Source organism: Ranitomeya imitator, chromosome 2 (assembly GCF_032444005.1).
Source record: "Ranitomeya imitator isolate aRanImi1 chromosome 2, aRanImi1.pri, whole genome shotgun sequence".
Lineage (NCBI taxonomy): Eukaryota > Metazoa > Chordata > Amphibia > Anura > Dendrobatidae > Ranitomeya > Ranitomeya imitator.
In genome coordinates this window covers 412,846,892-412,912,108 of record NC_091283.1, presented here as the reverse complement: position 1 = coordinate 412,912,108, position 65,217 = coordinate 412,846,892, and the positions used below count along the sequence as shown (strand labels likewise).

The following is a 65,217-nucleotide window of genomic DNA, read 5'->3' as shown; positions in this document are numbered from 1 at the left end:
CTGTTTCCATTTTCATCTCTGTAAGATGCCCAAGGAAAGCCACAAGGAGAACAACAGCTTTATAAACCAGTGCCAAATCCACTACATGCTCCACACCCATCTCTTTCGATCATACCAAACCAAGATTGCTTTTATGGTCTTTCTGTTGTCCGGACAAGCCGTGCATGGGCAAATCCTATTTGGGACCGTGAAGGTCCAAAGACTTGCGAATTAGGAAACTTCCTGGAGGAGTTTTGAGCGACGTTCAAGGTACCAGGCCCCACCTCCTTTGCTGCCTTGTCCCTCTTGACTCTGAGACAAGGCACAGACACCATGACTCAGTATGCTGTACATTTCAACACCCTTGCTGCGGAGTTGGCTTGGAATGAAAAAGCGCTACTAGGATTGATCTTCATTTCCATGAGGGAGCTCTGGAACAAGATTAAGTATATTTTCGTGTCAGAAGACCACCCAGGCTGGCTTCGATCTTCCAGTATCCCTTGCTGCCGCAAACCACCCCTCCTACTACTGAGCCCATGGAAGTTGAGCTGGCCAAATTTTCTGTACAAGAGTGACAGCGAAGGTAGAGAGAGGACAAGTGTATGTACTGTAGAGACAAAATACATTATGTTCATCAGTATCCAGTGAGGATGGGAAACTCCAGCACCTAAGGTTGGTTGTAGAGATCACTCTAGGTGAGAAAGATTGCTCTCCAAAACTATTGACCAAGGTCACCTTGTCCTGAGGAGCAAGGTCTCTCTCCACGGCAGCCCATTTAGACTCCAGATCCACTGCTAACTTCATCCATCAGGACCTATCTCTTTAACTTCAGTTTCCCATGCAACAGCTAGATCATCCCCTGGCTATTGCCTCCATTGACTGAAAACTCCTGGCAGAGCCTGTCCAATATTTCTGTGGCGCTAGTCACTTCTCACGGCTAAACCGTGAGTCAGAGTGGTCGGGGAGTCCAAGGTCAGAAGCCAGGAGGGTACGTCATAAACAAAAGAAACATGCAAAAGCTTAGGTAACGTTCCGAGGTCAGAGAACCGGGAGGATAACGGATTTGAGCTGAAGAGGTTAAACAGGCGGATGGTCAGAACGAAGTCCAAGGTCAGGCAACAGATCAAGTATATAGAACTCAAGGCACAGGAAACCACAAACCTCACAAAATGAATGTATGTCTGGCAGAGGTCTGGGAGAAGCTGCTCAGTTAGGTAGGCATGCAATTACCCGGGATAGTGAACACCTGAGACAGTCAACACCTCCCAGTCACAGATTGGCTAGTCAATCTGTCAATAAGCACACTGACAGCTCAGCACGTCTCTGAACCAGACTGGATGGTCATGCTGTCAATCAAAGTACTGAGAGCTTCAGCCCCTGTACCAGATTGGAAGGCCAAGCTGTCAGTAACTGCTTCCCAAACACACTGAGGGGTGCAACTATGACAATATCATCCTGTTAGACACTTTGCGGATTGGAGTTCTGCATTCCGAAAGTTTTTATTTCTATGTGCTACCTAAATCTATAAACTCTGTTCGTCTGGGCCTTCCATGGTTGCCTTTAAATGGGCCGGTTGTTGACTAGTCCACTGGCCAGGTGTTTCATTGAGGACTGTTTTGTGCTATCAACTGCCTGCCAAAGTCTTGCCCAAGTCTACGCCTTCCAAGCCTCCAAAACTTTCATCTCTTCCCAGGTAATATTGTGCCTTTGCAGACGTCTTTCATGACAAGAAGGCAGAGGTCTTGCCACCGCATATACCCTACGATTGTCCCATCGATCTTCAGTCTGGTGCCTCTCCACCCCGGGGCTGGGTGCATTCTCTATCTCTGCCAGAGACTCATGCTATGTCGGAATACTTCCAAGAAAACGTAGCCTATCGATTCTTCCTTTAGTTCTCTTCTGCCAGTGGCAGTTTCTTCTTCGTGACTAAGAGGGATGTTTCCCTATGTGCCTTATTGACTATCAGGGCCTTAATAATATCACCATTGAGAATAAGTACTACCTGCTTTTGATTTCAGAACTATTTGACAGAATCTGTGGGGCAAAGATTTTCACTAAATTGAGTCTATGACGAGCTTATAACTTGATCCAGATCCGTTGGGTGAGGAATTGAACACGACCTTTAATACTCGTGACGCTGTGACTACGAGTATCTCGTTATGCCCTTTAATCTATGCAATCTGCCCACCATGTTTCATAAATTCATCAGCAATATTTACAATGACCTCCTCTATGTTTCTGTGGTTGTGTATTTGGGTGACATCTTTATTTTCTACCTACCCATAGAAGACAAGTCCGTCAGGTTCTGTAGCGTCTACAGGAGAACAATTTGCCAAGTTGTCCACATGCGTCTTTGAAAAATCCTCCTTGCCATTCCTTGGCTACAATGTTTCCAGCCAGTGTCTTGAAATTAATCCTAAGAAGGTTTCTGCAATTCTCTCCTGGCCTCGTCCTCAAGGCTTTTTTTATTACTCACTTATTTAGTGTTAATAATTCCACAGTGCTTTAAAGACATTATCAGCACTGTCGCCATGGGGCTCACAATCTAATTTCCCTATCATTATGTCTTTGGAGTGTGTGATGAAACCGGAGAAAACCCACGCAAACACGGAGAGAACATACAAACTCCTTGCAGATGTTGTCCTTGGTCGGATTTGAACCCAGGACCCCAGCGCTAAAAAAGCTGCAATGCTAACCACTCAGCCCGTGCCATCCAGTGGTTCATGAGTTTGCCAACTTCTACAGGCTTTTTATTGAACACTTATCATCCCTAATGGAACCCATAACCAAGAAGGGTAGCTAATGCCAGGTACTGGTCTAAGATGGCAGTGTAAATCTTCCAGCATTTGAAAGAGGCCTTCATGAGAGCTCCGGTGCTGCAACACCCCAATCCTATCAGTAGTTTCTCCTATAAGTGGATTTCAGCAGGTCTCTTGAGATATGCGGATTTGGTTGACAGAGATTCGTTGGAGATTTAAGGTACCGTCACACTAAGCGACGCTGCAGCGATACCGACAACGATCCGGATCGCTGCAGCGTCGCTATTTGGTCGCTGGAGAGCTGTCACACAGACAGCTCTCCAGCGACCAACTATGCCGGTAACCAGGGTAAACATCGGGTTACTAAGCGCAGGGCCGCGCTTAGTAACCCGATGTTTACCCTGGTTACCAGCGTAAAAGTTAAAAAAAACAAACACCACATACTTACCTTACGCTGTCTGTCCCTCGGCGCTCTGCTTCTCTGCCCTGTGTAAGCACAGCGGCCGGAAAGCACAGCGGTGACGTCACCGCTCTGCTTTCCGGCCGCTGGGCTTACACAGGGCAGAGAAGCAGAGCGCCGAGGGACAGACAGCGGAAGGTAAGTATGTAGTGTTTTTTTTTTTTTTACTTTTACGCTGGTAACCAGGGTAAACATCGGGTTACTAAGCGCGGCCCTGCGCTTAGTAACCCGATGTTTACCCTGGTTACCAGCGAAGACATCGCTGAATCGGCGTCACACACGCCGATTCAGCGATGTCAGCAGGAAGTCCAGCGACAAAATAAAGTGCTGGACTTTCTGCAGCGACCAACGACATCACAGCAGGATTCTGATCGCTGCTGTGTGTCAAACTGAACGATATCGCTAGCCAGGACGCTGCAACGTCACGGATCGCTAGCGATATCGTTCAGTGTGACGGTACCTTTACTCATTTGACTTTATCAAATCCAACTTCTCCATAACTAATCAACAGTTCTTCCAAGATACAGTACAGACCAAAAGTTTGGACACACCTTCTCATTTAAAGATTTTTCTGTATTTTCATGACTATGAAAATTGTACATTCACACTGAAGGCATCAAAACTATGAATTAACACATGTGGAATTATATACTTAAGAAAAAAGTGTGAAACAACTGAAATTATGTCATATATTTTAGGTTCTTCAAAGTAGCCACCTTTTGCTTTGATGACTGCTTTGCAAACTCTTGGCATTCTCTTGATGAGCTTCAAGAGGTAGTCACCGGGAATGGTTTTCACTTCACAGGTGTGCCCTGTCAGGTTTAATAAGTGGGATTTCTTAGCTTATAAATGGTGTTGGGACCATCAGTTGTGTTGTGCAGAAGTCTGGTGGATACACAGCTGATAGTCCTACTGAATAGACTGTTAGAATTTGTATTATGGCAAGAAAAAAACAGCTAAGTAAAGAAAAATGAGTGTCCATCATTACTTTAAGAAATGAAGGGCAGTCAGTCCGAAAAATTGGCAAAACTTTGAAAGTGTCCCCAAGTGCAGGTGCAAAAACCATCAAGCGCTACAAAGAAACTGGCTCACATGAGGACCACCCCAGGAAAGGAAGACCAAGAGTCACCTCTGCTTCTGAGGATAAGTTTATCCGAGTCACCAGCCTCAGAAATCGCAGGTTAACAGCAGCTCAGATTAGAGACCAGGTCAATGCCACACAGAGTTCTAGCAGCAGACACATCTCTACAACAACTGTTAATTAAGAGGAGACTTTGTGCAGCAGGCCTTCATGGTAAAATAGCTGCTAGCAGGGCCGGCTCCAGGTTTTTGAGGGCCCCGGGCGAAAGAATCTCAGTGGGTCTCCCCCCTTTAACACATACCACAATTCATGATGCCCAGATACAGCAGAGAAATATAGGTATAGTAGAATGCAAGATTTCACTTCTTACATGAGTGATAGCTATTGTAAATTCTGCAGTGTATATATACAGGATAGGAGGAGTTATACTGTGCATTGTATATATACAGGATGGGGGAGTGGTACTGTGCAGTGTATATATACAGGACAAGAGGAGTGGTGCTGTGCAGTGTATATATACAGGACAGGAGGAGTGGTACTGTGCAGTGTATATATACAGGGGGAGTGGTACTGTACAGTGTATATACTTCAGCAGCCGCCAGCCCAGGCCCCCAGCACCTGTCCTGTATATATTATATATATATATATATTATATATACTGTATCTATACAGGCTGTATAGATACAGTATATACAGGACAGGTGCTGGGGCCTGGGCTGGGCGGCTGCTTCTGAAGTATATAATATACTCCAGCAGCTCAGCTGCAGGCGCCCAGCCCATGGCCGCCCCAGCTCACCCAGACTGTTAGAATACAGCAATATCATTGCACTCACTCAGGCGCGGGTAGCAGCTCCACCGGAATCTGCCTGATATGTTCAGCACTGCAGCCAGGGGCGGGAGAGCAGAGCAGGAGAACGTGCTCTCTTCGCCCACAAACAATGTCACGCTGGCTGCGTTGTTAACCCCTATGTGCCTGCCTGCCTGCACTGACTGAGAAGATGCTTGTGCCAGCTCCCACTGCCCACACCTGTAAGACCGCCGTGCCAGCAAATTGAAAGGGTAAGCGGCAGGAAAAACAGCGGGCAAGCAGCCAGATGGATCTATGACAGCGTGAGTGGGCCCCCTGTCTCGCCAGGGCCCCAGCACTTGCCCGGGTGCTGACGCCGGCCCTGGCTGCTAGGAAACCACTGCTAAGGACAGGCAACAAGCAGAAGAGACTTGTTTGGGCTGAAGAACACAAGGAATGGACATTAGACCAGTGGAAATCTGTGCTTTTGTCTGATGAGTCCAAATTTGAGATCTTTGGTTCCAACTACCGTGTCTTTGTGCGACACAGAAAAGGTGAACGGATGGACTCTACATGCCTGGTTCCCACCGTGAAGCATGGAGGAAGAGGTGTGATGGTGTGGGGGTGCTTTGCTGGTGACACTGTTGGGGATTTATTCAAAATTGAAGGCATACTCAACCAGCATGGCTACCACAGCATCTTGCATTGCATGCTATTCCATCCGGTTTGCTTTTAGTTGGACCATCATTTATTTTTCAACAGGACAATGACCCCAATCACACCTCCAGGCTGTGTAAGGGCTATTTGAGCAAGAAGGAGAGTGATGGGGTGCTACGCCAGATGACCTGGCCTCCACAGTCATTAGACCTGAACCCAATCGAGATGGTTTGGGGTGAGCTGGACCGCAGAGTGAAGCCAAAGGGACAATAAGTGCTAAGCATTTCTGGGAATGCCTTCAAGATGGTTGGAAGACCATTCCCGGTGACTACCTCTTGAAACTCATCAAGAGAATACCATGAGTGTGCAAAGCAGTCATCAAAGCAAAAGGTGGCTACTTTGAAGAACCTAAAATATAAGACATAATTTCAGTTGTTTCACACTTTTATGTTAAGTATATAATCCCACATGTGTTAATTCATAGTTTTGATGCCTTCAGTGTGAATGTACAATTTTCATAGTCGTGAAAATACAGAAAAATCTTTAAATGAGAAGGTGTGTCCAAACGTTTGGTCTGTACTGTATGGGGCTGGATCCTGCAATTTATCTTTTCAATGTCACCCCCAGAGGGATGGGGAAAAATTCATCTAAATTGTGTAGCGTTTCCCGTACTTCGGGTCTTGGGGGACACTTGCTTTGCACGGGAATAAAGCATACAGGCACGATTTTTCCACAAAAACAGTCTATTCCGGTTTATTAAACGTCATAAACCATAACTGTCACGATTCCCCTGACCGCTGTCACCACTGGGTCAGGATTCACACCGTGACCGTCACCCCTACGTCACGGATCAGGGTGACTTTAGGCCAACAGACGGCTATCACATGTGCAGGGGGGCTTATCTTAGTTATCCCTCCACTGCTAACAATGTGATGAAAAACCACACACAAGGCTATTGACCTCTTAGTTTACAGCAGGGGCTTATTCTAGGTATCCCACTGCTTTTCTATATACCACGAACTGCAGGGATTTATGTATATCCCGCTTACAGTTCCACTTAACACTTGCAGCTCTCTGGCGCCCCCTTACTCTCAGGTCAGATTAGGTACTGCACCCTGGGTAATTAGTCGCCAGAAAGGCTGCCTGCTATGTACTGGCTATTGGGCACGCTGCAGCGACGCGATAACTACTCCCACACAGGCAGGAACAATAATTATCAAACCCGCAGTTGCTTCAGCATAATCCAACCGTCAGCACACTTTCGCTGCCACCAGCTTCGATTAAACGGGTCCGAAGCTAACCCAACACAACAGTAACAGTAGCGTATTTTCCCTTCAAGAGACTTAGGGTACGGTTTAGAGCAGGAGAAGAACTAATATATAATAGTATATCCCATTCAAAATAACTAGGCAGTGCGTTATTAAAAATAGTTTATAAAGATGTTATACATGAGACAATTGCAAATATGTACAAGGGTAATTATAACATAAAGGGAATAAATGAGAAAAGATAACACTCACATATTAAAAGCATTGCAGGCATCCAGGCTAGTGCAGTTTCCATACATCCCAGTCCATGGGATGTACCAGCTCTTCCAGGACAATAGGACAAAGCAGTCCAGAGGGAGAAATCAGCAAAAAGTGACTCCTCAGAGCCTGCCAGACACTTAAAACATTAAGGCTGTGACATCACAGAAAGGCTGGCTTATCCAGACCCTCCTCTCTCTACATTCTGAGGAAACTTTAAACTATTTCCTCTGATTTCTATAACTTCACTACAAAACATGTCAGCGTCCTAAAAAGCTCATCATTCATCTCAGATTAACGTGAGCATTCTAATGAGATCAAATATGTCCTATCTGGGATACATATTTACAGAGAAAACCCTACTTCTTTACCAGATGGAGTTAGAAACCCGAGTGTCATGAGATGTGTAGCTACACCGAGTGGGACTACGAATATATATTTTCGTATTTCTAGCTTAAATCGTTTGCCTAATATCTAACAAAAACTAAACAAAGAATCTTTCATGGATTTTTGGAGCCATTTTCCCTGTTCTAGCTGGACACGAGCTTACACAGGAAATGCCAGTCGTTAATTCCGTTCGGCCATAAAACTTCTAACCCCCACACTCTCTGAGAAGGAAAGCCAGGAATTTGCAGCTACAACTGTTACTCCAAGAAGGGGGGGCTTAGCCCACTCAGGCTAGCAAAAGAACTACTTATGATATTTCATACCATATCGTGACACCTCCCCCTTTTGGTGTGCGCTAGGGAGGCAGGACCTGATGGTTCTCCTCCATGCGCACCTCAGCAGGTTCACCCTGGTGGGCCAACCCATCACCATTGCCATGATCTGGCTCCATGGTGCCTTCGCCTACCCGGTTTCCCAGGTAGGGAACCTCCCTCATGCCCATCTGACACTTTCCCGGCTTGATAGTCAGTCCTGCTTGGTGAATCCGCCTGAGCACCTCCTCGAGATGCTGCAGGTGTTCCTTCCAGGAGGGACTGAAGATGGCAATGTCATCCAAGTACGCCACGGCGTACGTCTCCAGTCCCTGAAGCAGGCGGTTGACCATCCGCTGGAAAGTGGCAGGGGCATTCTTCATGCCGAAGGGCATGACCGTGGACTCGTACAGTCCAAAGGGTGTGATAAAGGCGGACTTCTCCTGCGCCTCGGGGCTCAGGGGAATCTGCCAGTATCCTCTACTCAAATCCATTATTGTCAGGTATTTTGCGCCAGCTAACTTCTCAAGCAGCTCCTCGATGCGCGGCATTGGGTGCGCATCCGAGGCTGTGATGGCGTTGAGCCCCCTGTAGTCCACGCAGAACCGTGTGGTCCGGTCCTTCTTTGGCACGAGAACTACAGGCGATGCCCACGCGCTCTTTGACCGTCGAATCACCCCCAGCTGTAACATCTCATCGATCTCTTGGCGCATAGTCTGCTGCACCTGGTCAGAGATTCGATAGGGTGTTCGCCGTAGTGGGGCGTGATTCCCGGTGTCCACCTCGTGGACGGCTAACTCAGTCCTCCCAGGTCGGTTGGAGAATACGACCCGGAAGGGTTCCAGTGTGGTTTGCAACTGCACCCGCTGGGGTTCAGTTAACGAGGCGCTTACCTCCACATCCTCGATGGACCCATTGGCCTTGGCTTGGGCCAGCAAGTCCAGGAGGGTGTCTTCCTCACCGTCTTCGGGCAAGCTGCAGGCCGGTAGGACGAAAGGTTCACGTTCGTGATGAGCCTTCATCATGTTGACGTGAAAGGCCTTTCGCCTACCCCGAGCGTGGTCAAGCGTGACCACGTAAGTGACCGGGTTGAGCTGTTGGTGGACGACGTACGGGCCCTCCCAGGCTGCCTGAAGCTTATCCGTTGGTACGGGGACCAGCACCCACACCTTCTGACCCACGTGGTAGGTCCGCTCCCGGGCGTTCTGGTCGTACCAGTGCTTCTGATCAGCCTGAGCCTGCGTCATGTTGTCATGCACCAACTGCGTCAAGGTCTGCATCTTGTCACGGAAGTGCATGACATACTCCACTATGGACACTTCAGAAGGGTTCGGCTCCTCTTCCCAGGATTCTCTTACCAACCCAAGGGGTCCCCGAACTCGCCTGCCGTACAGGAGCTCGAAGGGGGAGAACCCCGTCGAGGCCTGCGGAACCTCTCGGTAAGCGAACAGCAGGTGTGGGAGGTACCGCTCCCAGTCGCGCCCTTGTGTCTCAACCAGCATGCGTAGCATCTGTTTGAGGGTACCATTGAAGCGTTCACACAAGCCATTGGTCTGTGGGTGGTACGCACTCGATACCAGGTGCTTCACCTGCATTTTCTTACAGAGAGCCTCCATTAGGCGAGACATAAATTGGGTCCCTTGATCAGTAAGCATTTCCCTGGGAAATCCTACACGTGAAAAGATGGCCAACAGGGCATCCGCCACCTTATCTGCCCTAGTTGACGACAGAGCTACTGCCTCTGGGTACCGGGTAGCATAGTCTACCACAGTAAGGATGTATTGCTTTCCAGAGCTGCTGGGGACGGCCAGCGGGCCCACAATGTCCACCGCGATCCTCTGGAAAGGCTCTTCTATCACTGGCAAAGGGATCAGGGGAGCCTTAAGAGCAGGCCCTGCCTTCCCCACTCTTTGACAGGTGACACAGGAGCGGCAGTAGTTTGACACATCTGTCCCCATCTTAGGCCAATAGAAGTGTTGAGACAGCCGGGCCTTAGTTTTGCTGATCCCCAAGTGTCCAGCTAGCGGGATCTCATGGGCAATCCGCAACAACTCACCCCGGAATTGCTGCGGGACGACCAGCTGTCTTTCCCTCAACCACTCCTTTTGTGATTCTCCGGGTACTGTCTCCCGGTATAACCTTCCTTGTTCCCAGAACACCCTCTCCTTATCAGTCACGGAGGTGGGCGTCTCGGCGAGTTGTCTCAAACTCTCTAGGCTCGCATCTGTGTGCAGAGCGGCCTGAAACTCCTGGCTAGGGGAAGCCAAAAGCGACGTCAGGGTCCCTTCCCCACGGGAACCCTCTTGGACCTGCTCTGGGTCCACCTCTGGTTCAGTCACCGTGATGACTGAGGAGGGTCCGGAAGGCTGACAGTTATCTGCGTTCCGGGCACTCTGACTGCGGGTGACAGCAGCTACGTAGGCTGTCTCCCCGGGGGTTTCTACAGGCCCATCAGCCGGCGCTGCTATGGGCTCTACCTCCCCATCCACCCCCAACACTCCAGGGGCTGGGCTACTTATGGGCCAGTTACCTTCCTCGGTGGCACTGGTCACTTTCATGGCGTCACCTTCCTCACGGTTCCCATGCATCTCCCCATTTCCTGTAGCACCGACACTTGCCCCTGTTAGGGGTTCCTCAGCCGTCTCACTCCGCAGAGCGACGTGGCTGGGCACACCTGTACCTATGGACACATTAACCTTCACAGAAAAATCATTATCAGGTTCAGCTGGCACAGGTACAACATTTTCACCATCAATCCTAGGGAAAAAATCATTAGTAGATGCATCAACACAAGATAAAGCATGGTCAGGTAACACATGCGATTTCCCATCATCATCATCATCAGGGTTAACTTTACCCTCATTAGTAGATTGGGGAGGGGTGTCAGGAACGTAGTATGCATACATCCTCCCCAAATCAGTCCCCAACAAAACATCAGTGGGCAAATTATCAGACAGCCCCACTTCCTTCACCCCGCTCCCAGCACCCCAATCAATAAAAACCCGGGCCATTGGTAAGGGACAGCTGATGCCCCCAATCCCAGTGACAGTTAGGGTTTTCCCCGGAATGATTTCTTCAGGGGCCGCCAGTTCGGGTCGGATGAGGGTTCGTTCAGCCCCGGTGTCCTTGAGGCCTGTAGCAACATGGCCTCCCACAGTGACGGGCTGTACGTTGTCACACACCCTCCCAACCACACCACCCACCAAAAGAACTGCTGCATTAGGCCCTGGGGCCTTGGCTGGGGGGTTCTTCGGCCTGTCTGGACAGAAGGTACTGATATGCCCAGGCCGCTTGCAGGTGTAACACGCTCGAGGTTCGGTGGTAGGTCTGGTGCTGTTGGCCACAGGGACAGGACCTCTGGTGTGTTGGCTGGCAGGGGTACTGGCGTTGGTTGCAGGCTTACCCCCTCTCCAGCTGGTGGTGACTGGCTTCCGCGCTTCCGATCTACGGTTGGCCTCATAGGCATCGGCAATCTGCGCTGCTTTCGTCACGTCTTTGGGTTCTCTGTCCATCACGAACTGTCGCACCTCAGCTGGGCAAAGATGAAAAAACTGGTCTTTGATCATCAGGTCTCGCAGCTGTGCAAAGGTGGTCACTGACAGTCCTTGGGTCCACTGGTCAAAGTGGGTCCCCAGTCCATGCACCACATCACTGTAACTGTCGTGTGGGCCACGTTGGAGGGTCCGGAACTTTCTACGGTACACCTCGGGTGTAAGCTGGTACTTGGCTATCAGAGCCTGCTTGATGGCCTCATAGTCTCCATCTTGTTCTTGAGGGAGGGCAGCAAACGCCTCCAGAGCTTTACCTTTCAGCCCTGGTGTCAGGTATCGGGCCCATTCATCTGTAGGCAGCCGGTACTGTCTGCAGGCTTTCTCAAAGGCCCGCAGAAAAGTGTCCAAGTCTCCGTCCTTCTCCATAACAGGGAAGTGATCGGGCCGGGGCTTAGGTATCTGAGCGCTGCTGGGCTCACGGTTGGTCTGAGACAACCCCTGCATTTGCAGTCGGGCTAACTGCAGCTGGTACTCCCGCTCAGCTTGCCGTTCGGCTCGCTGGGCCTGTGCCTCTCTCTCAGCTCGGGCCTCTCTCTCAGCTCGGGCCTCTCTCTCAGCTCGCTGGGCCTCCTGCCGGTATTGCTGAATCAGCTGCCGACGTCCCTCATGGTCGTCAATGGGGAATTCTTTCAAGGCCGCCTGCAGGTGGGGGTCCAATTCGCCCGGATTGCTAACAGGGCCAGCATTCAGTGGTTGGACCTCTGCTGCAGCACCATGTTCGCTTGTGCTGGCTTCTGCGGCCTCTGAGCTCTGAGATTGGTCTCGAGCGGCTTCCCATTGCACCAGATCTGCGACCAGTTGGGCTTTGTTTTTGCTTGCAGAGTCAATGTGCTGTGACTTGCATAAGGCGACAAGGGTGTCTCTGGTCTGCTGCTCATAGAAGGTTTCTCCCAGCACAACCATGGTTGCCAAATAAAAGATAGGATAGAAAAACGAAGAGAAAGGGAGGGGATAATTACCAGTACGCAATTGTCTCACAACTAAAAAGCACTGAGTTCGTTCTCCAAACTTATTTGCGCAGAGTCCTCGCAAGAACTTTCTGCAAGTTTTTAGTGAGAGGAATGATTACTCAAACCAAATCACTAATGCTCTAAGATATCCCACCGCTGCCACCAATTGTCACGATTCCCCTGACCGCTGTCACCACTGGGTCAGGATTCACACCGTGACCGTCACCCCTATGTCACGGATCAGGGTGACTTTAGGCCAACAGACGGCTATCACATGTCAAAAAAAGGAGAAGAAAGAGCTATACTGGGTATATCTATGTATAAAATCCAAAATTTATTAACATAATTAAATATACATATACAGACACAAAAAAAACCCATGTGCAGGAACACTACACCGGGATGAACAGGATCCCCCAAATAACCCTAGCAAAATATCAGTAAGGGTAAGTAAGCATAAGGTGCATAGTGCTAGTGTCCAGATACAATGTACCTGCCCAAGTAACGTCCATCTATGCCAAGCCCTCAGTGGGGCAAAATCTCAAGGCATGGGGAAATAGGCAAGCACTTACCAAGGTAAGAGATGGAGGATCAAAGGCAAGGTGTGTAAGAAGCCCCCCGACGCGCGTTTCGCGTCCCTCTTTGACCGCTTTCTCAAGGGGCTGGATCCTGCAATTTATCTTTTCAATGTCACCCCCAGAGGGATGGGGAAAAATTCATCTAAATTGTGTAGCGTTTCCCGTACTTCGGGTCTTGGGGGACACTTGCTTTGCACGGGAATAAAGCATACAGGCACGATTTTTCCACAAAAACAGTCTATTCCGGTTTATTAAACGTCATAAACCATAACTGTCACGATTCCCCTGACCGCTGTCACCACTGGGTCAGGATTCACACCGTGACCGTCACCCCTACGTCACGGATCAGGGTGACTTTAGGCCAACAGACGGCTATCACATGTGCAGGGGGGCTTATCTTAGTTATCCCTCCACTGCTAACAATGTGATGAAAAACCACACACAAGGCTATTGACCTCTTAGTTTACAGCAGGGGCTTATTCTAGGTATCCCACTGCTTTTCTATATACCACGAACTGCAGGGATTTATGTATATCCCGCTTACAGTTCCACTTAACACTTGCAGCTCTCTGGCGCCCCCTTACTCTCAGGTCAGATTAGGTACTGCACCCTGGGTAATTAGTCGCCAGAAAGGCTGCCTGCTATGTACTGGCTATTGGGCACGCTGCAGCGACGCGATAACTACTCCCACACAGGCAGGAACAATAATTATCAAACCCGCAGTTGCTTCAGCATAATCCAACCGTCAGCACACTTTCGCTGCCACCAGCTTCGATTAAACGGGTCCGAAGCTAACCCAACACAACAGTAACAGTAGCGTATTTTCCCTTCAAGAGACTTAGGGTACGGTTTAGAGCAGGAGAAGAACTAATATATAATAGTATATCCCATTCAAAATAACTAGGCAGTGCGTTATTAAAAATAGTTTATAAAGATGTTATACATGAGACAATTGCAAATATGTACAAGGGTAATTATAACATAAAGGGAATAAATGAGAAAAGATAACACTCACATATTAAAAGCATTGCAGGCATCCAGGCTAGTGCAGTTTCCATACATCCCAGTCCATGGGATGTACCAGCTCTTCCAGGACAATAGGACAAAGCAGTCCAGAGGGAGAAATCAGCAAAAAGTGACTCCTCAGAGCCTGCCAGACACTTAAAACATTAAGGCTGTGACATCACAGAAAGGCTGGCTTATCCAGACCCTCCTCTCTCTACATTCTGAGGAAACTTTAAACTATTTCCTCTGATTTCTATAACTTCACTACAAAACATGTCAGCGTCCTAAAAAGCTCATCATTCATCTCAGATTAACGTGAGCATTCTAATGAGATCAAATATGTCCTATCTGGGATACATATTTACAGAGAAAACCCTACTTCTTTACCAGATGGAGTTAGAAACCCTAGTGTCATGAGATGTGTAGCTACACCGAGTGGGACTACGAATATATATTTTCGTATTTCTAGCTTAAATCGTTTGCCTAATATCTAACAAAAACTAAACAAAGAATCTTTCATGGATTTTTGGAGCCATTTTCCCTGTTCTAGCTGGACACGAGCTTACACAGGAAATGCCAGTCGTAAATTCCGTTCGGCCATAAAACTTCTAACCCCCACACTCTCTGAGAAGGAAAGCCAGGAATTTGCAGCTACAACTGTTACTCCAAGAAGGGGGGGCTTAGCCCACTCAGGCTAGCAAAAGAACTACTTATGATATTTCATACCATATCGTGACAATAACACAAACAGTTCATCATTTATATCAACGGAACACATTAACCACCGATTGTCTGTTCCAATGGCAGATCCGTGTCTGCCCGTAACCCCTTGTTACCTGGAGTTACCTTACAGGAGCTCCGGCTCCACACACTGACTCCTGCCAGTGCTGGTTTACAGGGAAACTGCCTCATTGGGATCACCGTCCTTGTGACCAGGGCACCTCGGATAGTCCAGACCCACAGTAGGAACTGTAGCTTCCCCAACACAGAAACCGTCTCAGGCTCTGGAGATGCAGCCTTTCCATTCGTTTCCAGGAAGTCCAAACACAGGCACTTCCAACACACAGGCCATCAGTCCATGATCTAACCAGGTGCTTACAGAACTCCAGTCCATCGGCGGACAATCCAACACTCTGACCATTCCAGGACTCACACTCTCACCAGGTGCTTGCAGGACTCCAGTCCATCCCAGGACAATCCAACACCCTCAAGCATTCAGTCCATAGCCTCAGCAGTGCTTCCAGGACTCCAGCCCACTTCAGGACAATCCAACACCCAGGCTATTGCAGGACTCCCGGTCTCAGTGCTTCCAGGACTCCAGCCCATACCAGGACAATCCAACACTGTCCGTACATCAGGTCCACAGTCTCAGGTGCTTGCAGGACTTCGCCAATGCCAGGAGACTCCAACACCGACCATCCAGGACCTTGCACGTGGACCAAACGGATCCATACACAGGAACCACACAGGAACATGTGACCCACACCCTGGTCACATTACATACCTGTAACCACTCCCCTGGGTGGGAGTGTGGGTGTGTGTGGCTAGTCTGACCCTCCCATCTCTCATAACTAGCCCTGCCAATCTCCCATTAGAATTACACAATTACTTGTGGGACTACAGGTCCCAGAACACCAACCAAACTTCAGACTGACAGCGCAGAGTGTCTTCCTCTGCAACACACACATCGGCCATTTACACTCCTGCCGAACTTTGTCTCATCACATTTTTGCGTCCAAGCGCATCTTGAAGTGCACACACAGCGCCCCCCTGGCTGTAACGTGGGTCACCGCACCACAATTGTTACTGCATGTATTAGCAGCTGCTAGGTGCATGATTGCTGTACATTGGAAACAGTCCAATCCACCTTTCTATCAGGATTTGTTAATCAGGATCTCTGACATTCGCAGAATGGAAAATTTGACGGCTCTGCTGAATGGATGGTGGACCGCTTTGATTCTATTTGGTCTCCCTGGGATTATTTCTGGGCTCAATTTAACTATTAAGATCTCCATGCTCATAGATGCTCCCTACTTTTTCCTCATTGTGTCTTTTGTCTTTTGTTTGTCAATTGTTAGTATGTAGTGATGAGCGAATGTGCTGGGATAAGGTGTTATCCCGCATGCTCGGGTGCTAACCGAGTGACTTCGGCGTGCTCGAATACTATGCTTGAGTCCCCGCAGCTGCGTGACTCATGGCTGATTGACAGCCACAACTCATGCAGGGATGGCCTGTTTGTTAGACAATACCTGCATGAGTGGCGGCTGTCGACAGAAATTCGAACATATTATTCGAGCACGCTGAAGTCACTTGGTTAGCAGCCGAGCATGCTCAGATAACGACTTATCCAAGCACATTTGCTCATCACTATTAGTATGGAAATTCTCTATAGGTTAAATGGTTAGATATTGTCTTATTCTGGCTCCATGCACAATTTTCTTATAATGGCTAATTAGTCCTACAATTCTACCATTGTTGCATTATCAGGCAGTTTGCTTAGGAGTCACTAGAGGGCCTATGGTTAACTTTCAATGTACTTTACACACACTAATATACTTCTCCATAACCTGCTATTGCATTGTGTTAATCTTTAAAAAATTCAATAAAAATAAACCTTCATCAAATAGAACAGTATAGAACCAATCATGTCACATCCTGCACTTCTTCCATTACTTTGGACATCTATAGGATCCTTGATTTCAGCTAGTCACAGTAAAGTGGCACCAAAGAGGCCTAAAGAAGGCACCATATGGCCACTGTAACAGGCACTATTATAAGGGCACGGTGGCAAAAACTGTATATGTGTCAGATACTGATAAGTTGGGTTTATAGTATAGAAACTGCCAGATATTACAATTATTTATGATACTATCATTTGTAGATTTTTTGGCTTGATTATTTGGGGACTGTATAGAACAGGTTTATTTGGTACCATATGAAAGTAATATTTGAGTATAGTATGGCAGTATTATTTAATCGACTGTTTGTCTATAGATTGTACGCTATTGTTATTAGCACTGTAGTTTGAAGACTACATGGTACTATTATTTGGGCACTTATATGTCAGTATTATTTTTTATAATATGTTGCTCTTGCAATAATTTTCTGCTATTGTTAGGGCACATATAGCTTTTTCTTGATAATACGATGGCCTCTGCAACAGCTGATGATCCAAAATTCAGCGCTGTCTGACCAAATAATTTTTTAGTTTCAATACTACTGTATTATGTCCCTAGCACCGCTAGGTGGCAATATCAGCTGGAGATCTCTGTGCACACAGTGGGAAGCCTTGGTTACTATTAAAAGCAATGTAATAATAATAATAGTAATAATAATGTTAATAATGATGTACCTCCCAACGTATCGGATGGTCAAAAGAGACACTATAGGGTTTATTGTGTCCATATTGAAAATTTCAGGGGAGCCTTGGAGTTTGCATTACCACACACAGCACACAAAGGAGAGACATTTTTGATGAAACACAAGTCCCATCCCTGTCATATTCAGTCAGGTTCCAGCACTCAGACTCATCCCTCATACTTTCCATATAGTGAGTGGCATGCCTACCAGCATACCTGTCAACTTTTGAAGAACAGAAGAAAAATTATGCACCACGTCCCAATCCATGCCCATTTACCATGTCTTTGTTCTCTATCTGAAGGGTGCTGGCAGTGAGGGACATCCAGGAGACTCCTGAGACTGCAGGGCATAGAACCAAATCCGGGACTGTCCACTGTATCCAGGACAGTTGGGCTAGAGATGAGTGGATCGATTCATGGAAATCCAGTCCAGGTCAGTGGCAGCTGAACAGGAGGCTGCGAATCTCTTAGCTTCCGGCATCCCCAACGAGGTTTTTGATCACCCAGGGCTGGCACAACATCATCGATATGTTCTGCTCATCTCTAGTTGGCACCTGTGGATACTTTTTTGTTCCTTCATTCACAGTTGGAGCCGCCAGAACTTTCTCATCTTTATGTAGCGTCCAATCATAGATCATTAATTGGGTAGTTACCATCTTGGCTCCCTTTACACGTCAGTGTCTCTTGTATCTGTAGTGACAGTTTTCACTCATACCGGAGACACTTACACATGTAGACACATTCAAGCGAATGGCTCTGTTCACATGTCAATGTCATTTTTTATCAGCAACACGAGCCGCAAAACATCCCGCACACGTGCACATCGATGACATCCATGTGTCATCAGTGTGACATGTACCGGCTCCTGGAAATCAGCGGTACTGTTCACGCTGATCCCCGGCACCGGCTGAGAACAGACATATATATATATATATATACTAGCTATTGAACCCGTTCTACGCCCGGGTGGTGAGCATTTATATTGGTATATGGTCTCCATCCTGTCATGTGCTGCACCCATCCTGTGTCCCCATCCTGTCATGTGCTGCACCCATCCTGCGTCCCCATCCTGTCATGTGCTGCTCCATCCTGCATCCCCATCCTGTCATGTGCTGCACCCATCCTGCGTCCCCATCATGTCATGTGCTGCACCCATCCTGCGTCCCCATCCTGTCATGTGCTGCTCCATCCTGCGTCCCCATCCTGTCATGTGCTGCACCCATCCTGCGTCCCCATCCTGTCATGTGCTGCACCCATCCTGCGTCCCCATCCTGGTATGTGCTGCACCCATCCTGCGTCCCCATCCTGCGTCCCCATCCTGTTATGTGCTGCACCCATCCTGCGTCCCCATCCTGTCATGTGCTGCACCCATCCTGCGTCCCCATCCTGTCATGTGCTGCACCCATCCTGCGCCTTCATCCTGTCATGTGCTGCACCCATCCTGCGTCCCCATCATGTCATGTGCTGCACCCATCCTGCGTCCCCATCCTGTCATGTGCTGCTCCATCCTGCGTCCCCATCCTGTCATGTGCTGCACCCATCCTGCGTCCCCATCCTGTCATGTGCTGCACCCATCCTGCGTCCCCATCCTGGTATGTGCTGCACCCATCCTGCATCCCCATCCTGCGTCCCCATCCTGTTATGTGCTGCACCCATCCTGCGTCCCCATCCTGTCATGTGCTGCACCCATCCTGCGTCCCCATCCTGTCATGTGCTGCACCCATCCTGCGCCTTCATCCTGTCATGTGCTGCACCCATCCTGCATCCCCATCCTGTCATGTGCTGCACCCATCCTGCGTCCCCATCCTGTCATGTGCTGCTCCATCCTGCATCCCCATCCTGTCATGTGCTGCACCCATCCTGCGTCCCCATCCTGTCATGTGCTGCACCCATCCTGCGTCCCCATCCTGTCATGTGCTGCACCCATCCTGCGTCCCCATCCTGTCATGTGCTGCACCCATCCTGCGCCCCCATCCAGTCATGTGCTGCACCCATCCTGCGTCCCCACCCTGGTATGTGCTGCACCCATCCTGCGTCCCCATCCTGTTATGTGCTGCACCCATCCTGTGTCCCCATCCTGTCATGTGCTGCACCCATCCTGCGTCCCCATCCTGTCATGTGCTGCACCCATCCTGCGCCCCCATCCTGTCATGTGCTGCACCCATCCTGCGTCCCCATCCTGTCATGTGCTGCACCCATCCTGCGTCCCCATCCTGTCATGTGCTGCACCCATTCTGCGTCCCCATCCTGCATCCCCATCCTGTCATGTGCTGCACCCATCCTGCGTCCCCATCCTGGTATGTGCTGCTCCCATCCTGCGTCCCCATCCTGCATCCCCATCCTGTCATGTGCTGCACCCATCCTGCGTCCCCATCCTGTCATGTGCTGCATCCATCCTGCGCCCCCATCCTGTCATGTGCTGCACCCATCCTGCGCCCCCATCCTGTCATGTGCTGCACCCATCCTGCGTCCCCATCCTGTCATGTGCTGCACCCATCCTGCGTCCCCATCCTGTCATGTGCTGCACCCATCCTGCACCCCCATCCTGTCATGTGCTGCACCCATCCTGCGTCCCCATCCTGGTATGTGCTGCACCCATCCTGCGTCCCCATCCTGTCATGTGCTACACCCATCCTGCGTCCCCATCCTGTCATGTGCTGCACCCATCCTGCGTCCCCATCCTGGTATGTGCTGCACCCATCCTGCGTCCCCATCCTGCGTCCCCATCCTGGTATGTGCTGCACCCATCCTGCATCCCCATCCTGTCATGTGCTGCACCCATCCTGCGTCCCCACCCTGGTATGTGCTGCACCCATCCTGCGTCCCCATCCTGGTATGTGCTGCAACCATCCTGCGTCCCCATCCTGCGTCCCCATCCTGGTATGTGCTGCAACCATCCTGCGTCCCCATCCTGTGTCCCCATCCTGGTATGTGCTGCAACCATCCTGCGTCCCCATCCTGCGTCCCCATCCTGGTATGTGCTGCAACCATCCTGCGTCCCCATCCTGTCATGTGCTGCACCCATCCGGGGGCCTGAGCAGGCGGGGACACCGGCGCGCTGTGGGGGTCAGGTGCCGGTATCGCCGCCAGCTCAGTCCCCCCAGCACTTACTATACTCACCTGTCTGTCCCGTTCCAGCGCGTCATCGCGCCCTCTGAACTGAAGGTCACAGGCCGAAGACCGGGAAGATGGCGGCGCTCAGCGGTGGAACGCAGGACAGGTGAATATGGCCGATACTCACCCTCCTGGCGGTCCCTGCTTCTCTGTTGGAGATCGCGGTGTGCGTTCAGTGTGAACGCATACCGCGATCTCCCGGGAGCGTCACTCTGGGAGGCCCAGACTGCGCCGGCGCTTGCGCCTGCGCAGTCTATAAAGGCTTCGGACAGAGTGACGCTCCCAGCGTTATATTATAGATATATATATATACAGTCATGGCCAAAAGTATTGACACCCCTGCAATTCTGTCAGGTAATACTCATTTTCTTCCTGAAAATGATTGCAAACACAAATTCTTTGGTATTATCTTCATTTAATTTGTCTTAAATGAAAAAATACAAAAGAGAGTGAAGCAAAAAGCAAAACATTGATCATTTCACACAAAACTCCAAAAATGGGCCAGACAAAAGTATTGGCACCCTCAGCCTAATACTTGGTTGCACAACCTTTAGCCAAAATAACTGCGACCAACCGCTTCCAGTAACCATCAACGAGTTTCTTACAATGCTCTGCTGGAATTTTAGACCATTCTTCTTTGGCAAACTGCTCCAGGTCCCTGATATTTGAAGGGTGCCTTCTCCAAACTGCCATTTTTAGATCTCTCCACAGGTGTTCTATGGGATTCAGGTCTGGACTCATTGCTGGCCACCTTAGAAGTCTCCAGTGCTTTCTCTCAAACCATTTTCTAGTGCTTTTTGAAGTGTGTTTTGGGTCATTGTCCTGCTGGAAGACCCATGACCTCTGAGGGAGACCCAGCTTGTTCACACTGGGCCCTACATTATGCTGCAAAATTTGTTGGTAGTCTTCAGACTTCATTATCCCCATCTATTCCCCAACCCCTGAAGATGGCTGGACCATGATTGTAAATACATCATTGTAAATACACACCTGTACTTTGTATCTCCCCCACCTCATTGTAGATTGTAAGCTCTCACGAGCAGGGTCGTCTTATTTTGCTTTAATTATTGTATTGTTAATGTTGTTACTTATGACTTTTGTGTTTGAAACTGTTAAACTGTAAAGCGCTGCGGAATATGTTGGCGCTATATAAATAAAGATTATTATTATTATAAATAAAGATTATTATTATTATTATTATAATGCCATGCACACGGTCAAGCAGTCCAGTGCCAGAGGCGGCAAAGCAACCCCAAAACATCAGGGAACCTCCGCCTTGTTTGGCTGTAGGGACCGTGTTCTTTTCTTTGAATGCCTCTTTTTTCTCCTGTAAACTCTATGTTGATGCCTTTGCCCAAAAAGCTCTACTTTTGTCTCATCTAACCAGAGAACATTCTTCCAAAACATTTTAGGCTTTTTCAGGTAAGTTTTGGCAAACTCCAGCCTGGCTTTTTTATGTCTCGGGGTAAGAAGTGGGGTCTTCCTGGGTCTCCTACCATACTGCCCCTTTTCATTCAGATGCCAACGGATAGTATGGGTTGACACTGTTGTACCCTCGGACTGCAGAGCAGCTTGAACTTGTTTGGATGTTAGTCGAGGTTCTTTATCCAACATCCACACAATCTTGTGTTGAAATCTCTTGTCAATTTTTCTTTTCCGTCCACATCTAGGGAGGTTAGCCACAGTGCCATGGGCTTTAAACTTCTTGATGACACTGCGCACGGTAGAAACAGGAACATTCAGGTCTTTGGAGATGTACTTGTAGCCTTGAGATTGCTCATGCCTCCTCACAATTTGGTTTCTCAAGTCCTCAGACAGTTCTTTGGTCTTCTTTCTTTTCTCCATGCTCAATGTGGTACACACAAGGACATAGGACAGAGGTTGAGTCAACTTTAATCCATGTCAACTGGCTGCAAATGTGATTTAGTTATTGCCAACACCTGTTAGGTGCCACAGGTAAGTTACAGGTGCTGTCAATTACACAAATTAGAGAAGCATGACATGATTTTTCGAACAGTCCCAATACTTTTGTCCACCCCTTTTTTATGTTTGGTGTTGGATTATATCCAATTTGGCTTTAGGACAATTCTTTTTGTGTTTTTTCATTTAAGGCAAATTAAATGAAGATAATAATACCAAATAATTTGTGTTTGCAATCATTTTCAGGAAGAAAATGAGTATTATCTGACAGAATTGCAGGGGTGTCAATACTTTTGGCCATGACTATATATATATATATATATATATATATATATATATATATATACATATATATATATATATATATATATGTATATTTTTTTTCCCTTATATGTTACTAAATCACATCTGTTTCATTAAAGAAAAATATAGTGTACATATATTTTTCATGCATATTTTTCTATAATTGTAGCATTCAATTATATAATTTCATCACCAGTTAATAATATCACCTTTGCTTATTTTCCAGCTCGCTACAAGTTAAAGATAAGGGCACCTGTGGCGACAGGTGGGCAAGAAATAGCCCCATGTCGGAGATAGATGGATGTTTGTTCCGCTCTGCTGCTATATATACCAGCTAATATCTAGAGCGCTTCTTCATCTCGTGTATGATAACATTCCCAACTATAGATATTGCCTCCTCGGAGACATCCCGTGACCTCCCTTCCTTCTACACAGTCACAGATCTCCCACTGTAATGTTATTACTCCTCAGTTGGGCACAGTTATATAGCATTAGGTCTGTATAATTGACAGGTGGAAATTTTTGAATTTGGGGGAGGGGAGAGGTGGCTTGGAATTATCAAATAGCGATGATGCTCCAGGTAAGAAAGTGTTACTATTTAGATTACATCTACAAACATTGGAAATTTAACGTAGAGATAGATAGAAAGATAGATACATAGATAGATAATTTAGCACTTATCGACAGGCAGTTGCTACCTTTTTTGCTTCTGCCACTCTGTGACAATCTCTCCTAGCTCACAGATGTCGCGGACCGCTCATGCCTTTGATTTTCCTCTTCTGGTGACGTCACATCAACAGTAGTTCCTACTTTTCTGCTTTGCTCTGTCAATGTCATCTTGCTTGAAAGCCGGCTCTGCCTACTGGTGGTCAATTAACATGACATCTATTGGCTGCTACACCTCATCGACAGAGCAGAGGAGAAGGAACTACTCTGTCGACGTGATGTCACAGAATCAAGGAGAATTGTTGGCAGGAGCAGTCTGTGACCTCTGTGAGCTGGGAGAGAATTCCCCCGCAGTGTCCCCACATGCATATGCAAATTGCCTCTTCTGAGAAAAAGAGGACTTAAACTCTATAGCGCCACCTGTTGGAAGTAGCGATCCTTCAAGTCACAATCATCCCTTAAACGAGTCGTGCAATATGGCTTAGGATAAAAGCCAAATTAGTATCTCAATTCGCAGACACAGTGTTCCGGGCTGTTGGCCCTCGTCAGTGCAAAGCATGAGAACTAATTTGGCTAGGTGAGAGGCTCTGGACTGGGGTCTAAGGGGTATCGTTTCTCCTTATGGAGAGTGACATACCATCTCTGGCTTGTCAAGGTAAGGAGGCTTATTCGCCGTGCAATGCTCCTCTGGGAAATATAATATTATATTTCCCAGAGGAGCATTGCACGGCGAATAAGCCTCCTTACCTTGACAAGCCAGAGATGGTATGTCACTCTCCATAAGGAGAAATGATACCCCTTAGACCCCACATGCATAGTATGACATCAAAAGTGCTCCTGACACAGTGTGACACCCCTACAGTGACCCCATAGAGTATGATGTCCCCACAATTTCCTTCACACATTATGGCAAGTGATAAAGTTCTGTGTGTCACAAAGGAGTTGGGACTTTGGGTGCTAACCAGGTCCCTAGAACTTGGGGCGTCCTGGTCTATTTCTGTTCCCCGGATTACTCCTGAAGGTGGAGACGCCAGGTTCTTGTGCTTTCCTATGCATCTATATCTACCCTGATCTGCACCCTCCCCTACTCAGGCAAAGGGAAGCTGAACACTATAGAAACACACTAACCAAATAAGGGAAGATGGAGAGGGATAAATTAAAATTCCAACCATACAAAATGCACACACCAAACAGCAGAGTGGGACACAGGGTAGTTAAAGGAAGGAGAAACCACATAGAAGAGGATGAGGATCGGCACACAGCCAAAATTCCAAGCAGCAATCTCCTAAACAATATCCAAACACTAACTCGAACCACGAACTACACCTCCAACTCCAGACCCAGGCAGTAAGAACTAACACTGACAATCCCTAAGTGCCAGAGACAATCATATATAACAGAGGGGAGTGGCCAACACTGAGCAGTTCAGACAACCCAAGTAGGAATGCTCCAGGAAATTCAACTGAACAGATTAACCCTTGCACTGCTAGCAGGGAAAAAACCTGAACTGTTTAATACAATGGTGAAGTGCTTCTAACCAGTGAAGGAGTGTATGAAACCAGATACTGCAGTCTTCTGGAACCTATCCATCGCTGTATACCCATGACACTGTGTTCATACCCCACAGTCTACAATACAGTATGATCTCCCCCACACACACTTCAATAGTTACTACAGCCCCACACATACGCTATGAAGTTTACACAGACCCCCAGATTGTGTGTTGGCCTCCACACACAATATTATGTCATCATAGCCCACCCGCACAGAATGATTGACCCACAGTTGTTCTATACCACACACATTATGATGGCCCCTACAGCCCCAACCCATGATATGATGTCCCCCACAGCCCCCACACATTTTAATGACCTCCACAATCTCCTTTACACACAGCATGATGTCCCCCACAGGCACCCCCACAAAGTATTATGCTCCCTCAGCCAAACACAGTTTAATGGCCACTACATACCACTAGACAATATGATGGCCACACAGCCCTCAACACAATATCATGGCCACACAGCCATTTTGAAGTGCAGCCTAATAAAATAAGTTAAAAAATACCTAGTCCGGGTCCTTCGATGCACTGCTCTGCTCTGTGTAGCGTGTGAGGCTCCATTGGGGCAAAAGTGATCTAGTGGTCTGTTGCACCTGATACAGTGTATCCACAGTATCTGCATTATGTACTTCATGAGAATGCAGATATCACTGAAATCATGATGTCAGGCAAGTGAGGGAGAGTTGGAGCAGTGCGGGTGGCTATTTGTGGCACGCCATTGAGATAGATAAATAAGTAGATATGTTTATATAAGTTTATATGACATATAACGATAGAAAATAGATAACTAATGTGAGATAGATACATAGATAGATAGCACAAATCTCCCTCCTCCCCAATGTGAAAAACCCTTTTCCATCAACTAATAATCATTCCATAGAAACTCCATAGGGAATCCAATTAAAGGGTCATTAACAAACATGATTCCCTTTAAGGAAATCTAACACTTCCATGTTTTGTAATCTGGATGAGTGATCTAGATAAATCAATCAATCTAGTATAGCATTAAAAATAAATTTCAACTGCAGTGGATGAAGCTCAGATTACCCTGAGCCTGGAAGCAAAATGAAAACCATTATTCTATCATCACCTAAATAGAGTAATGGGCAGGGGCTGGCTGGCACTTTTCAGCCTGGGGGGCAATCACAAGGCAGTGGCCCACCAGTTGCGGTGGACCACCCCTGCCCTGCTTATCTCTGGTCCCTGCATTAAAGCAGCAGAAATAACATGCTTTAAAAAATGGGAAGGTATATAGATATGGGAACAGAACGGAGATTGCTGAATAGATATGGGAACACAAACAAGCTTACTACCTACATAGATACTGCAACAGAAGCATGCTGACTGCATCAACACGAGAATGGAACCAAGATTACTACATACGGTACATACCTGAACTGAAATGAGCTTACAAAAAAGATATGTGAGCAGAATCAAGCTTACTACAAAGCTATGGGAAAAGAACGGAGCTTACTACAGAGATAAGGGAGCAGAGCCAAGCTTTCGCCTACTAAGTCTACTACATAGATAGAGCAATAAAACCAAGACTCCTACATAGATATGGGAACAGAACCAAGCTTACCGCATACATATGGTACCAGAATCTAGATTACTATATTGATACAGCACCAGAACCAAGCTTACTGCTTACATATGGTACTATAACTGAGCTGATTTACAAACATACATACAACTCCAGAAACACGGACATGTAAAACACACAGTATGGCAGGGGTGTTGCTAGGGTCATAAAAGATCAGGGGCCCAAGCCCCAAAGTGCACGTATCCCCATATGACCACCCTCTAGCTATTTAAAATAGCATATATACGTGTATAATTACAGTATATACTGTTTCTAACCAAAAACACACAATGCAATGACCAATATTATAAAATTACGGCTATAAAATGCCAAATAATACGGCTACACAATGTCAACTACCATAACCACTACACAGCGAATACATAATATTATCATATTACCATTACCTCTACATAACAAAACACTTTATATAAATACCAATGGCACCACTATGCACCTTCTACTACATAATGACTGAAACACATTAAGCTGTTACTAAATAAAAAAAAGAAAACAAAAATGCTACTAAAGAGCAATAATACCACCTTATAGTAACCGTATATTGGTAGATCCCAGCCCTGCACATACATGTGATTACAGTACAGTCATATATAGTAACTTACAGATGACGTTTTTTTCTGATTCAGGTGCCCCTATGAAAACTATTAATTTCCCTATTTATAACAAATAATGTCCTCTGGGTTCCCAACCAGCTCTGTATACAGTGGGTACGGAAAGTATTCAGACCCATTTAAATTTTTCACTCTTTGTTTCATTACAGCCATTTGGTAAATTCAAAAAAGTTTATTTTTTTCACATTAATGTACACTCTGCACCCCATCTTGACTGAAAAAACCCTGAAATGTAGAAATTTTTACAAATTTATGAAAAAGGAAAAACTGAAATATCACATGGTCATAAGTATTTAGACCCTTTGCTCAGTATTGAATAGAAGCACCTTTTGAGATAGTACAGCCATGAGTCTTGGGAATGATGCCACAAGTTTTTCACACCTGAATTTGGGGATCCTCTGCCATTCTTCCTTGCAGATCCTGTCCAGTTCCGTCAGGTTGGATGGTGAACGTTGGTGGACAGCCATTTTCAGGTCTCTCCAAAGATGACCATTGGGTTTAGGTCAGGGCTCTTGCTGGGCCAGTCAAGAATGGTCACAGAGTTGTTCTGAAGCCGCTCCTTTGTTAGCTGTGTGCTTAGGGTCATTGTCTTGTTGGAATGTGAACCTTCGGCCAAGTCTGAGGTCCACAGCACTCTGGAAGAGGTTTTCGTCCAGGATATCTCTGTACTTGGCCGCATTCATGTTTCCTTCAATGACAACCAGTCGTCCTGTCCCTGCAGCTGAAGAACACCCCCATAGCATGATGCTACCTCCACCATGCTTCACCGTGGGGATTGTATTGGGCAGGTGATGAGCAGTGCCTGGTTTTCTCCACACATACCGCTTAGAATTATCACCAAAAAGGTCTACCTTCATCTCATCAGACCAGAGAATCTTACTTCTCATAATCTGGGAGTCCTTCATGTGTTTTTTTAGCAAACTATTGGGGCTTTCCTATGTCTTGCACTGAGGAGAGGCTTCCTTCCGGCCACTCTGCCATAAATGCCTGACTGGTGGAGGCTGCAGTGATAGTTGACTTTGTGGAACTTTCTCCCATCTCCCTACTGCATCTCTGGAGCTCAGCCACAGTGATCTTGGGGTTCTTCGTTAGCTCTCTCACCGAGGCTCTTCTCCCACGATTGCTCAGTTTGGCTGGACGGCCAGGTCTAGGAAGACTTCCGGAGGTCCCAAACTTCTTCCATTTATAAGCGACTGTTCTATAAGGAACCTTGAGAACTGCAGAAATTCTGTTGTAACCATGGCCAGATCTGTGCCTTACCACAATTGTCTCTGAGCTCCTTGGCCGGTTCCTTTGGCCTCATGATTCTCATTTGGTCTGACATGCACTGTGAGCAGTGAGGTCTTATATAGACAGGTGTGCGCCGCTCCAAATCAAGTCCTATCAGTTTAATTAAACACAGCTGGACTCCAATGAAGGAGTAGAACCATCTCAAGGAGGATCACTAGGAAATGGACAGCATGTGACCTAAATATGAGTGTCTGAGCAAAGGGTCTGAATACTTATGACCATGTGATATTTCAGTATTTCTGTTTTATTAAATTAGCAAAAATTTCTACCTTCCTGTTTTTTTTCAGTCAAGATGGGGTGCAGAGTGCACATTAATGAGAAAAAAATGAAGATTTTTGAATTTACCAAATTGATGCAATAAAACAATAAGTGAAAAATTTAAAAGGGGTCTGAATACTTTCCGTACCCACTATGTATATAGGATAATATGTGAGTGGTGTATATTACTCAATGACTACAGACATCAGATATTACACCAGTCACATATCCAGTATATACCATCAGATGTCTGTGCACGTAGTATATTACATATAGTATAAAGGATATGTAACTGGTGGGTGATATGTCTACAAACATCAGATGTCATATACAGGATAGTATGTGACTGGTATACTGTATATAATACTACGAGTACAGACATCAGGTATTTGACTATCACATACAATATTATCTACTATATAACATCTGATGTCTGTACACATAGTATAAGGGTATGCTTCCATGGTCAGGAAACGTAGCGCTTTGGACGCAGCGGATACCCCGCTCCGCCCAAAGTCCACCTTTGTACGCGTGGTGATTCCGCCTGTGTTCATTGAGCACATGCGCATGAGGAATCACCGCATCCTGTACATAGAGTGGGTTAGTTATCTTGCAGAGACGGAGCTGTTCCTAGATCGTGGGAACTTTCCTAGAAAGCTCCCAGGCTCGAGTTCATATGAGGACAACCAGCAGAGGGCGCCCTCTTATGATCTCGAGCCTGGGAGCTTTCTAGGAAAGTTCCCACGATCTAGGAACAACCAGCAGAGGGCGCCTCACCGCAAATGCAGGTAAATATAGGTCAATGACCTACTTTACCTACATTCTCCGGGGTTTTGCAGACAGGAGTAGCGCTGCATTAGCAGAACTCCTGGCTGCAAAATATTTTAACCCCTTCAGATGGATTTACATCGTTGGACGTGACAGATCCTCGGAAGGTATGGATATTGTTGGTTTATTTTTTTTTTTATTTACAGATCGAGGGTCTTCAGTGAGTGGATTGAGAGTAGAATAAATTAATACAACAACCTTTGTGATTTTTTCATTAAATTAATTTTTAATAATGTGTGTGTGTTTTTTTTTTACCCTTTACTAGTATTGGATTAATAATGGATAGGTGTCATAATTGACGCCTCTCCATTATTAATTAGGCTTAATGTCACCTTACAATAGCAAGGTGGCATTAACCCTTCATTACCCCATATCCCACCGCTACATGGAAATGGGAAGAGAGTGGCCAAGTGCCAGAATAGGCGTATCTTCCAGATGTGCCTTTTCTGGGGTGGCTGGGAGCAGATGTTTTTAGCCAGGGGGGGCCAATAACCATTGACCCTCTCCAGGCTATTAATATCTGCCCTCAGTCACTGGCTTTACTACTCTGGCGGAGAAAATTGCGCGGGAGCCCACGCCAATTTTTTCCGCCATTTAACCCTTAAATTTACTAGCTAGAACGGCCAAATTTTGCACATACACACTACTAACATTAGTAATGTGGAATATGCAAAAAAAAAAGTGATATGAGATGGTTTACTGTATGTAACAGGTCTCAAATCATCATGTCGGGTTTAGGAAGGAGAAAGCAAAAGCCGGTAATTGAATTACCGGCTTTCTGCTATATCGCGCTGGATGAAATATTAATATATATACATATATGTGTCTCAATGACATATACAGTGGGGCAAAAAAGTATTTAGTCAGTCAGCAATAGTGCAAGTTCCACCACTTAAAAAGATGAGAGGCGTCTGTAATTTACATCATAGGTAGACCTCAACTATGGGAGACAAACTGAGAAAAAAAATCCAGAAAATCACATTGTCTGTTTTTTTATCATTTTTTTTGCATATTATGGTGGAAAATAAGTATTTGGTCAGAAACAAACAATCAAGATTTCTGGCTCTCACAGACCTGTAACTTCTTCTTTAAGAGTCTCCTCTTTCCTCCACTCATTACCTGTAGTAATGACACCTGTTTAAACTTGTTATCAGTATAAAAAGACACCTGTACACACCCTCAAACAGTCTGACTCCAAACTCCACTATGGTGAAGACCAAAGAGCTGTCAAAGGACACCAGAAACAAAATTGTAGCCCTGCACCAGGCTGGGAAGACTGAATCTGCAATAGCCAACCAGCTTGGAGTGAAGAAATCAACAGTGGGAGCAATAATTAGAAAATGGAAGACATACAAGACCACTGATAATCTCCCTCGATCTGGGGCTCCACGCAAAATCCCACCCCGTGGGGTCAGAATGATCACAAGAACGGTGAGCAAAAATCCCAGAACCACGCGGGGGGACCTAGTGAATGAATTGTAGAGAGCTGGGACCAATGTAACAAGGCCTACCATAAGTAACACACTACGCCACCATGGACTCAGATCCTGCAGTGCCAGACGTGTCCCACTGCTTAAGCCAGTACATGTCCGGGCCCGTCTGAAGTTTGCTAGAGAGCATTTGGATGATCCAGAGGAGTTTTGGAAGAATGTCCTATGGTCTGATGAAACCAAACTGGAACTGTTTGGTAGAAACACAACTTGTCGTGTTTGGAGGAAAAAGAATACTGAGTTGCATCCATCAAACACCATACCTACTGTATAGCATGGTGGTGGAAACATCATGCTTTGGGGCTGTTTCTCTGCAAAGGGGCCAGGACGACTGATCCGGGTACATAAAAGAATGAATGGGGCCATGTATCGTGAGATTTTTAGTGCAAACCTCCTTCCATCAGCAAGGGCATTGAAGATGAAACGTGGCTGGGTCTTTCAACATGACAATGATCCAAAGCACACCGCCAGGGCAACGAAGGAGTGGCTTCGTAAGAAGCATTTCAAGGTCCTGGAGTGGACTAGCCATTCTCCAGATCTCAACCCTATAGAAAACCTTTGGAGGGAGTTGAAAGTCCGTGTTGCCAAGCGAAAAGCCAAAAACATCACTGCTCTAGAGGAGATCTGCATGGAGGAATGGGCCAACATACCAACAACAGTGTGTGGCAACCTTGTTAAGACTTACAGAAAACGTTTGACCTCTGTCATTGCCAACAAAGGATATATTACAAAGTATTGAGATGAAATTTTGTTTCTGACCAAATACTTATTTTCCACCATAATATGCAAATAAAATGATAAAAAAAACAGACAATGTGATTTTCTGGATTTTTTTTCTCAGTTTGTCTCCCATAGTTGAGGTCTACCTATGATGTAAATTACAGACGCCTCTCATCTTTTTAAGTGGTGGAACTTGCACTATTGCTGACTGACTAAATACTTTTTTGCCCCACTGTATATATATGCGTATTCCTCGCAAGTCACACTGCTGGTCCGTGTGTAATCCGTATTTTTGGGGCTTCCATAGACTTTCATTGACGTTTTATTTGCGCAATACGGTGACAAACGCAGCATGCTGTGATTTTCTACGGCCGTAGAAAGCCGTATAATACTGATCAGTTTAATACGGCAGATAGGAGCAGGGGCATAGAGAATAATTGTGCCGTTTGTTTTGCGAGTTTTACGGACGTAGTTTCTGGGCTCTTACGTCCGTAAAACTCGCAAGTGTGACGCCGGCCTTAGTCTGAGTGAAATCTGCAGCAAAAGCACTGATAAAAGTGATATGCTGGAGATTTACATCTCTACCAAATCTGCAAGGAAAAAACATAAGGAATGTTTTCACGAGACATCAGGATTCTCAGTCACTTGATGGCATTAGGAATCCCTTTAGGTTTGGTGACAAATCTGTGCAGAAAAATCTGCGACAATCTGCAGCGTGTGCACAGGCCCTAACACATACAACATAACATATAACTGGCATTTGATATACTGTTAGGCCGGGTTCACATTAGCGTTTGAGTCCCCAGCGTGGTGCTGCGGACTTGTTTCCTTAAGCTCTGCCTACTTCCACATGCGTCCTGTCTACCTATCTTTAACATTGTGTACGCAGGGACATGTGTTGTATGTGGTGCGTCCTTGTGTGACGTTTTGACGTGCCTGCAGCAACATGTTGCATTTTCTTGTTCTAAGGGGACGTCAAAATGATGCACGCGGATGCATCCACATACAATGCATGTCCCTGCGTACACAATGTTAATAGGTACGCAGGACGCATGCAGAGTAGGTGGAACTTAAGGAAAGAAGTCGCAGCACCACGCAGGGGACTCAAACGCTAATGTGAACTGTGCCTTATACAGTATATGCATTTCTGTATGTAGGTACAGATCTAACATAGTGTGTACACGGTATAACCTCTGATCTCTGTATTATTCTTTGTACCAGGCTCAGGCTGGATCAGTGCAGGGCAGGATTCAGTATTGTGTCTCTGGTCACTCTGAGGTACAGGGATGGAGATTTATTGCAGGAGATTGAACTTTCCTGCAGATCTGGTGACCCTGGAGCTGATAACCTGTCACTGACAGGGCGACCCTGAAAGTTCACTCTCCTGCAATAAATCTCAGTGATCAGCAGAGCGGCCGCTGACTATATACAGAAGCGGCCCTGGACTTATCAGCGTCCCCTCCTCACCACACAGAAGCTCTCTACAGCACTCACCATCAGGTCTCCTGTCTGAGCCGCCCACAAGCTCCTCTCCGGCCGGAAGAAGATATACAGCCGCGCTCCCCCACTCCAGCAGAGCAGACGGCCGCACACAGGGAGCTGTGGCTGCGTCTGTGTGTGCTCCACTGTGATGCCGCCTGCACAGCTAAAACAAGGCGGCCCCCTGGCGGCCTTAATCAGCTGCTTAGTGACCGGCCCAGGGGGCAAATGCCCCTCTTCCACCTGGGCCAGTCCGCCCCTGGTAATGGGGACATCTTCCGATTATTCAGTAATTCCTATTCATCAGTCATAAGCAGAACTCATACAGTACTACTAAATATCCAAGTCCTCATTCCACATCATCCAATGTGGACACTGAGAGGTAGGACACTATAGTGCTTGGAATTATATCCTGTATCCTATATCGGGGGTAGGTGATAAGACCGTTGGCACATGAGAAGATAGAAGTATTATAACGCTTTGAGCCTACATATTTTCCATTGAAGCAACAGCATGAAGCCATGTCATCTATATGTAACCCCTACCATATTTTCGCCCCTTCAATGTACGTTCAGTGCAACAAGATGGTCTTACTGAGCTGAAATATGGGACCCAAAGGAGTCTATACTAGTTGTATTCTTTAGCTGGGCCGTCAAATAGCACGGTGCTCCAACCATTACAGAATCAATATACGCCACACAAGCAAATGCAAACAATAAACAAAGAATCATGCTTGTTGTGAATTCTGTTGTTGGGCTCTCTCCTGTGGTCATGAATGGTACTTCGGCTGGTTCTATCCATGGACTTCATGTGGTGGCTGTGGGTGTTTCTGAGTTTCCTTCCACAGGTGACGAGGTTAATTCGTTAGCTGGCTGCTCTATTTAACTCCACTTAGATCTTTGCTCCATGCCACCTGTCAATGTTCCAGTATTGGTCTAGTTCACTCCTGGATCGTTCTTGTGACCTGTCTTCCCAGCAGAAGTTAAGTTCCTGCTTGTTTTTCTTTGGTTTGCTATTTTTCTGTCCAGCTTGCTATTTTTTATTGTTTTCTTGCTTGATGGAAGCTCTGGGACGCAGAGGGAGCGCCTCCGCATCGTGAGTCGGTGCGGAGGGTCTTTTTGCGCCCTCTGCGTGGTCTTTTTGTAGGTTTCTGTGCTGACCGCAAAGCAACCTTTCCTATCCTCAGTCTGTTCAGTAAGTCGGGCCTCGCTTTGCTAAATCTATTTAATCTCTGTGTTTGTATTTTCATCTTTACTCACTGTCATTATATGTGGGGGGCTGCCTTTTCCTTTGGGGAATTTCTCTGAGGAAAGGTAGGCTTTATTTTTCTATCTTCAGGGCTAGCTAGTTCCTTAGGCTGTGCCGAGTTGCATAGGGAGCGTTAGGAGCAATCCACGGCTATTTCTAGTGTGTGTGATAGGATTAGGGTTTGCGGTCAGCAGAGTTCCCACGTCCTAGAGCTCATCCTTTATTATCAGTAACTATCAGGTCATTCCATGTGCTCTTCACCACCAGGTCGATTATTGTCCTGACCACCAGGTCATAACAGATGCTACTCTATGTATAGCCTCCCTGGCCTTTACTAAGCAGGCCACACGGCTGCCGTGTTCTGTCTATTGAAGCCTACACTAGGCCCTGACATGTGTACAAAACAGGAACAAACTCACGGTGATGTTGGAGACTCAGATCCAGTCCCGAGGCCCCCAACAGTCCAGTAAGGTGGTGCGCACAGCTCTCTGCCAGCTCCATGAAATGTGGTCTTCTCCTTTCTTCTGGATTCGGGAGGTGCTCCTGGAAACTGTAAATCACTTTCTCGGTATCTTCGTGGCTTCTCACACTAGCTATGGACAGCCACCCTTGCTATGCCCAAAGACTCTGTCCAATTTCACGAGTCCACTTTGTCCCAGGCTGTGGGTCCTCTTTTGCAGCTAATTCTGGGTTGCACTAACAGAAGCATAAAGTTTAGATCATGTGAAGTAATTATCTCCTCTACTCCTCTTTGGTCAGACATCATCTGGAATACTGTGTCCAGTTTAGGGCACCACATTTAAAAAAAAAAAGACATGAAAAACCTGGAGCAAATTCAGAGAAGAGTGACCAGAATGTATGAGGATTGGTTAGAGGATTTGGGAATGTTTAGCTTGCAATAGAGAAGACTGAGAATAGACTTAATAGCTTTCTACAAATATTTCAAGGGCACAAGGAAAGACTAGAAGCAATGGGTTGAAACTGAATGGGAGGTGACACAGATTAGATATTAGAAAAAAAACATTTGGACAGTGAGAGTGATCAATGAGTGGAACAGGCTGCCACAAGAGGTGGTGAGTACTCCTTCATTGGAAGTCTTTAAACAGAGCCTGGATAGATAGCTTTCTGGGATGATTTAGTAAAACAGTATTAAGCAGGGTGTTGGACACCATGACCCAGAGGTCCCTTCCAACTCTACCATTCTATGATTGTATGATTTGGGTCCAGAGTTTATCACGCCCCAAGATCCACATAAAACACAGTATGCAAGTTACTTAAAATTCTTCTTTATTCCTCATCCACTTGGTGTAATAACTGTCATAGTGTTTTTTTGTTGTAGTGACAGTATATTACGTGGCCACATGCTGTGAGCCATGTTGATGTTTAAGCCAAGAATGTTCCACTGTCCAAACTCTAATGAAGTAAATACAAGATACTCATCTATGTAACTCAAAGAATACCAGAAAAGGAAAAGCAAAATAAGTAAAGACCTATAAATGTAATGTAAGGAGATAGACAAGTGAGAAAACGCACACAGTTATAGAAGTTGTTCACTACTTGGACAAATTCTTCTCATACCCCTCGCTTAGCACTGATAAAATAATAAATCCTATACTCACCTCCCGTGCTGGTGCTGTTCCTGTGGTGTCAGTACTAGTCTTTTCTGGACTCCCATGCTGTTGTTGTGACACGTGACGCCGGCGCCCAATCAGTGCTGGCGTCAATGTCCCAGCCTTTGGACAAATTTAACATGAAGAGGAAGTCCAAGCTGCAGCCCGGACTTACTCTTCATGTTCGATTTGTCCGAAGGTGGAGACAGTGACAGCAGCACTGATTGGGCGCCAGCGTCACGTGTCACAACACTGCACGAGAGCCCGGGATGAGCAAGTGCCGATAGCGCAGGAAAGGTGTCGGCACGGGAGGTGAGTATAGGCTTTAATATTTTATTGACGCCAAAGATATTGATCATGAAGGGGTTGCCCTAATAGTGGTCAAGCCCTTTAAAGCCTAACAGAGTGGCTGCAAGAAATGCCATTCATCTGCTGGTGAAAGACAACAGAGAAAGTGAAAGCAGAAAGAATAGCATTAGTAGGAACTTAAGAGTGAAGTGCATGCTCCTTTAGGGAAGAGATTGGAGGAGACTCCAGATCAGGTGATAGCTGGGGTGCAGTTAGTAATTATAAAAATCCCAGGAGTGACCAGATCCGAGTAAAGGAGTCGAGAGACCAGATCCGAGTAAAGAAGCCGAGAGATGAGATCAGAGAAAAGGAGTTGAGAAACCAGATCAGAGAAACAGAGTCGAGAGACCAGATGCGAGTAAAGGAGTTGAAAGATCTGATCTGAGTAAAGACCTGAGAGATACCAGAGGCAGGAGAGCTGAGCTGAGTGAGCTGAACTAGGGCAGAGAGAGACAACTAGGCCGCAGGGAAGGGATGTTCATGTGAGTTGTCGCTTCCAGTGTATACATATGGTACAAAGTGGGGACCGGTGCTGAGATTAAGGGAACGAAGGCAGCCAGTGTGACAAGTGTACCGAGTAACTCACTAATCTGGGACTTGCGGCCTAGCAGGTAATATTGTCGACTCCTGTTAGGACCTGTGTGACGTTTTGTGGTGCCTAGTGAGTAACGATGGTGACAGGCCCAGTAGTTACAGTGATGCCCTTTAGGTCAGGGTATTAGGACTAAGACATCACTGACGATTACAGTTATTTATCAGAACTATAGAGTGCAAATAGCACTGCATCAATATTCAATATCATGTTCATCTGAATTACTTTATTCTTCTTGTAGCATAGCTTGTTTCATTGTCACAGTTTGCGCCATCCCCTGATATTGTGCCGAACGCACCCCTTCGATTATGTTAATTGAATAAATAGAACCACTGTCTCATTGTCTGTGCTGTTGGATCCGCGTTCCTATTATCAGTAACACGACAAGGACAGAATTTAAAGGGATTCTCTACTACTGGATTAGCTTAATAATTTCTGGACCTCTATTAAAATAAATAGGACTTCTGCTACCTGTCTGCGGCCTCTAGGATCCCTGCTACATGTCTGCAGTCTCCAGGACTTCTGTTACCTGTCTGCCGTACCTCTTCTACCTGTCTGCATTCTCCATGACATATTTTATCTGCCTGCAGCTTCCATATACCTCTATTATCTGTCTGCAGTACCATTGCTACCTCTCTGCGGTCTCCAGGACGTCCTCTGTCTGCCTGTGGCTTCCAGTGCTTCTGTTACCTGTCTCTTGCATGCCTCACCTGTATGCTGCATTGATGCTCATGGCCCATGTGCCCACCTGTACCTTGGGCTTGGTTGAGCCACCTCATCAGGTAAGCCTAACACATTCACATTAAAATATAGCACAAAATAGGAAATAATCTATAAAGAAATCAAATATATTGTATTTATTAGGGACTGACTAGAAGATGATAATATAACTTAGGTCACGATTTAATAATAAACTATGACGTGCTTATCAAACACAGGGCTGTTCAAAACCTATATATATATATGTAGATATACCATATACATATTTATAGCAGCATACAGCCTGAAACTGTATTTACATTGAGGAAAAAAGATTATTTAGTCAGGGACCAATTGTGCAAGTTCTCCCACTTAAAAAGATGAGAGAGGCTTGTAATTGACATCGTAGGTAGATCACAACTATGAGAGTCAAAGTGAGAAAACAAATCCAGAAAATCAACACGATATGCAAAAACAAAAAGCAAAAAAAAGAGCACTCACCATCCAGACCCGTAGAAGCGCGGCAGCACGAAACGGTCGTCGTCTACTGACACTACTGTTCTCCCTGTGGGACCCTGCTGTTATTTTAATGCCACAATAAAGACTAAGAATTCATTTGGATGGTGAGTGCTCTTTTTTTGCTTTTTGTTTTTGCATATCGTGTTGGACTTTGGCTTTTTTCAATGAGCACCCGAATCCTATGAACTGGCTTGTTTAACGCATAGCAAGCTTTGTATACCCTATACCAGTGTTTCAGCAGCTGTTCAGTGCGGATTTTTTTTTCCTTTTAGTTTGAATCCAGAAAATCACCTTGTCTGATTCAGCAAGATTTATTTTGCAAATTATGGTGGAAAATTAGTATTTGGTCATTAACAAAAGTTAACCTCAATATTTTGTTATATATCCTTTGTTGGCAATGACAGAGGTCAAATGTTTTCTGAAAGTCTTCACAAGGTTGGCACACACTGTTGGTGGTATGTTGGCCCATTCCTCCATGCAGATCTCCTCTAGAGTAGTGTTGTTTTGGGCCTGTCCCTGGGTAACACAGACTTTCTACTCCATCCAAAGGTTTTCTATGGGGTTGAGATCTGGAGACTGGCTAGGCCACTCCAGGACCTTCATATGCTTCTTACAAAGTCACTCCTTCGTTGTCCTGGCGGTGTACTTGGGATCTTTATCATGCTGAAAGACCCATCCACATGTCATCTTCAATGCCCTTGCTAATTGAAGGAGGTTTGCACTCAAAATCTCACCATACATGGCCCCATTAATTCTTTCATGTACACGAATCAGTCATCCTGGTCCCTTTGCAGAGAAACAGCACCAAAGCATGATGTTGCCACCCCCTTTTTTCGCAGTAGGTATGATGTTCTTTGGATGAAACTCAGCATTCGGTCTCGTTCTAACACGACAAGTTTTGTTTCTACCAAACAGTTCTACTTTGGTTTCATCAGACCATATGACTTTCTCCCAATACTCTTGTGGATAATCCAAATGCTCTCTAGCAAACTTCAGACGGGCTCGGACATGTATTGGCTTAAGCAAGGGAACATATCTGGCACTGCAGGATCTGAGTCCCTGGCGGCGTAGTGTTTTACTGATGGTAGCCTTTGTTACAGTGGTCCCACCTCTATGCAGGTCATTCACTAGGTCCCCCTGTGTGGTTCTGGGATTTTTGCTCACCTTGTGATTATTTTAACCCCACGGGGTGAGATCTTGTGTGGAGCCCCAGATCATGGGAGATTATCAATGGTCCTGTATGTCTTTCATTTTCTGATTATTGCTCCCACAGTTGATTTCATCACACCAAGCTGCTTGCCTATTGCACATTCAGTCTTCAAATAGCGGGTAAAAAAGCCGCATGCGCACTACCATGACATATCGTGGGGATGTGGGTAGTCATGGTAACGGAGACGCAGGCAGACGACAGAGCCGGTACTGGGTCGGCACTGCGCAGTAGCGGACATAATAAGCAGTATGAACCGGAAGTGAAGGCGGACTCAATGGTGGTGTATAGTCCGCATGCGTAGTAATGGAGACCGATCCGGATCCCGGATAGGTGTCCACATGGCAATACAACGCCAAGAATACCCAGTAAGTGAAGCGGTCATAACAACTGGCCGGAAGTGAGGTAGGACGCCATGTAATTAGATTGAGAGGGGGAGAGACTATATTAGGGAGTGCGGTCCCTGTATGCATCTCACCTTACCATAGTCCACACTGGAAGCCAGGTGCACTGGACACATAGGAGTCACCTGCCAATGCAGGGGCTTGATATCCCCAAATAGAACATCGCATTACATGCATACCCCCGTTTTTTTCTGTTCCCCTGATGAGTCTCCCCTATGGGAGAGGAAACGCGTAGGGAAAGTAACTTGGTTGTGGTGGGTACAAAATTTAGCCTGACTTGGGGACTGTCCTTGTCAGAACGGGAGCAGCACAGGGGCACGACTGGGTAGCATAGCTATTGTCTACTCTCCCCTTCCCCTCAAATGCACATGAGGACGCTCCCGAAAAAACGACTGATGTGGTGAGATCAAACCATTTTTTACTGAGCACTGGTTATTTTGAGCACTATATGCACTTTTTTCACTGTTTTATCCATAAGAAATTATTTTAAAAGGATACAAATAAAGGTTATGTTTTAGATTTATCAGGTTCCTCCTGGCTTTATATACACATTCAGTCTTCCCAGCCTGGTGCAGGGCTACAATTTTGTTTCTGGTGTCCTTTGACAACTCTTTGGTCTTCACCATAGTGGAGTTTGGAGTGTGACTGTTTGAGGGTGTGCACAGGTGTCTTTTATACTGATAACAAGTTCACACAGGTGCCATTACTATAGGTAATGAGTGGAGGACAGAGGAGCCTCTTAAAGAAGAAGCTACAGGTCTGTGAGAGCCAGAAATCTTGCATGTTTTTTTAGGTGACCAAATACTTATTTGCACCATATTTTGCAAAATAAATCTTGACAAATCAGACAAGGTGATTTTCTGGTTTTGCTTTCTCATTTTGACTCTCATAGTTGTGGTCTACCTATTATGTCAATTAAAGGCCTCTCTCATCTTTTTAAGTGGTAGAACTTGCACAATTGGTCGCTGACTAAATACTTTTTTCTCCACTGTATAGGCTCAGAACCCCTTGAGGAACCAAACAGCAAAACGCATGTTAAAGTGTAGTGCTGGATCCTACTTTTTACCTGTATTATGTCCCAAGCTTGTTTGTTTACTTCCCTTAAATTTGGTCACCTTTTTCTAAAAAAATTTTTGTGGATGTCTACCCTGTGATAACTTTAATTTGCAGCTCTAAACATAGAACACATTTTATGAACAGCCCTGTGTTTGATTTTTAACACTTTATGATTGGATTTTGTCGTAAATTATGTTGCCATTTTCTAGTCGATGGATAATACATACAATTTATTTTAACTCTTTTCAATGTATTTTTTATTGTGTTCTGTTTTTTCCTATCTATGCCTTGATCTCCCCTACTACAATCATTTGCCATCCGTATTGGTGATCACCATTCTTGTTTATTTTAAGTGTTTTTAATTATGCTTTGCTGTGATAATTATCTTTAAGTTCTGTCCCAATGTGAATTGCTGATACATTTTTCAAGGTATTTTTGAAACTCGTGTTATGTTCATTATTTTCATCTTTTTGTCTTTATCTTGATGTTTAATCCTGAAGACCACCAGAAGCAGCCATGGAAATTACCGCCCAGTATTTTTTAATTTATAGTTTATTGTGAAACACAACAAACCTGCAAACATGGAAAACTTCAGAAGACCTAGCAATAAAATGAATTTAACTTTTTACGATCACCCGTTATGTTTAAGGGTGAGCGCTGCTCTTTGTTACTTTGAATCGTCTCCTCATAAACTCACATTGCTGAGAGATTAAATAAGGAAATGTGTAGCGAGGGAGAAAAACTTCTCATTTCTTCCTCCAAATGTACCATAGATTACCATGTCCGATTCATTCCCTTCAAACCTGGGTGGGTCCTCCTCATTCAGTTCTTGGGGAACAAGGGACTGGGACATACCAATACCAATTATACTCATTACTATTAACAAACCACTTTTCTTTTTATATCTGCACACTACTTATACGACTTTGTTAAACATGTGGTCAAAATTGTTGGCACAACTTGTTTAATGACAGAAAAACCCATAATGGTCACAGAAATTTGAATTTGACAAAAGTAATAATAAATAAGCAATCTATGAAAATGAACAAATGAAAGTCAGACATTGCTTTTCAACCATGCTTCCACAGAATAAAAAAACAAAACCTCATGAAATAGGCTTGGACAGAAATGATGGTACCCTCAACTTAACATTTTGTTGCACAACCTTTTGAGGCAATCACTGCCATCAAACAATTCCTGTAACTGTCAATGAGACTTCTGCACCTCTCGACAGGTATTTTGTCCCACTCCTCAAGAGCAAACTGCTCCAGTTGTCATGTGTTTGAAGGTTGCATTTTCCAGACGGCATGTTTCAGCGCTTTCCAAAGATGCTCACTCAATAGGATTTAGGTCAGGGCTCATAGAAGGCTACTTCAGAATAGTCCATTGTTTTCCTCTTAGCCATTCTTGGGTGTTTTTAGCTGTGTGTTCCTGTTGCAAGACCCATGATCTGTGACTGAGACCAAGCTTTCTGACACTGGGCAGCATATTTATTTCTAGAATCCTTTGATAGTCTTGAGATTTCATTGTACCCTGCACAGATTCTAGGCACCCTGTGTCAGATGCAGAAAAGCAGCCCCAGAACATAACAGAGCCTCCTCCATGTTTCACAGTAAGGGCAGTGCTCTTTTCTTGATATGCTTCATTTTTCCGACTGTGAACATAGAGCTGATGCGCCTTGCCAAAAAGTTCCATTTTTGTCTCATCTGTCCATAGGACATTCTCCCGGAAGCTTTGTGGCTTGTCAACATGTAGTTTGGCAAATTCCAATCTGGCTTTTTTATGATTTTTTTTCAACAATGGTGTCCTCCTTGGTTGTCTCCAAGGAAGTCCACTTTGGCTCAGACAGTGACGGATGGTGCGATCTGACACTGATGTTCCTTGAGCTTGAAGTTCACCTTTAATCTGTTTTGAAGTTTTTCTGCTCTCTTTTGTTACCATTTGTATTATTCTTCTCTTTGATTTGTCATCATCAATTTTCCTTCTGCGACCATGTCCAGGGAGGTTGGCTACAGTCATCACTGAAAAGAAGGTAGAGATACTTACCTGCCCAAGCCTCAAAGCAAATGCATTATCAGGGTGCAGCGGACCCAACTAATCAAGGCAGAAACACAGGTGCAATACCAGTGCACAAAAAATTCTGTGTGAACAGAGGCTACAAATGCAGAGCCATTTGGGCCCAACTGCACCCTGAAAAATAGTTAAGTGTTAGGAGTGGCAAATGTAAGGACCCGTGACGTGGGTTGCCAGCTTAAGTATTGTGGCCATAATATTAACCAATACCTTACATATTTGGATATGTTTTTGTGCACTTTATTTTTCAGGGTGCAGTTGGGCCCAAATGGCTCTGCATTTGTAGCCTCTGTTCACACAGAAATTCCCCAAAGGAAAAGGCAGCCCCCCACATATAATGACTGTGAGTAAAGATGAAAATACAAACACAGAGATGAAATAGATTTTAGCAAAGTGAGGCCCGACTTACTGAATAGACCGAGGATAGGAAAGATAGCTTTGCGGTCAGCACAAAAACCTACAAACAACCACACAGAGGGCGCAAAAAGACCCTCCGCACCGACTAACGGTACGGAGGTGCTCCCTCTGCGTCCCAGAGCTTCCAGCAAGCAAGAAAAACCAATATAGCAAGCTGGACAGAAAAAATAGCAAACAAAAGTAACACAAGCAGAACTTAGCTTATGCAGTGAAGACAGGCCACAAGAACGATCCAGGAGAGAGCAAGACCAATACTGGAACATTGACTGGAGGCCAGGAACAAAGAACTAGGTGGAGTTAAATAGAGCAGCACCTAACGACTTAACCTCATCACCTGAGGAAGGAAACTCAGAAGCCGCAGCCCCACTCACATCCACCAGAGGAAGCTCATAGACAGAACCAGCCGCAGTACCACTCATGACCACAGGAGGGAGCTTGACCACAGAATTCACAACAGTACCCCCCCTTGAGGAGGGGTCACCGAACCCTCACCAGAGCCCCCAGGCTGACCAGGATGAGCCAAATGAAAGGCACGAACCAGATCGGCAGCATGAACATCAGAGGCGAATTATCTTCCTGACCATAACCCTTCCACTTAACCAGGTACTGGAGTTTCCGTCTCGAAATACGAGAATCCAAAATCTTCTCCACTATATACTCCAACTCCCCCTCAACCAAAACCGGGGCAGGAGGATCAACGGATGGAACCACAGGTGCCACGTATCTCCGCAACAATGACCTATGGAATACATTATGGATGGAAAAAGAAGCTGGAAGGGTCAAACGAAAAGACACAGGATTAAGAACCTCAGAAATCCTATACGGACCAATGAAACGAGGCTTAAACTTAGGAGAGGAAACTTTCATAGTAATATAACGAGACGACAACCAAACCAAATCCCCAACACGAAGTTGGGGACCCACACAGCGCCTGCGGTTAGCGAAACGTTGAGCCTTCTCCTGGGACAATGTCAAATTGTCCACTACATGAGTCCAAATCTGCTGCAACCTATCCACCACAGTATCCACACCAGGACAGTCTGAAGACTCAACCTGCCCTGAAGAGAAACGAGGATGGAAACCAGAATTGCAGAAAAACGGCGAAACCAAAGTAGCCGAGCGGGCCCGATTATTAAGGGCGAACTCAGCCAAAGGCAAAAAGGACACCCAATCATCCTGATCAGCAGAAACAAAACATCTCAGATATGTTTCCAAGGTCTGATTGGTTCGTTCAGTTTGGCCATTTGTCTGAGGATGGAAAGCCGAGGAAAAAGACAAATCAATGCCCATCCTAGCACAAAAGGCTCACCAAAACCTCGAAACAAACTGGAAACCTTTGTCAGAAACGATGTTCTCCGGAATGCCATGTAAACGAACCACATGCTGGAAAAACAATGGCACCAAATCAGAGGAGGAAGGCAATTTAGACAAGGGTACCAAATGGACCATCTTAGAGAAGCGATCACAAACCACCCAAATGACCGACATCTTTTGAGAGACGGGGAGATCCGAAATAAAATCCATAGAGATATGTGTCCAGGGCCTCTTCGGGACCGGCAAGGGCAAAAGCAACCCACTGGCACGAGAACAGCAAGGCTTAGCCCGAGCACAAATCCCACAGGACTGCACAAACGAACGCACATCCCGCGACAGAGACGGCCACCAAAAGGATCTAGCCACCAAATCTCTGGTACCAAAGATTCCAGGATGACCAGCCAACACCGAACAATGAACCTCAGAGATAACTCTACTCGTCCATTTATCAGGGACAAACAGTTTCTCCGCTGGGCAACGGTCAGGTCTATTAGCCTGAAATTTTTGCAGCACCCGCCGCAAATCAGGGGAGATGGCAGACAAAATTACCCCCTCTTTGAGAATACCCGCCGACTCAGGCAAACCCGGAGAGTCGGGCACAAAACTCCTAGACAGGGCATCAGCCTTCACATTTTTATAGCCCGGAAGGTATGAAACCACAAAGTCAAAACGGGAAAAAAACAGCGACCAACGAGCCTGTCTAGGATTCAACCGTTTGGCAGACTCGAGATACGTCAAGTTCTTGTGATCAGTCAAGACCACCACGCGATGCTTAGCTCCTTCAAGCCAATGACGCCACTCCTCGAATGCCCACTTCATGGCCAGCAACTCTCGATTGCCAACATCATAATTACGCTCAGCAGGCGAAAACTTCCTGGAAAAGAAGGCACATGGTTTCATCACCGAGCCATCAGAACTTCTTTGCGACAAAACAGCCCCTGCTCCAATCTCAGAAGCATCAACCTCGACCTGGAACGGGAGTGAAACATCTGGTTGGCACAACACAGGGGCAGAAGAAAAACGACGCTTCAACTCCTGAAAAGCTTCCACAGCAGCAGAAGACCAATTGACCACATCAGCACCCTTCTTGGTTAAATCAGTCAACGGTTTAGCAATACTCGAAAAATTATTGATGAAGCGACGATAAAAATTAGCAAAGCCCAGGAACTTTTGCAGACTCTTCAGAGATGTCGGCTGAGTCCAATCATAAATGGCCTGAACTTTAACAGGGTCCATCTCGATAGTAGGAGGGGAAAAAATGAAACCCAAAAATGAAACATTCTGAACACCAAAGAGACACTTTGACCCCTTCACAAACAAAGAATTCGCACGCAGGACCTGGAACACCATTCTAACCTGCTTCACGTGAGACTCCCAATCATCCGAGAAGACCAAAATATCATCCAAGTATACAATCAGGAATTTATCCAGGTACTCTCGGAAGATGTCATGCATAAAGGACTGAAATACTGATGGAGCATTAGAAAGCCCGAATGGCATAACCAGGTACTCAAAATGGCCCTCGGGCGTATTAAATGCTGTTTTCCATTCATCGCCCTGTTTAATACGCACAAGATTATACGCACCACGAGGATCTATCTTGGTGAACCAACTAGCCCCCTTAATCCGAGCAAACAAATCAGACAGCAGTGGCAAGGGGTACTGAAATTTGACTGTGATTTTATTTAGAAGGCGGTAATCAATACAAGGTCTCAGCGAACCATCCTTCTTGGCCACAAAAAAGAACCCTGCTCCCAATGGCGACGACGACGGGCGAATATGACCCTTCTCCAAGGATTCCTTTACGTAACTCCGCATAGCGGCGTGCTCAGGCACAGATAAATTAAACAGTCGACCTTTAGGAAACTTACTACCAGGAATCAAATCGATAGCACAATCGCAATCCCTATGCGGAGGTAGGGCACTGGACTTGGGCTCATCAAATACATCCCTGTAATCAGACAAGAACTCTGGGACCTCAGAAGGGGTGGATGATGAAATAGACAGAAATGGAACATCACCATGTACCCCCTGACAACCCCAGCTGGACACAGACATAGATTTCCAATCCAATACTGGGTTATGGACTTGTAGCCATGGCAACCCCAACACGACCACATCATGCAGATTATGCAACACCAAAAAGCGAATATCCTCCTGATGCGCAGGAGCCATGCACATGGTCAGTTGGGTCCAGTACTGAGGCTTATTCTTGGCCAAAGGCGTAGCATCAATTCCTCTCAATGGAATAGGATACTGCAAGGGCTCCAAGAAAAATCCACAGCGCCTAGCAAACTCCAAGTCCATCAAATTCAGGGCAGCGCCTGAATCCACAAATGCCATGACAGAATAGGATGACAAAGAGCAGATCAAAGTAACGGACAAAAGAAATTTCGACTGTACCGTACCAATGGTGGCAGACCTAGCGAACCGCTTAGTGCGCTTAGGACAATCGGAGATAGCATGAGTGGAATCACCACAGTAAAAACACAGCCCATTCCGACGTCTGTGTTCTTGCCGTTCAGTTCTGGTCAAAGTCCTATCACATTGCATAGGCTCAGGTTTATGCTCAGATAATACCGCCAAATGGTGCACAGTTTTACGCTCACGCAAGCGTCGATCGATCTGAATGGCCAAAGACATAGACTCATTCAGACCAGCAGGCATAGGAAATCCCACCATGACATCCTTAAGGGCTTCAGAGAGACCCTTTCTGAAAATTGCTGCCAGCGCACATTCATTCCATTGCGTGAGCACAGACCACTTCCTAAACTTCTGACAATATATCTCTACCTCATCCTGACCCTGACACAGAGCCAGCAAATTTTTCTCTGCCTGATCCACTGAATTAGGTTCATCATAAAGCAATCCGAGCGCCAGAAAAAACGCATCAATATTACATAATGGAGGATCTCCTGGCGCAAGGGAAAATGCCCAGTCTTGAGGGTCGCCACGTAATAAAGAAATAATGATCTTAACTTGTTGAACTGGGTCACCAGTGGAGCGGGGTTTCAAAGCCAGAAACAGTTTACAATTATTTTTAAAACTCAGAAACTTAGCTCTATCTCCAGAAAACAAATCAGGAATAGGAATTCTTGGTTCTAACATAGAATTCTGAACCACAAAGTCTTGAATATTTTGTACTCTTGCAGTGAGATGATCCACACAAGAAGACAGACCTTTAATGTCCATCACTACACCTGTGTCCTGAACCACCCAAATGTCTAGGGGAAAAGAAAGACAAAACACAGTGCAGAGAAAAAAAATGGTCTCAGAACTTCTCTTTTCCCTCTATTGAGAAGCATTAGTACTTTGGGCCTCCAGTACTGTTATGATCTGGTGATTCAGAACCACAATAGACCTGGTGGTTAAGAGCACACAAAGTGACCTGATAGTTACTAACAACATTGGACGAGCTCTGAGACGTGGGAACTCTGCTGACCGCAATCCCTAATCCTATCACACCACACTAGAGGTAGCCGTGGAGCGCTCCTGACCAGACCTAGGCGCCTCGGGCACAGCCTGAGAAACTAGCTAGCCCTGAAGATAGAAAAATAAGCCTACCTTGCCTCAGAGAAATTCCCCAAAGGAAAAGGCAGCCCCCCACATATAATGACTGTGAGTAAAGATGAAAATACAAACACAGAGATGAAATAGATTTTAGCAAAGTGAGGCCCGACTTACTGAATAGACCGAGGATAGGAAAGATAGCTTTCCGGTCAGCACAAAAACCTACAAACAACCACGCAGAGGGCGCAAAAAGATCCTCCGCACCGACTAACGGTACGGAGGTGCTCCCTCTGCGTCCCAGAGCTTCCAGCAAGCAAGAAAAACCAATATAGCAAGCTGGACAGAAAAAATAGAAAACAAAAGTAACACAAGCAGAACTTAGCTTATGCAGTGAAGACAGGCCACAAGAACGATCCAGGAGAGAGCAAGACCAATACTGGAACATTGACTGGAGGCCAGGAACAAAGAACTAGGTGGAGTTAAATAGAGCAGCACCTAACGACTTAACCTCGTCACCTGAGGAAGGAAACTCAGAAGCCGCAGCCCCACTCACATCCACCAGAGGAAGCTCATAGACAGAACCAGCCGCAGTACCACTCATGACCACAGGAGGGAGCTTGACCACAGAATTCACAACACATATGGCTCTGTATTTGTAGCCTCTTTTCACACAGGATGCATTTGGGAGGCACTGGGCAGCCCGTCTGATCTAAAAGTATGGGCGTTGGTAATAGGCTGTAAGCCAGGTGCTCTGCATCACTCGTGTGTGAATAATGCTATATGCAGATTGGAGTATTTTGTGCACTGGTATTGCACCTGTGTTTCTGCCTTAATTAGTTGGGTCTGCTGCACCCTGACGCATTTGCTTTGAGGACTGGGCAGGTAAGCATCTCTGCCTTCTTTTCAGTGATTTTTGTATAGATTTTGAGGATTTTAGTCCTTTTTGTGTCAGTAAGTTTTTTAGGTTGGCTACAGTCCCATGGATCTTACATTTCTGAATAATATGTGCAACTGTAGTCACAGGATCATCAAGCTGCTTGAAGATGGTCTTTTACCTTTAACATGTTTTCTATAATTTCCTTTCTAATCTCCTGAGACAACTCTTTCCTTCGCTTCCTCTGGTCCATGTTTAGTGTGATACACACCATATCACCAAACAGCACAGTGAGTATCTGTAGGCCCACTTACTGATTCCAAGATTGTAGACACCTGTGAGGCTAGTTAGTGGACACACCTTGATTTAACATGTCCTTTTTGTCATGTTAAGTTAAGGGTACAATCATTTCTGTCCAGACCTATTTCTTGAGTTATTTTTTTTTTAATTCTGTGGATGCATGGTTGAAAAGCAATGTCTGACTTTCATTTGTTCATTTTCATAGATCTTTTATTTACTATTACTTTTGTCACATTCAAGTTATTTGTGTGACCATTGTGGGTTTTTCAGTCATTAAACGAGTGGTACCAACAATTTTGACCACGTGTGTATGTCTAACAGTTTGGTTAGTATGTATACAATGCTCAACTGCCACCACCTTATCAATGGGGTTGCTAGTGTGGCCGCGCATATACTGCCCTATAGCATACGTCAAAATGGGACACACTTGGAATAGACAGCTCCTAGGAATATACAATGCCTCTAATTAATTTATGGCACTTTTCAAAAATAATCATGTCTCATATTTTCCAAAAATACAGCCATACCCTTCATCAGGATTTGTGTGATTTTGCAGCTCAATCACGTTTGCTTCCAGTAAATGGAGTTGCAATAGCTGAGACAACATGCCGACAGGTGTTACAATGTTTTTGTAAAAAATCAGCCATCATTTTCCAATCCTTATTAGACAACCCCTTTAAATGCAAGTTGTCCAGGCTTTGAAACCCCTGATAGAACAGAATATTTTGCCTTGGGATGCCATTTCTGTAATAGCCGTTAGAGGGAAAATATTGCATTGAATAGCATGTACTCAAATGAATCACATACTTATCAATGTCCAGCAAATTGTCCCTTAAAGACACCCCCAAAAAGGTCCCAATTTTGGTATGGTTTTCCTAAATCCCTCCCTCTTTCTGATCAGGTTTGAGGAATAAAATTGCCAAAAAATGTAATACTCACCAAAAAATTATACGTACAGGGTATAAATTGGGTATAACCAAAGAGAACTACAAAAAAACCCTTTAAAATGTAACTTTTAATATTTAGAGTAAAAATTACCCATATATGTGGGTCAGGAGACAGTAACACCTTAATCTATGGGGGGGCGTGATCTTTCCCTTACTCACCCTACCTCACAGCGGAGGTTGGCACCCTAAATTCGACATGGCGCCCCCACTCGTCGACGGCTCTCCCTTATGACCCTACAGGATCTTAACAAAATGAAACTACCACCACACCAAAACCTTATCTAAAGTGCAATAGTGCTTATAAGGTGCAATTAAAACTGTAGAAATCTGATGTGGATCAATTTCCACAAAAAAAGGGTCTAACGGTTGTTACCCTTATATACATATAATATATGGGAGGTGCAATAGGTGTCTACTAATAAAGACAAGATAGATTTAAACGTTTGCGATGTAAAGCAATATTAGTCCTGCCTGCAGTCCCAGGACATACATGACACCTATAATATACCCTAATACCTTAATTATATAGACAACTAGATTGTGGCCCGATTCTAACGCATCGGGTAATCTAGAATATGCATGTCCCCATAGTATATGGACAATGATGATTCCAGAATTCGCGGCAGACTGTGCCCGTTGCTGATTGGTCGAGGCAACCTTTATGACATCATCGTCTCCATGGCAACCATTATGACATCTACGTCGATACTATGCCCGTCGCTGAATCAGAAACGTGGGATTTCTACGTCCTTTATGACATCATCGTCGCTCTGGCTGTCGCTGATTGGTCGAGGTCGCCAGGCCTCGACCAATCAGAGACGTGGGATGTTTACGTCCTTTATGACATCATCGTCGCTGTGCCCGTCGCTGATTGGTCGAGGCCGCCAGGCGCGGGATTTCCAGGACAGACAGACAGACAGACAGAAAGACAGACAGACAGACAGACGGAAAAACCCTTAGGCAATTATATATATAGATGTGGTATTTAGGAAAATAGTAGTAAAAAAATTGTGTAGGCAGAATGATATGGTATTCAAAGAGACAATGCACTATATCAATATATCAGCATGATGACATCCCACTGCCATACACAAGCACCTCAAAGATTTTATACAGACATAAATGGCAACGTCAAAATGATCAAGAAAAAATATAGGATGTACTCATCCATATACTGCTGCCCATCCCGACGCGTTTCCCCCTAGGACAATACACCAGGGTTCATCAGGGGAAGGAGTAGGGCTTCTCACAGTCCGAGGCAGCTGTAATAATCTGCGTCTTGGAATGACCGCTCACAATGAAGGGCTGCACATGTCTTACCAGACGCCGCTTCTTATCCCTCTCGCCGCCATCATGGAGCGCCGCAAAACCGGAAATGACGCGTGATGCATAGCGCCATAGTATTTCCTGTTCATGGAAAGCATAGCGCTCCACGTGAAGCAACCTAACATTTGGAGGCGGTGCCAACTAGCTGTGACACACAAACTTGCTAAAAAATAGATAACGCTCATTGGAGCGCACAAATTTATATGATAAATGCCAAACTCTTTATACAAGGCACTATGAAATGAATAGAAATCAATATATATGAAAAAAGATCATAATAAATAATGAGCATCAGAGGTATAGATTGCGGGGGAATTTTGAAACAGAAAAAATGACCGTGCAGCCACAACATAATATGAGGATGCCAGGAAAATCACACACAGGTGGAATTAAATTAATTGTGGGTGGGAAAGCTGATTTATTTTTTAAAAAACATGGATCTTTCAACGTCTAATCTTCAAAACAGTTGTTTGCAGTAGTGTATCATGGCATGAACAATGAAAGTCTCTAAAGGTTCTCAGGAGAAGAGTTGATGTTCTTCAAGGAGCAAATTACAAAACCATCACTAAAGTTTGGACTCCACTAATCTGCAGTCAGGACACTGTGTGCAAATGAAGGAAACTCAAGATTATTATTTCCTTCCTCAGTAGTGGTCGACCAACAAAGATCACTTCAAGAGCAAGGTGCATAATAATCCATGTGATCACAAAAGAACCCAAAGTAGCCTCTAAGCAACTAAAGGCCTCTCTCACATTAGCTAATGTTTATGTTCAGGAGTCCACCATCAGGAAACACTGGACAACAATGGTGTGCATGGCAGGGTTGTAAGGAAAAAGCCACTGCTCCTCAAAAAGAACATTGCTGCCTATCTCGAGTTTGCTATAGATCACCTGGACAAGCCAGAAGGCTATTGGAACAATATATAGTGAACATATCAGACCAAAATAGAGCTTTGTTGCATAAATGAGAAGCATTATAGCACAACAATTTCATATTTGTGAAACGCATTGGTGATAGTATCATGGTTTGGGTCTGTTTTGTGGCATCTGGGCCAGAACAGCTGCCATCATTGAGGGAACAATACATTTTTAATTTTATTAGAAAATTTTAGAGGAAAATGTCAGGACATCTGTCCAAGAGACTATGGCTCATGCAGCAAGAAGACGATTCAAAGCCCAAAAGTCCTCTACGAAAGAATGGTCACAGAAGAATAAAGTTAATGTTTTGGAATGGCCAAGTCAAAGTCCTGAAATTAATACCATAGGCATGTAGTGGAAGGACCTGACGTGAGCACTTCATGGGAAAGAACCCACCAAGACAACAGAGGTGAAGCTGTTTTGTAGGGAGGAATGGGATAAAATTCCTCCAAGATGATGTGCAGGAATAATCAATAATTACCAGAAATGTTTAGATGCAGTTATTTCTGTACAATGGGGTCACACCAGTGGTGTCACTTTCCTGGCTTGTTAATATAGGTGACCACCTTCTACATGACATCCATAAGATCTATAGGGCAAGGAGACAACCCCTTTAGCCCTATATACATGTAACATCTTAAACTATATTAGCTTAGTCATCACCACTTGTTTTATCCCCTTTCTCTTCACATCCTTGGATATTTGCCATCGTTGGCATCTCTAACAGTAGTAAAATTGGCATAAGGAGAGTAGATGAGAGAGAATAGAATGGCATTGAAATCCTTCCTCCTAGGATGCTCTTCGCCTCCGTCTTACACACTGCAAGACCTTCTCTTTGAAGAAACCATGTGAAAGGAAGATTTAGTGAAAATGTCCTTATCGAGTCTCTACTAAGGTGGAATTAAAAGGTGGAGCGTATAGTCTGGGTGTCAAGTATTAGAGACATGAAAGAAACAGCTGGCGCTGAAGGGTAAGTCCCCATATACGCTCACATATACAGGATTTAAAACGACACTGAACAGTTTAATTTTTTTTAGTTTGTAGACTTTTTCCATAAGATAGGACAGGTTTTTATAACATTGTAATATACATAATAAGTTTGTAGTATGTATGGAAAAATGTTCTTATAACTTACAGTAGAATTAATTTTCACATACACTGTATAATTAATCTACATACAGTTGGTTCAATTTATAATCAGATTACTAATTTAAGTACTATTTATGCTACAGAGCTGAACTAATTGTTCTTCTGGTGCAGTCACTGTGCACATACATTACATTACTTATCCTGTACTGATCCTGAGTTACATCCTGTATTATACCCCAGAGCTGCACTCACTATTCTGCTGGTGCAGTCACTGTGTACACACATTACATTACTTATCTTGTACTGATCCTGAGTTACATCCTGTGTTATACCCCAGAGCTGCACTCACTATTCTGCTGGTGCAGTCACTGTGTACATACATTACATTACTTATCTTGTACTGATCCTGAGTTACATCCTGTATTATACCCCAGAGCAGCACTCACTATTCTGCTGGTGCAGTCACTGTGCACATACATTACATTACTGATCCTGTACTGATCCTGAGTTACATCCTGTATCATACTCCAGAGCTGCACTCACTATTCTGCTGGTGCAGTCACTGTGTACATACATAACTTATCCTGTACTGATCCTGAGTTACATCCTGTATTATACCCCAGAGCTGCACTCACTATTCTGCTGGTGCAGTCACTGTGTACACACATTACATTACTGATCCTGTACTGATCCTGTGTTACATCCTGTATTATACCCCAGAACAGCACTCACTATTCTGCTGGTGCAGTCACTGTGTACACACATTATATTACTTACCTTGTACTGATTCTGGGCTACCTCCTGTATTATACCCCAGAGCTCCACTCACTATTCTGCTGGTGCAGTCACTGTGCACATACATTACATTACTTATCCTGTACTGATCCTGAGTTACATCCTGTATTATACCCCAGAGCTGCACTCACTATTCTGCTGGTGCAGTCACTGTGTACACACATTACATTACTTATCTTGAACTGATCCTGAGTTACATCCTGTATTATACCCCAGAGCAGCACTCACTATTCTGCTGGTGCAGTCACTGTGTACATACATTACTTATCCTGTACTGATCCTGAGTTACATCCTGTATTATACCCCAGAGCTGCACTCACTATTCTGCTGGTGCAGTCACTGTGTACACACATTACATTACTGATCCTGTACTGATCCTGTGTTACATCCTGTATTATACCCCAGAACAGCACTCACTATTCTGCTGGTGCAGTCACTGTGTACACACATTACATTACTTATCTTGTACTGATCCTGAGTTACACCTTGTATTATACTCCAGAGCTGTGCTCACTATTCTGCTGGGGCAGTCACTGTGTACATACATTACATTACTGATCATGTACTGATCCTGAGTTACATCCTGTATTATACTCCAGAGCTCCACTCACTATTCTGCTGGTGCAGTCACTGTGTACATACATCACATTACTTATCCTGTACTGATCCTGAGTTACATCCTGTATTATACCCCAGAGCTGCACTCACTATTCTGCTGGTGCAGTCACTGTGTACACACATTACATTACTGATCCTGTACTGATCCTGTGTTACATCCTGTATTATACCCCAGAGCAGCACTCACTATTCTGCTGGTGCAGTCACTGTGTACACACATTACATTACTTACCTTGTACTGATCCTGGGCTACCTCCTATATTATACTCCAGAGCTGCACTCACTATTCTGCTGGTGAAGTCACTGTGTACTGTGCACATGCATTACATTACTTATCCTGTACTGATCCTGAGTTATTACACTATTCAGGTGTTTATTATAAATCTGCCAAGAAGTACCGTATTTTCCGGCATTTAAGACGACTTTTTGACCCCTAAAAATTGTCCCAAAAGTCGGGGGTCGTCTTATACGCCGGGTACGGCGTGTGCAGGGAGCGATCCTGCATTTCGGCGTGTGGTTCCCAGGGTCTGGAGGAGAGGAGACTCTCCTTTAGGCCCTGGGATCCATATTCATGTAAAAAATAAAGAATAAAAATAAAAAACATGGATATACTCACCATCGGACGGGCCCTGGATCACAGCGCTGCTAGCATCTCCCTCCGTTCCTGAGAATGCGGTGAGTGAAGGACCTTCAATGACGTCGCGTTCACATGAGCGGTCAGGTGACCGGTCACCTGACTGCTCATGTGACCGCGACGTCATCGAAGGTCCTTCACTCACCGCATTCTCAGGAACGGAGGGAGATGCTAGCAGCGCTGTGATCCAGGGCCCGTCCGATGGTGAGTATATCCATGTTTTTTATTTTTATTCTTTATTTTTTACATGAATATGGATCCCAGGGCCTGAAGGAGATTCTCCTCTTCTCCAGACCCTGGGAACCACACGCCGTATAAGATGACTGGGCGTATAAGATGACCCCCGTCTTATACGGCGGGCATATCCCAAATTCCATATTTTATATGGAAAAGTTGGGGGTTGTCTTATACGCCCAGTCATCTTATACGCCAGAAAATACGGTATGTTGATGGCTTAACAATTACAAAACGAGTGAAGAATAGGAAGCATTTAAGGAAACCAGGATGGATGAACACAAAACTTAAACACATGATAAAAAGGAAGAAAGAAATGTTGATCAAATGGAAAGAGGGATGCATATCTAAAGAAGAATATAATGCTGTCTGCAGAACCTCGGAATCAGGAGAAAAGTATAAGAGTTACTCAAATTAAGGTATATAAAAAAGTATAAATTTTATTAGACCAAATTGTTAAAAAAACACACATAAAATGTCATGAATGTTCAGGATATACAATATAAGGTAATGTGCACACATAAGTCAATAATCAAGTCAAGTATCTTATAATTTCAGTGCTTCAATGATCATATATCAGGCAAGTAATGATATGACCACAGCTGCGAACCGCTATGGACAATAGGGGAAACGGGTGAAGTCTAGTAAATAGCCTAGTATAGCCCAAGTAGGCATAACTTAAGTACGTATTATGCTATTGTAAGAAACCCTATATAACTAGCCAGGCGTACTAAATAGCATATGGATAAGGCTGGGTGATATCAACAGAACTTACCGCTGTGTGCACAGAAGACCCTCGCTAGATGGTGAGTGACCCGACGTGCGTTTCGTGTCCACGCTGGACACTTCTTCAAAGGGTATACTGCGCTTGTATGGGAAAGGACCTTAAATAGCCATGGAAACAAGTCACATAGCATATCACTAGGTCAAAATTGACCAACCAGAGGACGGCATTAATGGCGCATGTGCGGTGCGTACCCCAGGTCCCGCCATGGCAAAACCGAGCGTCATACATCACAGCGCATACACAGGGGAAGAGAGCCCCTAGGCAGGAGCAGGAGGCAGGAGAGATGCAAGGTGCCATGTCGGATCCGGGGACAACAGTGCGCACACGCACAACCGTGTAAGAATATGTAAACACATAACACATGTCACAATAAAAATATTTATAAAGACGTACTAGTAATACGCAGTAAATATATTATAGAAGCACTAAAAAGTAGTCAGTAGTTACAAGTATAAACAAAATATCACTATAACAGTATTACATATAAATATTTAGCCAAACATGATCAATGTCCATTGCATATTCTCGTCCTCAAATGCGATATAGCAAGATGAATGACTGGAGTGTTGCGCAATCTCCATAATGAAATAGTGGAAGAGAACTCCAGAAGAGGAATCTTGGCCATACATAGATATCACTAAGTGAAATAAAAATAATAACGTTAAAAAATAATTAAAAACAGAAAAATTACACCATCAGAGGGAAATATACAGAGCAATGTATGGACAAATGGAGAATCGACATAGAACAAATAATTATAGGAATGAAGTGAAGCTAAGGGATTCGTTCAGACCTTTCGGGGTCATGGTATCCAGTATCACAATCCATCTGGATTCTCTTTGAGCCAACATCCTTTTATAGTTACCGCCTCGAATCCCAAGATGAATAACCTCAATACCTCTCACTTTGAATGTTGTAGGATCACAATTGTGATAAGCCTTAAAATGGCGAGGGATGGTCTTAAGTTCAGAAGAATCGGCTACTGTCTTGGCCGCGCAGATGTCCTGCACATGCTCCCGTACTCTAACTCGTAGTTCTCTTGAAGTGAGGCCAACATATATCATGGGGCAACCACACGTAGCATAATGTATTACGTTGGTGCTACTACATGATATATGCTGTCGTATTTGAAATTGCTTTAGGCCATCAGATGATTGAAAAGTGGAGCAGCGCAGGACATTTGCGCAGGTGAGACAGTGGACGCAAGAAAAACATCCAGGGGTGGGTCTCCTTGTACCGAATGGATTAGATAATTTCGGAACGTAGAGACTATTGACAAGTAAATCATTAAGATTTTTTGATCTTCTTGATGTCATGGAAGAACCTGCAGAGCACAAATCAGATTAACTAAAGCTGACAATAAATTAAGGCTTGTAAGAGATGTCAAAAGCAATAAAAAAGATTTGGGGGATATGTCAAAAGTAAAAGAAAAGTCAAAGATGCTATAGGATTTTTGCAGAATGAAAATGATGAAATGGTAAGGAAAGGATCTTGAGAAGACTGAACTTTTAAATTCCTATTTTGCATCTGTTTTCTCTCAGAAAGGAAATGTAACATCAACTGGTCTTCACTGTCCCATTAAAGGAATAGAAGAATCCAGGATATCTATAAACAGAAAGATAGTGAGAAAACACTTAGCTAACATAAATTAATTCAAGTCTCCAGGTCCAGATGAATTACACCCCAGAGTACTGAAGGAGATAGCAGAAGAATTCTTGGAGAACAGCAAAAGTCCCAGAAGACTGGAGAAGAGCAAATGTTTTTCCTATCTTCAAAAAGGGGAAGAAGGTGGACCCAGCAAACCATAGGCCAGTGAGTCTGACTTCTATACCCAGAAAGATTTTTGAACAAATTAAACAACATATATGTAAGTATCTGGATAAGAATGAAGTGATTAACCAGAGTCAGCATGCGTTTGTAACTAATAAGTCATGTCAGACTGACATAATGTCCTTCAATGACAGAATCACTGACTAGGTGGATAAGGGAAATGCTGTAGATATAGAATATCTTGACTTCAGCAAAGCATTTGACAAAGTATCTCACATCCTTATTGAAAAAATTACTATGGAATGGACAAGGCAACCGTTAGATTGATTCATAACTGGCTTAGTGATCGGACCCAAAGAGTGGCCGGAAATGGCTGTACATCCAGTTGGAAGAATGTCTCAAGTGGGATACCCCAGGGCTCTGTCCTGGACCCTGCATTCTTCAACGTCGTTATCAATTATTTAGATGAAGGAAATGAGGGTATGCTGATTAAATTTGCTGATGACACAAAGCTAGGAGGGATAGCTAATACTAGAGAAGAGAGAGAGGATTAAAAAAAATATAAATAAACTGGAGCAGTGGGAAACAACTGATTGATTTTTAACAGGGAAAAATACAAAGTACTACTGGGTAATAAAAATGAGAAAATCGTATACAGATTGGGAGGAATAGGGCTAAGCAACAGCACATGTGAAAAAGACTTGGGTATACTAATAGATCATAAACTGAACATGAGTCAACAGTGTGAAGCAGCAGCAAAAAAGGCAAATGCAATTCTGGGATGTATTAACAGAAGCATATAGTCTCGATCACGTGAAGTCATTATTCCCCTCTACTTCTCTTTGGTCAGACCTCATCTGGAATACTGTGTCCAGTTTTGGGCACCACATTTTTAAAAAGACATCAACAAACTGGAGCAAGTTCAGAGAAGAGCGACCAGAATGTTGGCCGGTCAGCACACCATGTCCTATGAGGAACGTTACAGGATTTGGGAATGTTTAGCTTGCAAAAAAGAAGACTGAGAGGAGACTTAATAGCTGTCTACAAATATCTCAAGGGCTGTCACATTGTAGAAGGATCATCTTTATTCTCATTTGCACAAGGAAAGACTAGAGGCAATGGGATGAAACTAAATGGGAGGAGACACAGATTAGATATTAGAAAAGAACATTTTGACAAGGTGATCAGAGTGGAACAGGCTGCCACGAGAGGTGGTGAGTTCTCCTTCCATGGAAGTCTTCAAACAGAGGCTGGACAGACATCTGTCTGGGATGATTTAGTGAATCCTGCTTTGAACAGGGGGTTGTACCAGATGACCCGGAGGTCCCTTCCAACTCTAACATTCTATGATTCTATGATTCTAGAAGGGCATTTTGTTATCTTAGATTACTGTACAGTCCCTTATGATATTTCCCAGTACTTGTAGGGTTGTGATTGCAGCTCTGATTACAATTTGGGGAATAACTCAGGTCAAGATAATGTAATATATTAACAAAGTGACTCAAAATTTGACTAAAATGTACAAATTCGGAGGTGAGAGGCAGTCTGCACAATAAAAAAAGAAAAATACAAAAAAAATTACATAATCATAAAAAATTTAACTGAAAAAAAGTGAAAAGAAAAAAGGAGAAATCTCTTCGTTTCAAATCTGTGAGTATGAAAAGTACAATTTTTTTTGTTTTTCCACTGAGGATTAAATGACATTTTCAAATATATCAGGCAGAATTTTCATCTCCAGCACACTTGTAGTCAGCCTCTTCTGAATTCCTGTGCATTTATTATTATGGCATTTTCCGCCCCTCATTTTTCGATTTGTCTTTCTCTTCGTGTTTTACACCGAGCATTGTAACCATTTTGTCGTTTGTTCTGATGCTTGTCCCCATCTGTGCTCCTGGACTATCCCTCTAAATATTTATTCTGCTCTGCCCTGTGGGGGACGTGCATGGCTGGGATACCTGAGCGACTTTTAATATGCAACTGTGAAGTCTCCTGGTTTTGGCTGTGTACGAGTTTATTAACCAGTTTATGACACAGATTTATAGTTTATTGGGTTGTAGTACGCCGTGAGCTTTATATGGTAGGAAAGTGATGTGCCCCCTTGTCCAAGCATCCACAAATGTTTGTAATTTCTCGAATATGGGGACATTGTAGGGATCAGATATTGCCCTCTGCAAGGACAAGAAGACAATGAGTTCTGTGGCTTAGTTAAAGTACAGTTAGTTTTCTGTTTCCATGTAGTGGGGAGTAAAAAGCGAAGTAACTTATCACTTCATCTGTCTATTTACGGGTATCGGAAGGGAAAATTATGTTGCTGCAGGACCAAGTATGACCAGCAATTGGCAGTGTTGGAAAGCTTTATATTACGGGAATCCCTGGCTCCGCTTCCTTCCCAGGGGTTCGTTGCCCCCTGTTGTATTCCACATCAGATTTTGCAAGTTTCCCAGTGTGGATCAATGAATGACATCATCTCCCTGGACCTATTCACTCCTGTGTCTTGGGATTGAGACTCTAGATGTCTATGCTTGGTGTGCTCCACCTTCCGTGCAGACTGTGCTCGAACTTGCATACTTTTCTGCTGCTCCTGACATCCCTGACTGTGCCAAGTCTTCGCTTTACAAATGCCTGTATGCTTCCTGCATCTACTCTCAGGGTCCCTGCACACACCCAGACCTGTAGCTTAACCCCATAACAACCAGGGGTATTTCAGTTGTTGAATTTCTGTTTTTTGCTCCCCTTCTTCACAGAGACAAGTTGTACTTTTGAACGACACCATTGGTTTTAACATATCATGTACTAGAAAATGAGAAACAAATTCCAAGTGCGGTGAAATTGCAAAAAAGTGCAATTCCAAAGTTGTTTTTTTTTTTCAACCATGTTCAGTAAATGCTAAATCTGACCTGCCATTATGATTCTCCTGGTCATTACAAGTTCACAGACACCAAACATGTCCAGATTCTTTTTTATTTAAATAGTGAAAAAAATTCAAAATTTCCAAGACCTGTAGCGTCTACATTTTTCATGACCTTGTGCTGGGTGAGGGCTTAATTTTTGCATGCCCAGCTGATGTTTTTATTGATACCATTTTGGCGCAGATACAATCTTTTGATCACCTATTTCATTTTATTGCAATGCAGCGGCGACCAAAAAAACATAATTCTGATGTTTTTAATTTTTTTCTTGCTACGCCATTTAGCGTTCAGGTTAATTTTTTTATATTGATCGATTAGGCTATTTTGAACATGGCGATATCGAATATGTGTATATTTAATTTTTTTAATGGGGAAAAAGGGTGATTTGAACTTTTTATATATTTTTTTATTTTTTTAAATATTTTTAAGAACATTTTTTTTAACTTTTTGCATGCTTCAATAGTCTACATGGGAGACTAAAAGCTGCAGTACTTTGATCGCTTCTGCTACACACAGGCGATACCTGTGTGTAGTAGAAATGTTCACTTGCTATGAGAGCCAACCACAGGGCGGTGATCATAGCAATCTGGCAATGACAACCATAGAGGTCTGCTGCAGACCTCTGGTTGTTATGCGACCCATCGGTGACCCACAATCATGTGATGAGGTCACCAATGGGCAGGAATAATGATGCGCTTCCGTTAAATGCAAGTTAACTGCCACTGTCAGAGATTGACAGCGGCATTTAACAGCCGTGAGTGGATCGCGATTCCACTCATGACTGTTGCGGGCACATGTCAGCTGTATAGATCAGCTGTCATGTGCTTGGAAAGGTGCAGGCTCAGCGCCAGAGCCCACACCAAATGGGGATTCTGACATGGGCACACTATTACTCCCAACTTCGGAAAGGGGCTAAAGGATCTACCTCATCTGGTGAGCGCAACACTTCAAGGTAACACTTAGGCTATTTTCACACGTTGTTTTCTTGCTGCTGACAAACAAAAAGCAAGTTTTGCTGACTTTTTGTTGCTTTTCTTGCTAGTTTTCTTGCTGCATTTTCAGGATCCCAAAGTTCAGCTTTGCTTCCACCATACAAGCATGAACAATGCAAGGTGTTAGGCAACCAATGCAAGACGTATGTGACTAGCATAAAACATTTTTGGAAAAAAGGACAATTTGATCAAATTATTTAGTGGAAAAAGATTTTTATGTCTGAAAAAATGATGACTATTCTGATCAAAAATATTAATATGAGTTCATCAAATAATGCACAATTGCAAATGTAACAACAGCTGCCAAGGTCATCCACCTGGCTAATCGTTACTCGGACGCGTCCGCTCTTCGCCAGTCGTTACACTGGCTGCCCATTCATTATAGGATCCAATTCAAAGTACTTGTTCTCACCCACAAAGCTCTCCACAGTGCGCCACCCCCTTACATCTCCTCCCTCATTTCTGTCTATCGGCCTAACCGATCGCTGCGCTCTGTAAACAACTTTCGTCTAACCTCTGCACTAATCCGTACCTCTCACTCCCGACTCCAAGACTTTTCCCGTGCTGCGCCAATCCTCTGGAATGTTCTACCCCAAGATATTAGGACCATCCACAATTTGCCCAGTTTTAGGTGCTCCCTCAAAACACATTTGTTCAGAGCGGCCTATCACGTTCACTAATCAAAGTCATTTTATGTTTGTGTGTGTGTAGCCCATTCACTATCTCCATCTATCCCCCACCCCCTGAAGATGGCTGGACCATCATTGTAAATACACACCTGTACTATGTATCTCCCCCACCTCATTGTAGATTATAAGCTCTCACGAGCAGGGTTTTGTTATTTTGCTTTAATCATTATATTATTGTTAACACTGTTACTTACGACTATTGTGTTTAAAACTGTTTAATTGTAAAGCGCTGCGGAATATGTTGGCGCTATATAAATAAAGTGATTGTCTTACCGCTGTCTCTAACATCATGTCCTCCCTCTATCTGAAACTTAACTTGTGAAAAACTGAACTCCTCGTGTTCTCTCCCTCTACTAACCTACCTTTGCCTGACATTGCCATCTCCGTGTGCGGTTCCACCATTACTCCAAAGCAACATGCCCGCTGCCTTGGGGTCATCCTTGATTCTGACCTTTCATTCACCCCCCACATCCGATCACTGGCTCGCTCTTCTTACCTGCATCTCAAAAACATTTCTAGAATTCGCCCTTTTCTTACTTTCGACTCTGCAAAAACTCTTACTGTTTCACTTATTCATTCTCGTCTGGACTATTGTAACTCTCTACTAATCGGCCTCCCTCTTACCAAACTTTCCCCGCTCCAATCTGTCCTGAATGCTGCTGCCAGGATCATATTCCTCACCAACCGTTACACCGATGCCTCTACCTTGTGCCAGTCATTACACTGGCTACCCATCCACTCCAGAATCCAGTACAAAACTACTACCCTCATCCACAAAGCACTCCATGGCTCAGCACCACCCTACATCTCCACCCTACCCGTGCCCTCCGCATCCTCAATAATCAGAACCTCCCACTCCCGCCTCCAAGACTTTACACGTGCTGCGCCGATTCTTTGGAATGCACTACCTAGGTTAATACGATTAATCCCCAATCCCCACAGTTTTAAGCGTACCCTAAAAACTCATTTGTTCAGACTGGCCTACCGCCTCAATGCATTAACCTAACGATCCCTGTGTGGCCTATTTATAAAAAAAAAAACAATGAGGTTCCTCGCATCATGTTCTCATTCACTTTATGCAGTTAATAGCCCTCTGTGTCTGTACTGCTACATACTTAGGCAGGTAACTGGTTCATGCAGCTTTACATGAACACCTGAGCCTTACACTATGGCCGGTCCGAATAACTAAAGCAATTGTTACCATCCACCTCTCGTGTCTCCTTTTTTCCTCATAGTTTGTAAGCTTGCGAGCAGGGCCCTCATTCCTCCTGGTATCTGTTTTGAACTGTATTTCTGTTATGCTGTAATGTCTATTGTCTGTACAAGTCCCCTCTATAATTTGTAAAGCGCTGCGGAAAATATGTTGGCGCTATATAAATAAAAAATTATTATTAAAATTATTATTATAATAAAGATTATTATTATTAATTGGTCGGGAGTAGTTTACCTAAGACATTGGCAGTGCATTTTGTAGGTCGGGCATTGTTTACTTTTTTTATATATTGGTCAGGACCATTGAGTTGGTCAGGTATTGTCCAATTTCAAACATTGGTCAGGCAACTGTAACTTTACACATAGGTTTGCCATTTAATTACTCAGGCTTAAATTACTGCAGCACACATCACTAATTTAATTAAACTGTACTAATCCTAAAGGCCCCTTCACATTTAGCGACGCTGCAGCGATACCGACAACGATCCGAATCGCTGCAGCGTCGCTGTTTGGTCGCTGGAGAGCTGTCACACAGACCGCTCTCCAGCGACCAACGATGCCGGTAACCAGGGTAAACATCGGGTAACTAAGCGCAGGGCCGCGCTTAGTAACCCGATGTTTACCCTGGTTACCATGCTAAAAGTAAAAAAAAACAAACACTAGATACTTACCTACCGCTGTCTGTCCTCCAGCGCTGCGCTCTGCTTCTCTGCTCTCCTCCTGTACTGTCTGGGAGCCGGAAAGCAGAGCGGTGACGTCACCGCTCTGCTTTCCGGCTCACAGCCAGTGCAGGAGGAGTGCAGAGCGCAGCGCTGGAGGACAGACAGCGGTAGGTAAGTATCTAGTGTTTGTTTTTTTTTACTTTTAGCATGGTAACCAGGGTAAACATCGGGT

At 44.8% G+C, this 65,217-nt stretch overlaps 1 long non-coding RNA gene across 1 annotated transcript; it reads left to right on the top strand.

Moving 5' to 3' along the window:
- The first annotated feature begins 17,748 nt into the window (after positions 1–17,748).
- On the top strand, positions 17,749–41,471 carry LOC138667452 (uncharacterized). Its single transcript, XR_011318764.1, has 3 exons — positions 17,749–17,823; positions 37,622–37,813; positions 41,417–41,471. It is a non-coding gene; the product is annotated as an uncharacterized lncRNA (long non-coding RNA).
- Positions 41,472–65,217: the final 23,746 nt, after the last annotated feature.